A 72089-nucleotide genomic window follows, 5' to 3' on the forward strand; every position below is an offset into this window, starting at 1 on the left:
ATTTCGAGGTTCGCCTTTTCTATGATGTTGACCACCCGTTCCAGCCAACGCATATGTTCCTCGAAGGTCGAAGTTACAATTATCAGATCGTGCAAATAAGCGAAGACATTAGGCTCTAGCTCTGGTCTTATCAATCGATCCATTAGCCTCTGGAACGTGGCAGGAGCGTTGGTGAGCCCATAAGGCATTCTTCGAAACTGGAACAATCCTTTGCCTGGTACTATGAAAGCTATTATTTCTTTGCTGGTTTCTTCTAGGACGAATTGGAAGTATGCCTGGCTTAAGTCGAGTGTCGAGATATATTTAGCGGAACGCAGCTTGTCTAGTATAGCCTCCATGTGAGGCAAGGGATAGGCATCTTTCCTGGTGACTTCATTAACCGCTCTGTAATCAATACAGAAACGATGTTTGCCATTTGGTTTTGGTACTATTACGGGGCAACTAGCCCATGCACTTTCTGATCTTTCAATAATCCCCGCTGCTCGCATCTTGTCCACTTCGTGATGAGCTATCTCGTACATCCGAGGAGATATTCGCCTGGCGCGCTGCCTGATGGGCGCGTTTCCTTGTACGTCAATCCGGTGAGTTACTAATTCGGTGATTCCTGGAGTGTCCGACACAGGTTTAAAATGCTTTAGTCTAAACCTTTCAACTATAGACGCCTGCCAGTCCGATAAGCTTTCTAATGCTGCGCAGGCAGGATTCCGTAGCCTCTGAGGAGCTTGCGCTGCTTCTCCTGCAAAGGTATGCCAGTGGCCTTTCTCGCTCGCCAGATCGAATTAGCTAGGTCGATCTTCAGCTCGAAGGCCTTTATGAAGTCCATGCCCAATATGCAGTCGTAGTCCAGGCTGGGCGCGACTCGCATTCGCAGCTTCTTCTTGAAGTCCCCTATTTCCATTTCCAGGTAGACTTCGCCTATCGTCGGACTTAGGCTTCCATCACCTAGTCGGATCTCTCCTGTCGCAGTTCTGTCTATGTCCCCTGCCAGGATGGGGATAGTTCTTTCGCCAAGGTACGACCGAACAGTGCCAGTATCCAATAAGGCTTTAATTCCTCTGCCTAGAAGGAATATCCATATATACGGTCGATTATCCTTGCTATTTGCCATTTCCCTTGGTGATGGCTTGGTGTTAGCTACTCTGGCCAATACGCTCACGTCCTCGCTCGCAGGCTGAGCTGGGCCTCGATACCGCAAGTACGGGTTGCTGAATCCTTCTCCCCGCTGCCAAGTTTCCGTTGCAGTGTCGATCGCTAACCCAAACTTCTTGCTGAAATCCATGCCTAGGATGACTTCCATTGTCAATCTAGGCGCTAGATAAACCTCTAATTCTTCTGTGGCCTCATCGATGGTCCAGTCCAGTGCCGCTTTGCTGACTGCTGGAGTATATTGGCCATTTGCCATTTTTACTTCAAACTTTCCCTCCTGGCTGCTTTCAGAAGCAAACTTCAAGGCCAAAGCCCCGCCTATATATGTCCGTTCGGACCCCGTATCTATGAGGCCGAAGACATTAGAACCATCCAGACAGATGCCTAGGCATGCTCGAACATCGAGCTCTTCTTTCTTCCTGGGCCTTACATCCGGATGAACAACAGTCGCAGAGATAGCTATGAGTTTCCTCTCTTCTGAACGCTGTCTACTTTCTTCTGGTTGGAGGGTCAGTTGATCCATCTTAGAGGCAGTGTCGACCCGTTTCACTGGCCTCTCGTCTCGTTTCCCGGTGCATTGGTCGGGGCTTTGGAGGCATCTGCCTTGACTGCCGACGGTGGAGGCTTCGGGAATGGGCATTCCGCCATCCAGTGTCCCAATTGACGACAGTTATGGCAAGGGTAGACACTCTTATTTCTACGGATCTGTTCCGCTTTTCTCTGGTAATTGACTGAGCTGGCAGAGTGATTTCTCTGTGGAGGAGCATCTGGATTTTGCTCAACATTCACCGGTTCATTCTCTGGTGCTATTGCACCCACTGTCTTGTGCTCGGACTTGGCTGAGTTAGGCGCTCCCCGGCCTCTGGCCTTCCAGTTAGGCTTCTTTTGCCCTGGTTTCTGGCCTGTTGGAGATGGCGCTTGTGTTGTTTCTTCGTCTCCGATTGCTGCACATTTCTCCTGGTTCCTGCGGCTGCCAATGTAGACCGCTGCAGGCACTGGCAAGGTCCCTGGGATAGTTTGGCCTTTACGCAGCTTTTCCTGCCTTCTGAGTAATTAAATTTCCTCTCCGAGCTTCCTTAATTTTTGGTGCGAGGAGAAATGGCTTCTGAGGAATCGATGTGTGTACCAAAGACGTAAGTTTAGGTACACCACATCTAATTGCCGAGCCTCCGACATGGGTGGATCCAGATACGAAAATATAGTTCTCATATTTTCGATGAACTCCACCATAGGCTCATTTTCGCCTTGTAGTCGATTCTTAGCTTGTTCTTTGATTCTCCGGCGAGAATCTTTGGTCTTGAATCGTCGGCGAAACTCGACTTCAAATTCTTTCCAAGTCTTGCAGAATTTTCCGTCAAGGCGATACCACTTCTCTGTCTCCCCTGTCAGTACCACAGGTAAGGCCTCGAGGATGGCACTTTGTTTTAGGCCCGATCCTCGGCAGCATCGCTCAACCCTCTCTAAAAACGAGTCAGCACTCTCGCTTTTTTCGTTTGCATAAGAGATTCGCCATTTCGTTAAGGCATCCACTGCTTTGTTTCCCCCTAAGGTGGCTCGTCTTCGTTTCTTCTTACTGATTGACGAGTGCCTTTTTGATCGGTCATCGTCTGACTCGTCGGAGCTCTCTGAACCATTCGATTCCTGCTCGCTATCGGAGTCCGAACTGGAGTCATCTGGGGAGTGATCTGCGTCCTCGCTGTCGCCACTGCCTTCTGAAGAATTTCCGTCTCTTCTCTTTGAGGACTTTTCAGGCTTAGAAACTGCCTCTTACCGTAAGGAGATCCCTTTGATCCATTCCGGCCATCGTTCTGTTTCTCCCGCCTTTTCTTCTCGCTAGCTCTTAGCGATAGCTTCTGGAAAAGGTCTAAGCCCTTTCTGGCTGCTTCGCGTTGGTCAGTCTCGGACTCTTCTTCAGGCCGAGCTGACTGGTGGCTGCTAGTGAGCATGACCCTAGGCCTTGTCCCTATAGGAGCTTGCAGATAGTTGGAGGAAGTCCTGATATTCTCGTTCGCACTCGTTATTGCTGGATTCCGGATAATTGGAGAAGGCATCGTAGTTGTGGCGGGCAATGGATCTTGCCACAAGTCATAGGCTGTGTTCACTGTTGGCCTTGGTGCATATGTCGATGGAATGGGTAGGCTGATCGAGGTGGTTAGAGTCGTGGCAGTAGTCGTTGCCGTGACCATTGTGATAATAGAGTTTGTCACTGTTGTTGGTATTACAACAGTGACAGCCGTTGACACTGAATAGGCATTATCAGTGTCATTAGCCTCTATGTCACTGCCTCTTATCTCACTGCTTGGCAGTGTAGCCATTTCCCTGGCCTGATCCCAGGTGATATCCCACCTTGCTGCCTCAGGCCCATCCATTTGCCTCACCCGATAGCGCAGCAATCTATCTTGCAAGACCGAGATGGCAGAGTCGGTGTTGAGTCCTTCCGATTCCAATATTTCCTTTAATTCCGACGGGGAGAGCTGGCTAATTTGCTTCCTGATGAACTCCCAGGAGACTTTCCGTTCTTCCCGTACCTGGGCACGTTCCTCGCGACTTCTGGACTTGTTTCCTTTGCCCATCGTCCTTAAATCTTCTTTTCTTGTTAGCGACGGCGACGAGCTCCAATCCCACGACAATTAATGCCGATTCAGGCCCTTCGAGTCTTCTTAACCTTGAAGTCTACTTAAATGACCTATATTTACAATGGGAGAGGAGTGGGGCACATAAGCATTAGCCTTTTTGGCTGGATTTACTAATTTCTCAAATACATAATCGATACTACAAAATAACGCTGAGAGAGTTCACCTTGCCTCTCTAATTCCTATTTACAAGAATAAACAAAAAAAAAAAAAAATTTTTTCAATACTGCTTATTACTAATCCTATAATCCAGGGTTAATTTACAAATTAGGCGCTCGCCTGGATTAAAGGACCGCACCGAAAAGTACGCCGCTACGCTAAAGGCGTTACTTCACTTTATTTCATGAATATATGTGTGTAGTATGTTAGAGGTTATGAGGGGGACTCAAAATTTCTCTCCGACCGATGCTTATAGGTCCGGATATCCCTCAGTTACTATTTCAAAGTTATTTCCACCAATAAACTCCACGAAAACTACAAACAACCTCAGTGCGTCTCCTCGAGGCTCTGCCGCTGGCCTGTGCCATGTTCGGTGAAAAATCTCAAGTCTCGAAATTTTGATCGGTTATTTTTCGAATTTCTAAGCTTGTGGGTTGCCCGCTCCGATTCCGTAATTTAAATGCGCAATTTGCAGCATTAAATATGTTTCCGAATGTGCGCCGCAGGCAGCACTATTCAAAGGAAGGAGCCTCTACACACATATGTACACACATATATTCTTCGCTGAAATTTTTCGAGTAATACAATACGACATCTTTATGTACATACTATTACCTATAGGCATGGAAAAGGACGGCACTATTATTTCGGAATAATACATCCGCTTAAAATTTCATTTTTGATCTTAGAATTGCTCTAAGTCAAACCGTTGTTGACGTCGTTACGCTCGGCCGACTGTGCCGCGCGAAAAAAAAAACGTCAACTCTGGCGCGCGCTACCGCCGCGTCCAGGCTCGCCGGAGTGCCTCTCTCCGGTCGAAATATTCAACTAACTAGCGGTCAAAATCCTTTCCGCTAGTTAATTGCTTCTTTTAATTTTTATTTTTAGGCACTTATTCCTGAAAAACATTCAAAATAAAATTGTCCTATTTTCCATGCCTATTACTACGCTCGCAACTTATTTTACTCGCTATCGGCTAGCTTTTCCATTTCCCGTGGTTCGACACGATCGCCCCACGTTGGGCGCCATTTATAACGCACCGATTCGGGGAGAGGTATCTCTGAAAATAATTAAGCACTCTGATATTTTTAGTGAAAAAAAAAAACAAAATTGTACTTCTATTTCTCTTGTTGTGTGCTTACATTCAAAAGTTTAAACGATTATCTATTTACACTGGCTTCTGCTGCCAGGGCCTCTCCCGACCGTTTGTACGGGAAATCTACACAATAGGCCATCGATTTTCGAAAACTCATAAAAATACTTCAAAATTTCATTTTTACAATTCTATTTCTTATCGGTGATGCTATTTGTGCTCTCGCCGCATTCGGTATAATTTTTTATTTCTTTTTGTTAGGGCGCCAGGCCCGCCGTGGGCCACCCGAATGGCCTTCCACTGGCGCAGAGCACTTTCCGACGCTTTTCCGGCTTTCCCGTGACTCTAACCTCTCTGGGTCGCCCGAGTGCCGAACCCTAAGCTAACCGAAATTTTTGTTCCCGTTCGCGTCGGGACCGCACTTCTTAAAGTTACGGGTCTCTTCCCGGCAGTAACACACACCGGGCAAGAGACAGATTCGCGCTAATAATTTGATCGCCTACCTTAATCGCTACCAGGCAATTCTGGTCCTTGGCTTCGCCTTTTCTCCTAGTACTTTTCCTCTTAGGAGATTCGCCGCTCGACCTTTTCTATTCAACTTAGCGCACGCCCTTTATTCTAGCGCTTTTCCTCTCTGGATATTCGCCGCTCGACCTTTTCTATTCAGCTTTAGCGCACGCCTTTTCTTAACTCGATTTTCTGGCGTCTTGTCATATCGACACTCTAACAGGCAGTGTTGGCCTCGCCGCGAGCTCGCGACGGCGCTGCGATCGGCATATAGGCTCCCGCGGCTTGACCAGTAGCGCTCTAGGCGCGAAAATTCAAAGTTCTTAACGTGACAGGCCTCTTGTGGATCTGTCCCGTTACAACCTCCACGCGAGATATTCTATAATAGATTATCCGATAGTGATATTAGTGAGGGTGCGTAAAATCACGCTAAGGAGGTATGGACCAAATTTCAAATGCGAACACTTGGGGAGTATAGCGATCTCTATTTGAAAACTGATGTACTATTGTTGGCTGACGTTTTCGAAAATTTTCGTAATAGCTGCATGCACAATTATAATTTGGATCCTGCTCATTATTATACACTCCCAGGCTTCACTTGGGATGCAATGCTCAAACATACAGGAATAAGATTAGAACTTTTCACTGACGTAGAAATGCTGCTTTTCGTAGAACGGGACATACGTGGTGGTTTAAGCCTATGCTCGCACCGCTATGAAAAGGCTAACAATCGGTACATGCAAAACTACAATCCCGAGGAACCTTCTAAGTATTTAATGTACTACGATGTAAACAAATTGTTTGGGTGGGCAATGTCTCAACCGCTACCTACTCACGGATTTCGCTGGATTGAAAATGTTAATAATTTGGATATCTCTAATATACCGATAGATTCACCCGAGGGTTATATTTTAGAGGTTGACTTAGAGTATCCAAGCATGCTTCACGATAAACATTCCGACCTTCCATTTTGTCCCGTACGTGATGCACCACCGGGTACACGTCAGAAGAAGCTACTTGCAACTTTAGAAAATAAGGAGCGCTATGTTATACACTATCGTGCTTTACAGCAATGTATGCATAATGGTGTTGTCTTAAAACACATTCATCGCGTTTTAGGATTTCAGCAGTCCACCTGGTTACGTAAATATATCGCTCTGAACACTAGTTTGCGTGCAGCATCTAAAAATGAGTTTGAGAAAAATCTTTTCAAATTAATGAACAATGCGGTGTTCGGTAAGACTATGGAGAATGTTAGAAATAGAGTTGATGTGAGACTCGTGAGTAGGTGGGAGGGAAGATATGGTGCTGAAGCAATGATTGCTAAGCCTAATTTTCACAGTCGCACTATATTCAGTGAGAATTTGGTCACGATTGAATTAACAAAATTAGCAGCTAAATTCGATAAGCCTATATACGTAGGTATGAGCATTCTTGATATTTCGAAAACATGTTTGTATGATTTTCATTATGATTATATGCTTCCTACGTTCGGTAGCAAATGTAAAGCGTTATATACCGATACGGATAGTCTAATATACAGCATTGAGTGTGATGATATTTACACTATTATGAGGGAGAACCTTGCTAGATTCGATACAAGCGATTATTCTCCCAACAATCAGTACAATTTACCTCTAGTAAATAAAAAAGTCCCTGGGCTGATGAAAGATGAGAATAATGGGCAGATAATGACAGAGTTTATTGGACTGAGATAAAAAATGTACACATTTAAAGTACAAAATAAAATTATCAAAAAAGCTAAAGGTATTATGACTTACGTTGTTGCTAGAAACATAACCTTCGAGGACTATAAGGACTGTTTAACAAATTTTACTGTACAAGTCCGCAATCAAAATTTAATTCGCTCAAAATTGCATAATGTTTATTATTTACGCAACGGAAAGTAGCTCTCAGCCAATACGATGATAAGCGTTATATCGTGCACGGAACTGCATCGACTCTACCATGGGGTCATTATAGAATGAATTAATTATATTTAAATTGAGTAATTTTATTAATAAATATTGTTTTTACAAAATATTATCTTTATTTATCCATGAATTATGTTTATTATCGAATCCTAACCACTTCACAAAGACCTTATCACCCTTCTTACGTAATACCTTCTCCACTAGATATACATTAGGATTAGCAGTTTTTAAAAGTTCATATTCGTAGAATCCTTCGTATATATCAGTACCACTAGAGTCTCTAAGTAAATATGTAACAGGATTTGTTTTCTGCACTTTTATAATTTCAAATATTTCAGTTGTCCAATTTGGTGTGTATCTCTTTGCGAATACATTCTTGTATTTACTGATTCGTAAAAAATCACCTACTTTGAACTTGGCACGGCCAACAATCTTTATATTATTGTATACTGTAGTCAGGAGCATATTAGCATGATCTGGCGTCACATCAACTGGTCACATTCCTATAGTACGATGTTTTCTTGCGTTGTAGTCTTCAACTAGTCGCTTCAGTATGCCTCGCCACTTAAAATTTCCATTCAACGTAAATCGTTTCCACATTTCAGTCTTCAGCGTGCGATTCCAGCGCTCAACTATCGTAGCTTTCAATACGCTGTATGTTGAGTAATGATTTATTCTACGTTTTTTTATAAGCGATTTGAAATCACTATTATAAAACTCCTTGCCATCATCTGTCTGCAAATTTTTGGGACATCTCCCACTTTTCAGAATCTTCGTAAATGCGTCTGCACTTCCTTGCCAGTTTTGGTTTTTAGTGCTACTGCCCATCCAAATTTCGACAATGCATCAATAACTGTGAGAATATAGTGGTAACCTCCGTCAGTATAATTCTTCATATCAACCAGATCTGCTTGCCAGAGATCATCGAAGCCTCGTATTATAACTCTTCTACGTTGAAAATTCCGTCTTGCAGGTACATGCAGTTCTTCGACCAATTTTTTCTTTTCTTCACTATCCATAACTCTTCAGGTATGTGTTGGGTTTACAAGGGTACAACGAGCACTGATGGTAGTGAAAGTTTCTTTTTCCTAATAAAACTCTTTGTCGAATTATTTCAAGAAGAATTCTCCTTAGCATGATTCTCCCCATGAAAAATAGCACTTTTTGTTTAATTTCGCGTTATCTTCATTATATGTTTCTTTGATTCAGCATCCTCTTTAGTCTGATTCTCCATGAAAATCGATGCATATTTCTTTAAATCTGCATTATCTGCAGCATGTTTCTGCATGAAATTACTCAATTTCACTTGAAAATCATTCAGCCTTAACTCGGTTTCATCCAGTCTTAACGCAATATTTCGTAAAATATCAGTTTCCTTGTATTTCATTTTTAAGGTTCTCACATACAGCATTCATATTATCCAGCCGAACACGCATATTCACAGCAAATTTCTCATCAGTAGCATCAAATCCTAAATTTGAAATAATATTCCCCTTAGCATTAAATGCATTCATACGTTTATCAAATTTTAATGTTTCATCTTCAGGTTTGCGGAAATATTTTCTCACATTACTGGCAGTGGAAATACCTTCAAATTTATTTATCGACATTGTGGAGTAACACAATCAACTGGGAAATTATGGAAAGTGTAATCTCTTTTATAGGATAATATGCTCTTCATGAAGCTCCTCAATTATTGATTGTATCTCATTATGATGATTCGTATGTCCTGCAGCAGATGATGCTATCAAAAGTCTCAAACGTTCAACTAATTCGTTCGGATCATTCCAATGTACATAGTTCACCGGTTTATCATTAACACACATATAACCGCTGCCTTTTACAAGATTCTTTGGAGGAAATAATGGGCTAATTATTTTCTTCCATTTATGACCCTTATTCCCACGAAGCTTTCCCTCGCTACTGTAATCTGCTCTGTGTACATTAGTTTGAGAAAGAATATTCTTATATGTTTTTAAATCATCTTCAGTATAATCATGTGGCTCTTTCATGAAGATCAATTCAAATAGACCAATAGTACCCTGATAATACTCATCATCAATAATAATAAAATTATTACGATTTACATTAAAAGAACATTTTCCAAGTCTCATTTGGTTAAGTCCAGCATCTCGTTCAACTCCAAAATTATCATCAATTAAATCCTTATTTTTACGCATAAACATCTGTATATATTTACGTCCAATTGGTGCATATTCTGACAAAGAACTATTTAAATCTACGGATCTTTGCAATGGCGATGATGGAGTTTCTGCTTGCATTGGTGATGGTATTGCTAAATCATTAGCATCCTCTTCCACTTTCACTCCCTCCTCCTTCTCCTCCTCATCCTCATCCTCTTCCAGAGAAAGGTATAATGTTTCATTAAGTCGTGAATTTCCTTGCTCATCATCATCATCATCAAATGAAGGGGTTGGAATTTTAATTCTAGAGTTGTCTGTGAAATATTTACGTTGTGGAGTTGATGAGAGATAAGTCCTTTTACGTTTCGATGGAATAATCAAAGAATTATCGCTTACAGTAGTCTTTTGTAGCGGTTCCTGTTTATACTCATATTTCGGGGACACGAAGGTCATCTCATTATGTTCAGTGAGCTTCTTCAATGGCTCAACAATTGGTTTAAAAGTTTCATTTAAATTGGTTTCCATCATTTCTCTTCCTGATTTGAGTGCACGATATTTTTCACGAATTACTTTACTTTTCGCGGCAACCTTCTTAAGCAGCATCAATTCTTCCATTTTCCTGCTTTCCATGTTTTTCACGTTCAATCAACGTTCAATCCACGTTCAATCTACGTTTCCACGTTCAATCCATGTTCAATCTACGTTTCCACGTTCAAACCACGTTTAATCCATGTTCAATCCACGTTCAATCCAGGTTCAGTCCACGTTTTTATTTCCACGTTTATACTAGGTTTATTCCACGCTCATTTGATGTGTGTGTGTTTTGATGGACACTTAGCTCTAAACTGAAAAATCTTAAGCAAACGGTATACTATTTAATCTTAGCATACTCATCGAAACCTTTCCGTTATCTACCATTTTGAATTGTACTATCCTTGTCGATCACTAGAAATCCATAATCATGGTGCCAGCACTTTGAACACAATTCATTGAATTTTTCAAATGACATATCCGTGTTTACATGATCGTTATAAATATGTTTTAAATTAGTACCATCTATCTTAAAGATTATGAGAAGATTTGCATTATCACGAATCATGTGTTTAGGAATTTTAGCATAAGTCTGGCGGAGATAGAAGCAGTCAATATTTGAATGTCTACCCATGGAGAAGTAGTCTCTGATATTAACCTGCTTATCGTTAGCAATATCATCAAATATGAAAATAGAATTGGGTAACGCCTCAGTTACCTTTACAACGTCGCTATTGTTTGAAAATTTAAAATATCCAATACCTTTTAGTCCTTTTAATAACCGTTCAAGGTATTGATACTTGGGTTGTTGAAGCGACTTTGAGTATACATAAATATTTTCAAATCTCACACCGTTAGTACTTTCTACGAGACTAAGCACTACGTTCATTTTACCGCAATTCGAGGGTCCGCAAATTATAATACGAATTGTAGATGGAAGTAGGGATCCATGACGTTTACTCCTTCCTCCACAACCCCTACCGACAATAAAGCGATCGGCGTTGGAGACACGAATGTGCAGTGGTTGCTTTACGAAATCCATAACTGTAAAACTCTATGATCATGCAAGCTATTTATAGGCTTGAAACAGATTATCTCATCAGTTCTCATTATGTCGTTGTTAATGTTAGATGTGCTACGTTTGGAGGATTTAACTATTGAGCAGCTTGAATACATTCCAAAAATTTTACTATTGAAGCGTTTTCAAAACAGTATTCGACTTGTTTGGTGTAAATTGCCTGAGCACATTCGTGCAGATCCTGAAGTGCAACAATATCGTGCCTGTACGGAACATTATAATTTACCTAATCAAGATCATTTTGATGGAATACCGCCTTCAATAAAAAATTGCTGGATGTATCAACGAACCCGTTAGGAAAGCATGACATGATGAGATATGGCTGTGGATCTTTTTTCAATAAGCTGCTAAATAAACTACCCTTCGAGCTGCATGTACCTGCCTACAATTATTGCGGTCCAGGTACTCGCCTTCATGAACGGTTAGCACGTGGTGATCGAGGAATAGACCCTCTGGATGATGCTTGCCGTGAGCATGATATCGCATATTCAGTATATAAGGACCTGCCCTCACGTCATCATGCTGATAAAGTACTTGCACGCCGTGCACGACAACGTATCATAGCTAGTGACTCCTCCGTAGGTGAACGAGCGACAGCGACTGCTGTCAGGGCATCAATGAATACAAAACGGAAACTCGGCTTAGGACTGCGAGTGTCTAGAAAAAGTACGAAGAAAAGAAAAATTTGTGTACCGAAAAAACGAGGTGGTTTATTGAGGAAAAAGTCACTTACTAAAACAAAACGGGGGGGTTTATTACCATTGCTTCCGCTGCTGAGTGCGGTGGGCGCATTAGCTGGCGGTGCGGCAGGTATAGCAAAGGCTGTAAACGACACCAAAACAGCCATAAAACAATTGGAAGAAATGCATCGACACAATCGCTTAGTGGAAGCGAGACGGGTACAAGGTTTATACCTCGCACCATACAGTCGAATAGGAGATGGAGTGAAAAGGAAAAGGAAAAGAAAATAAATGGAGTTCCTAAATCTGGACCTACTAGTAATATGCAATTATTTTATCAAACGTCTGCCGTAAAATACCGCATTTTCGGGGAGTCTTTATGCGTACATCTCTACCTCAACATGCGCAACGCAATGAGTGCGCAATTGTGAATCTTGATGACGAACAAGGTCCTGGAACACATTAGGTCGCTTACGATAAACGTAATAAGCACGTTAAGTATTTCGATTCCTTCGGAAATTTAAAACCTCCAATTAAACTTGTGGAATATTTTGGACCTTCTGCTATAATCTACTACAACCACGACCAATATCAATCATGTGATTCAAGCATATGCGGTCAGTTGTGTGTCAAGTTTCTACGTGAACAATGTCTTGAACAGCTACACTCTCTGGCCGTGACTCGGTATTAGAGTCAGATTTTTTCCCCCCGATCGATCTTCGAGATGGACAATATGAACTCGGTCTCGTAGACTTTCAGAGCTTCAATACAATCGCTAATGTTGATGAGACAAACAATATATTTTACGTTGATGATCAGGAGCTAACTATACCTACAGGTTGTTATGAGCTCAATGCTATAAATGAATTTTTACGTGCTCAGATGTTCGAAGGTGATGAAGAAGAAGTAATTGTCCTACGTGCTAATAATAATACATTAAAAAGTGAAATAAAGTGTAAATATCAGATTGATTTTACACAACCTAACAATATAGGCTCTTTGTTGGGTTTTTCATCGGATCGTGTTATTCCACCGAACACACTAGCTGAATCAGACGAGCCCGTAAACATTATAAGAGTAAATATTCTACGAATTGAATGCAACATTACAGCGGGTGCGTACACAAACGGTAGACCTCGACATGCTATACATGAATTTTTTCCGAGTGTTCCGCCAGGTTATAAAATCGCAGAAACACCGAAGAACGTCATTTACTTACCAGTCATTGCGAAAGTAATTGACCGTCTCACCTTGCGTATTCTCGATCAGGAAGATCGTATAGTAAATTTCGGAGGTGAAGAAATCACAATTCGTTTACATATTAGAAAATGTTGATTTACAAGAATACTTATAAATCACCGATACTCGATGAGCCTATCAGTCCAACTGCTGCAGCAGGACAGAATACATTGAGTGAAGGTAACGCTGGAGGACAAAATACATTGTGCGAAGGTAACGTTGGAGCATCATTAACAAGAAGAAATATCACCTTTCTACAATCACTGGGTTTCAACGTTAGAAATAAAAATGGATCCATTAGATGTAACCGCTCAACCGGTGTTCGACAATCGCATCACTAAAATGGAAACGCATGCATACAATACTTATGCAAATGCCTCATTGGGAAATAGTGATGAAATTCGAATTCCTTTACAACATCAAGATTTAATTCTTCTACCCTGTGAAAGTTATCTCTACATTGAAAGAAAGATAATCGTTGGAACCCGTGCTCCGGATGCAGCAACCCAAGATGTCGTAGGACTTGACTGTAATTCCATGGCATTCTTGTTTGATGAAATTCGTTATAAATTGATTGGTATTGAGATTGATCGCTGCAAGAATGTGGGTATTACTAGCTCCATGAAGATTCTCATCTCCTTAACTGCTGAGGAAAGTGCAAGTCTACGTCATTCAGGATGGTTTCTAACAGATCACAGGTCTACGAATCATTTCAACTTTTGTGTACCATTGCAAATGCTGTTGGGTTTTTGTGAAGACTACAGAATATTTATAATAAATGCACGTCATGAACTCGTTCTTATTCGAGCACGTGATGATATAAATTCACTACATTCTTCGAGAAAAATCATCAACTCCAAAATTGATTTGCAAAAAGTGCAGTGGAGGATTCCTCATGTATCACTGAATGATTATACAAAACTTAAATTTCTGCGTTTGATTGAGCAAAACAAAAGTCTAACCATGGCTTTTCGTTCCTGGGAACTCTACGAATATCCACTTCTACCTGAAACACAGAGGCATACATGGGCCGCAAAAGCTGCAACACAGTTGGAGAAACCTCGATATGTTATACTAGCATTTAGACAAAATAAGAAGAGTACGCAGCATATGGAGGTGCTTAGATTCAATGACAGTTCTGTTCGTGATGTTAAAGTCTATCTGAATTCAGAATTTTATCCATATGACCGAATTGATAGTAATAGCGAAAAAAACCGTTATTCTGTACTATATGATATGTATGTTAAATTTATCCATTCATATTATGCAGGAGAAAAACAGTCGAATCCAATGCTTAATTACAAAAACTTTGTGGAATACGGTCCTCTCTTCGTCATCGATTGTTCGCATCAAAATGAATCTATAAAGTCAGGCACTGTTGACGTTAAAATTGAGATTGATTGTACTAGAAATATTCCAAGTAATACTACTGCGTTTTATTTAATTATACATGATAAAATCGTTGAATATAACCCGCTTACTAGTATTGTTAGAAATGTAAGTTAATAGACTAGATTTATATGTATCTTACTAATGTAGTGAGGGATAAAGAAAAAATAAATAAATAAGATATAATAAACATTTATTGATGGCATTCCTTAAAAACATTCCTTACAAACATTTCCAAAATTTATGTTATGATTATCATTGGGTAACTTTAAATTCTAAATTATTGTATCGTCCTCCAACATATAAGATTTTTAATGTATTCGCTGATGCAGCATTTTGAAGTTCTCTGATTAGTTCAGGCGACTCCAGTAATTTCATCATCCTTAAGGGTAGGAAGAATCATTCGTCTGTAGCCAGCTTCGCTATTAATTTCTCTCCATATTTGGTCTTAATTTTCACTAATTCAGTGATTTGATACTCCTTATTCTCCTCAAAAGTATTCAGCTTTACGAAAGTCTTAGGTTCGTAAGTTACACTTGCAAGTGCATTCATCTTGGTTAAATCCATTTTTCTGTGAAAAAACATAGAAATTGAGAAAAGAAAAACATTGAACTAGAATATCAAGAAAAGAGAATAATAATAAAAGAATAATTCTTACCACCCAAAAGAGTTTCTATGGTACAGCAAGGAAAATATTCGGAATATAGCTTTGCACTGGATCTTTCACCTCCTTGAAGCTTCTAATGAAAACTGACTGACTGAAATTTCCCAATTGCTAACAACAAGGGTTTTAAAAATGGTGGAAGGGATGAGATGCATTCATGGAAGGGGATGAGATGCATTCTTATTGGAAGTTAGTATTTGGGTGGTTGGGTATTCTTGCCCGCCTGCGAAATTTGCGTCAAACAAGTCGTAACACGTTACAAGCGGTTTCTCCTGAATTCTTTTAAATGCATAATCATGTTGTAGACTTTTCTAAAGTGAACTAGGGAAAATTTGCATTAAACAAGTCATGACACGTTACCAGTGGGTTCTCCAGAATTCTTTTAATTGCATAAACGTGTTGCAGACTTTTCTTAAGTGAAAAGTGAAACGTGAAAATTTACGAGCACATTCCTCTGGATAGCTAAACATATAAAAAAATGAGAGAATATGAAAAAATCGGGTCTCTAAAGGGGTCATAAATCAAGTAACATTAGTTTAGACGTTTGTTTTGAACAAGTCATGGCACGATCTCAGACGTCCGGTGCTCAAGCATATCCGTTCTAGAAGATATCTGCACACTCTACAATCAGTTCTCCAATCGCTAGAATGGTGCCAATACAGTTTCTTAAAGTCTAGGTAAAAGTTATGTTTTTTTTTGCTTTACCTACCCCTCCAAAAAAATGAAGTGCACTGACAACTCTTTCCCTTTCTAATACCTAGCCTGCTTGTTAGATGGATCGTATGATATGCTTACCTCAAAAGCTAAAAATGGCTAAAAGATAAGTCAGGGAAGGCTATAAAAATTCTTAAAACTGTTTTCTATTCAATAACTAAAGTTTTACTATCAGTTACTCATCCAGTCTCCATGTCTCATCCTCCTCTTGAAGGCTAGCTTCTCTATAGCCGTATACCGTGGTACCGCGAATGTATAATTTTAGTCAAACATCTTTTTTAAATTGAACTAGTTCACCCGTGTGTGTAATTACGTAATATTAAAATACCATTAGCGTGAAAGGCGGTGAATAACTAGCAATTAACTCAACCTAGTTTATCTATGTAGCAGAGTCGGAATTAGTTAGGCTACGTAAGGTAACTAACCATCGACTTCGAAGGGTGAAAAAACCTTCCCTCAACTAGGGCCCCGTAGAATAACTTAGGTCCCCGTAGGATAACTAACCAACGGTACCATAGGGTGAAAAATACCCCCTCCCTAACCAAACTCGGTCCCACTATAAGACCTTCCAACTGTGACATAGGGTGAAAAATACCCCCTACCTAACCAAACTAGGTCCCACTATAAGACCTTCCAACTGTGCATAGGGTGAAAAATACCCCCACCCTCCCTAACCAAACTCGATCCCACTATAAGACCCTTTCCTTTCTCATCCCCACCACTACCATACTAAGAGAGTCTTATCCCCACCCATCCCCCTTCCACACCACAAAACAGCTTCCCCCACTCCCTGTCATCGGAACCGCATTGCTACTCTACTTGCAGAATTTAAGTGATTTCAATCCTTTGTGTTGCTGGTATTTTTGTTTTGGGATTTATTGTCTATAAACTTTTTTTTGTTGGTATTTTATTGGGATTACTATTTTTTCAGGTTTTTGTTTAGGGTATATTTTCCGCAATTATTAGTTTTGTTGGGATTTTTGTTGGATTGGGATTACTATTTTTTCAGGTTTTTGTTTAGGGTATATTTTCCGCAATTATTGGTTTTGTTGGGATTTTTGTTGGAAATACAATTTTTTTGGAAAGCACTAAATTACTTGCTGTTTTTTTTTTACACGAAAGTGTTTTTTGGGGGGATCTCAGAACTTTTTGTAAGATTTCACAAAAACATATCATTTTATTTAAGAATAACAAAGAAGAAAAAGTACAACATTTTAGAAAATACATTAAAAAATTAAAATTAAAAACAATGAAAGATTACTTATCAACTCATTATGAATAGTTTTTGTTAAGAAATATAGAATAATTTTCTAAACAAAAAATATGCATTACGTGATTTTAATTTAAACGGCGCGATTCCCAGTGAGAAATCAATTTGTTAAAGATAGAAACTTACTATGGAAATTAAATCATGGTATATTGCAGCCAAAGGCGCTATAAGTGCAGCTAGTATTAACTGAAATGGCGCTTTAAATGCAGCCGTGGCGCTAATGTTATTGAAAATGTTGTTATGAGCAAGATGTTCTTACTCATAACAACGACTTTTAACATTTATAAATGCAGCCTTTAGAGATAAGAATGATATAAAATTTAATATATTTCTTCAAAGAATATGATATACGCACCTTTTGAATTTCTGGGCCATATTTTCTTTTGAATGCTATTATCATCCACATATATCCATGATTTATCCTTACGTAGCATAGACGTATAATGACCAGTCGTGGCACTCTTGCCATTGTGAAAGATAGCACAATTTGCTTTATAAACTTTATCACCGATTTGTAATTTGTCAGTAGGTTTACCTTTAATATTCCAGTCTTTTAGACTATTCCAATCTTTGATGTTTTCTACATTTTCTCTTTTGGTATTAAATAATGATAATTTGACAATTAGAACTTTGTTAGTAACTGTAATATCAATTTTTTGCTCAAGTTCTAAAAAACTCATGCAATGACTGCACAAAGAATGGTTTAATTTTTTCCATTTAGAAAAGCCGATTTGAATTATTTCTTTCATGCTCCAAACATTACTTTTCTGTAATTTTTGAGAAATTAACAAATTTTTCATACCGTCACGTAGCATACGCAAAAGGATATTATTACTAGATTGAGTAATATCTGTATGGCCACATGAAACACATTTGACAGTTTCTGTTATGTAATATTCCGTAAAGCGATTCAAGCATTTTAATTTGCCACACAGAGCAGTTATGAAATCACTGGCATCATGCTGCCGTTGTTCAAGAAATTGATTTCCAGCATATCGTCTAATATCAATATTCTCTAAAGATTTATCAATGTATGTATAAGCATGCATAAATGACTTTAGAACATTGTCTTCTTCCAAATGAAAAAGTACATTTCTAATTGAAGAACAGTTTAAAATACATTGTATAACTGCATTAGCATAAGAAGAAATGTTATCATTTTTCTTTATCCCTCTTACATTCCAATCATTACCAAGTACTTCATCCATTTGTTCAATTTGACATTTCAATATTCCTTTCGATAAAGCCCACACTCTATCAGGAAATTTTCGATTTCGTATTTTTGAAATATTTATGGGTGCAAGATCTGGCCTATACTCTTTTCGTAATCGATTATATTCTAGTATAGCTGCTTCACTTGCTTTTACAGAAGCTGGATCATAGTTAATAATATGCAAACCTTCTAATGAAGTTACTCGTGAAAGAGCAACATAGGTTTGACCACAAGTAAATATAGAATTACCAACATCAACTATTGCATTTTTCAAACTTAAACCTTGACTTTTATGAAATGTCATACCGTAACTAAGGCTTATAGGAAACTGCTTCCGTATTACGTATACTCTGTCCATTATTTCGAACTTTGCACTTAAACGTTCTATTGTATGCTCAACTCCATCAGATAAACGCACATTAATTGATTCCACATCTTTTTGATTATTGTCAATAGATCTTTTTACTCATACAACAGTAGCCATCGTACCATCAACAAGACCCAAGCTAACATCAATATTTCTTCTAATCATTATTTTAGCACCAATTTTAACTGTTATAACCCTTGCTAATCCAGCAGTTCCTGTGCTATCCTCATCCGTTTCATCGTTTTTAATTAATACTTGTTCAGTTTTTTTCCTTAAATATGAAGGACAATCTACGGAGTCCTTTCCAATAAGTTTTATTTCCTCAGAGGAAATATTTTTAAGCATTGTTGTATTTAGAAAATCACATTTTTCACAAGTAGCGAATAGACATACTGTATCAGTCGGTAATTATGATAAATAATCGCACAGCTCATATATTCTAACATTATAATCTGAATCATTTAATTTTATCATTCTTGATGCTAAAATTGCTGTGTCTTTGTCAAGCACTATCCCTACACGAATTCTTGATAAAACATCTTTGTAGGTCTCCCTTTTGTCTCATATTGATTCTCAACTCGTCATAAGTGAATAAAGCTGCCCATAGATCAGCTGTACCTATAGCTCCTATGTGGTTTAATATCTTATCGTTTGACAATTTAATAAATGCAGGATCCTCATGAACAGGTGGAAGTTGCAATATATCACCAAATAATAAAATATGTTTGTTACCAAACCATCCATCTTCGCAATCCTCTGTATTAAAAATTGCCGTTAATCTAAGAGGTATATACATGAATATAATATTGGATATCATTGAGACTTCATCAATAATTATCAAAGTAACATTTTTCAATTCATTCCGAACAATTTTAAGAACTTGATCGGATAGATCCGAATATTTTGCAGTATGTCCATGCTCAACTGGTAATTGAAATAATCGATGAATCGTGAGACCATCAATATTGAAAGCAGCTATTCCAGTTGGAGCTGTAACGGCTGTAACTTTTCCTAATACTTGTTTCGTCCAACATCTTATAGTTTTTATAAGAAAACTTTTTCCAGTACCACCCTCACCATTGACGTACAGTCGAAGTTGTAACGTTGTGGATTCCATACGGATCCACCCGTTAATAAGTCTATTTGAATGTCGCGCCGCGGCGATAGGCGAACAGCGCCGCTGTAGTAGCCTAGTGGCGCCGCCTGTGGGCCCTCAGAGATAGCTCCGAGGAGGAGATTCATTCCCTGTTAACCCAGCGACGAGTACTCTCGCATAGGACTCTCGAAAGAGTTTTCCCCGGAGAAAAGGGGCAAGAAAACGGTGGTCAAGCCAAGGGAGCGAGAGAGCCCTAAGGACACGCTGTAGGCCGTAGCAGTCTGTGAGTGAAACAGAGCGGTAGAATACCAGGTACCTGTACAGGTTGTTATTTTTCGCGTGCGAAAACTCTGCCCGGCCATGTGCAACCGGCCGGGGGAGTCATAGAACATAAGAGGTGCGCGATCGTATCAACGCTTCTTTGTCGCGATCGAGAGAAATAAAAGAGAGGCCCGGGAAAGTTAGCCTACGCGGGAGTAATAGACTGGTGTAACATCCCGAACGTGCGTAGGCAGGAATAAGACGATTAAGCCTCTCTGAAAGAAAAAGAGAATATCACTGTCATGTTTGCCAGCTCAGGCGATTCTGAGCCTGGAGTCTCGTGCCGGGACGAGCCCTAATAAATTTTAAGGTAAAGTTGTTTGTCGCGAATAAGCATAGCCAGGGGGTGGCCCCGTAGGGCCTGGCGCCCAACACGCTCCAGGAGCGTAACTAAGAAAGAAATTCCTCCTGGTCAGAGAAAGAGAAACAAAAATATTATTCATGTAATTACCGCTTAATACTAGCCTGATGTTTCCCCCCGTTAGGCGGGTAGAAGGGGAAAGGCGAGACTTACTGTAGAGGTAGTAAAGTGGCATAGTAGTAATAAAGGAAATTGTATAAAAAAAAAAGGGAAGAAAAAAAAATGTTAAAATATCTTTCCCCTGGAAAATAGAGCGAGTTACAAAGTATATTATTTTTTGAAGTGAGGGCTTCAGTTACCTTATCAAATACTCGTTTTTGATCAGCATTCAGTTCTGATATCATTTGTGTAATATTAATGCTTTCATTTTGCTTATTTTCAACATCTTGGAAATCTTTCATAGCACACATTGCTTCCACTGGTACGCATTCTATTTCATTTGATTCACATGCTTCTTCTTTTTTATCATCTTTCTCTATTTGTTGAGCAACTAATTGTTTTATATGATCCAAACCTTTTTGAATATCTTCAATACGCTCATGATACTCAAGTGCTTTGGTAAGCTTGGATTGTAAGGATAAAAATGCTTCTGCATATGTATCACGACTATTCTTTAATTCACTAATATCTCTCCAATGTTTAAACAGTAATAGCAATGCATTGTAATACTTTTCAAGCTGGATATGAACATTGTAATTAAAATGATTAATCAGTGCAGGTCGAGATCGTCTTTTTACAAATAATGATTTTCCAATTGGATAATATTCAGCTGTATCTCTTGTCGGTTCATATTTTATGATATCGTACCATTGAGCGAAATCATAAAGACACATAGATTCTAATTGTTTTGGCCTTATGGGATAATAATTATCGATTAAGGAAGGACACACAAAATATTTCGGTTGAATCATCATCTAAAGATTCAATTTCTTTACGTGTTTTAAGTTTCCTACTTCTAATTATATTTACATCGAGCCACTTGATAGTGGTATTTGGGTCCGTAAAATATAGTGGGATGCCTAAAAGGCTATCCGCAGCTTCAAGAGCTCCACATTCTCTGTGATTTAACATACGCATCCCAATATTCCACAGATTACTACGTAAGCTTTTCGTGGAATTAACAACATCAAATAAATCTGTAAAATTACTTTTCTCAGATTTTGACACATACTTGGTTGCATACCAAGTTAAAAGTGTAGATTTTTCTCCAACAAACTGAATGTCCATGTTTCCTTCCCAAGCTGTAAGAATAGCGGGATTATAATCATTGATATTAATTTCTTTTCCAGATCGTGGGAGGTAATACAATCTTTTTTTTGTATTCAATTTTTTCCTGCTAGAAATGGATATAGCAACATCCCTCATTTTTAAACTATTTGTTACAGGTCGTGAAAAACCAAATCTGCAAACTTTATTATGACTTGATTTATTTTTCTTATATCGTAAGCAATAATTGTTGTGCATATGTCTTTGATGAGTATTTACACGTCTATACAATTCTGGAGAAACTGTTTTTAAAGGTAATCTACATGTTATATATTTTAAAATAAAAGCTGAAACTTCTGGATTCGTAGATTTACCAATAATTGGAGCATCTTTTATCCAAATTAAGCAATGAATATGTTGTGTACCTCTTCCTTGATATTCACGTCGTATAAAGTAGTGAGTTACTTCTCCAATTGGATTATCTGGTGACGTGATAAATTTAATCATAGCATCAAATTTATTTTTTATAAATCTCGACACTGATACAGGATCAGAAGCAATTAGCTCATTTGCCGACATTTTTTCTGCCCTAGGATTATTTACATGACGGAGATATTCTATCATATCCGTCCAGAGCCATTCACTAGGGCTAAGAGTGAGAAACCAAGTTGCAGGTCCGTAATGAAATATTATACATCTTAACATATTTCTAGGAATACTCCAATATTGCGCAGTGTTTCGTAATCTAGCAAATATATTATTTAAATTTGTTTCAAGCTGCTCTTTATTCAATTTTTCTAAATAAGTAGCAGCTGTATATTTTTCACGGGGATTAGTAACATTCATTTTATGAAAAATACCAGCATTTAATTGTCTCATATTGTTATCATGCAACAAGTAAAATAAATATTGTATATTTAGTCTAAATTGTGGATGTTTGGACATCAATCTCGATTTTATAAATTCAAAATTAGTTAATCGAACAGATCGATTTTCATGTTGACCATTTATATCATATGGATAAAGATCAGGGAAGCATTTCACATCCAAATCATGACTTCGACTATCTAGTGGACAATCTTGTACTTTTAACATTTGGTACAAAGTAGTAGATGTTTCATTATTTCTCTTTTCGTACATAGGATAAATTGTGTATTGTTCATAATACGAATCAGACTGCAACATTTGTGTTAACAGAGCCGGATTCTGGTTTTTATTTTCATTATTTTTATCTGGAAATTCATCTAGATTATCTGGATTATCTAAATTTTTATAATACTTTAAATCATGAGACGAAAATTTGTCTGGATCGTCTGAATCATCAGGATCATCACAGTTATCGCTTTTAATTTGAAATTCGGTATCCTGTAAATCAGGAGTTGATAGCAATTTTCGAGGAGATTCTGAAATAATTATTTCCTTATATATTGGATTATTGTCTTTTAACCATAATAAGGCATTCCATACCTGTTTTATATCAACCAAATTTTCCCATACTACTTTTGATTTTGTTGGAATTCCCCGTACCATAATATATAATTCGTGGTTTAAATTAATAGGATTTTTGGACGGACAAATTTTCTTTAAAGTTTCTTCAGTAGGCAGAGGTAAGTGAAACGTTCTACCTTTAACTTTTGGCACCATATGCTTAAATGGTAGCTTTTTATTCGCTACTGTTCCCATTTTGACAACTGTCTGAAATGCCTTTGCTCTTTGAATAAGTAATCGCTCATAATCATTTAAAAATTCAATTTCCTCAGGTACTTGGCGTACATCCAATTTGTTTAAGATACAAGTAGGGGGCATTATATTTTGTTTAAATTTTGTACTACAATATGTACAAATAAAACAGTTTTCATTTTTTTTATATTTTATGTGATCCAATAAATTACTCCAAAATTTAGCGGAGTGATTTTTTTTCAATAATTTAATCATTTTTCCCTGTTTCTCGAAACAAAGTTTTTCACAAGAAATACAGGGTAATTTAGGTAAATCCATAGATTGTTTTGTGAAAGCTTTAAAGGCTAATTGGTATATTGATTGTATGTCATCTTCATTCAAACATATTTCAGAAATACCTTGTTTATAAATATCAAGTGCATTTTGTTGAGCTTCTTTCGCTATTTCATTAAGCTTAACGACATCATTTTTTTCGAAAGCATCATCTATTCGACGTATATTTTTATCCATATTCATTAAATCATAAATTAATCGTTTTATATATCTTATTTCAATGAAATGTGATGATAATATTTCAATGATAAGAAATTTAGATTTACAATTATTATAATCTATATAACAAATGTGTGGATGACCCAATTTTCTACCTTGTTCTTGATATTCATCTGTATTTAAGCATTTGCGCATCTTATTGAAAAACTGACGTACATTTCTTAATGTAAAGTTTAACAAATCTTGATAAAATCCTTTTAGAATATTAAACATCTTAAGATCTCTTATCTTACATAAGGAACTGCACTCCCAAATTTTTTTATTTTTATTTTTATTTTTCTCATTTATTCCTATAAGTGGTAAAATATTCATAGCTTTACCGTCAATATTGATAACAATAGGATTTTTATCACTATAAGGCAGATAAGCAGTTTCATAGGAATATGGTTCTGAAGAAGGAATATGCCTTGACTTACCACATAAGGCAATAGGAATATTTTCGACATTCTCATTCTCTTTTAATTCATTATATCGCGTTATTGATATTTCTGCTTTCTGCTTAGCATGTTTTAAAACTTTCTGCATATGAGTAATACGAGTTTTCCTAATATACTGTGACGCTACTGGCTATCCCTAGGGATAGTATAGAAGGGGAGGGAGGAGTGATCCCTCACCGATCGCGTTCGCGTCCCAATAGGCGACTTCCTATTAGACCCGGGCGCCTTCGATGTACTTTTGATAATACCCGAATATTTATTTATCCAGAGGGGGTTCTAACCCTCGTACGCGAATGTAGGGAATGGGATGCTAATATAATAACTCGCTAATTTTTGATTAAACTCTCTTTATTATAAAATTACTTCTCAATACACTCTCCGCTTCGCGTTACACGGTATTGGGGAGTCACGCTAGGTCCTACGTGTGGACGCGGCCTAAGTGGTGCGAACGCGGCTGAAGTCCCGATGACGTACGAGATAACCTCGCGCTCGAGCCACTAGTGGCGTTCGCGGCGGTCCCACCGAGTCGCGCGGTACTCGCGCGCCACCGGCGGATTCCTAAGTTAACTACCGCGCGACGCTACGCGGATAAGTCCCTCGTCCCGCGCGTGCGCGTCACGCGACGGTTATTCGCACTCACTCCGTTCCCGCGTACTCGAACACAACAACGACCCGGCTTGTTTACTCTCGAACCTAAGGTCGCGAGTCCTCACGATAAGGATACTAAGTCCGCGGCCTTGAACTAACTGAAGGGAACGTCCCTGTCAACGGTCTAACGCACGACGAATTGAAGTAATCGCGAACACTTTTACTCTGTCGCGCTTTTACACTTTAGGACATGCGTTATCGGTCCGACGGGATGACCACTCCGCTAAGTTGCCCGCTTACCCTTGACAGGTGAGCCGGGCCAGCGGTTCCCTATAAAACCGTTCGGTGCTACGAGCCCTAAAGCTCTAGCACACCCCGGGACGTCACAGGACTTTAACAATACACGAATAATCACCCTAATTTTGGCTCACAAGGGCTGGCTCTCTTCTATCTCCCTCTCTCTCTATCTCGCTCTCCTCTCGGCTCTCTCTCTCTATCTCGCTCTCCTCTCAGCTCTCTCTCTCTCGCTCTCTCTCTCCTTCTCTCGCTATCGCCCTTGGTGGCAGGCCCGAAGGGCTGGGATGTCCTGTCGTCCGATATGGGTTCGCGGCTCCCTGGCAGTCGCTGCACCTTTTTCGTCCCTCTCGTTTGCGTGGCGGCTGTCAGTGGAGTCGCACTATATCGGCGGCGGGGCACTTTTATACACTCTGTGTCACCGTTGACATCTAAAGTACGTGTGTCGGAGCAGTACGCGGGAGCAGGTCAGGCCCTGCGCCTGTCCCGCCGCTGCCCCACTACACCCATCGCGCGGCACTAGGGAGCCGACAAGTTATCGATCCTAGATCAATACTTATCGGTTGATGACTCCCTAGTTCGTGCGCGACCCGCCTATCTAGCGCTTGAGATTAGCAAAGCGCTAGATGGCAGCTATAGTAACGTTGCGAGAACGCAACGTTACAACTCCCCCCTCGTTAGGACCAACTTGGGGGTTGGTCAACTTCCTCCCGGTTGAAGTCGACCCTGGGGTGTTCCTATCTCCATCTAATTCCTCCTGGTGCGCGCAATCCTACAATACTACAATAATAAAAAAAATAACGCTCGCTTCACACACACATCCATTTATTACAAAAAAAAACAATTCGGCCTACATATAATATATAAAAAAATAAAAAAAAATTCTCTGGCTCGATAAAAAAAAAGAAATATATAAAAAAAATAAAATAAAAAAAAAGAAGACTCTATACAAAACAAAACTTAAACACTAGACGCGGACATGGACATTAATTTAACTGGAGGAGCTCCTCCTCCATCGCCTCCTCCCTCCTTTTCCTCTCCTGCTCCCATTCCGCCTTCTCCTTCCTCCACGCCCTCATCTCTTCCTCTCTCTTCTTCTCCTTCTGCTCCTTCTCCTTCGTCTCCTTCTCTCTCTTCTCCCTCTCCTCCTTTCTCCTTTTCTCCCTCTCCTCCTTTTTTCGTTGCTCGACGGCAACGCTGATGCGTTGTCGTCGAGCCTCGTCCTCTTCCTCCTCCTTCTTTTTTCTCTCCTCCGCCCGCCTCCTTTGCTGGGCCCTTCCCTGGCCCTTCCGGCCACCCCGTCTGCCCCTATGCGCCTTTTTCTTAGGCTTGGGTACAGCCAGTCCGACTCCCGTCGCTGGTGGCCGAGAGGCCCCCTGCGCGGGAGGACGAGTGTCCGAACGGGTGCGGGAGTAGCCCGCTCCCCGCCGGAGCATCTCGTTCTCCCGACGCAGACGGCTCATCTCCGCCTCCCAGCCGGCGGGCTGCGGACCGGTGTACCCAGAGGCCTGGGCTGCGGGGTAGGCCGGAGGGTAGGAGGTGCCCCGCTCGGGATAGCGGGGCGGAGGGAGAGGGTACCCCGGCTGGTGGTGGTGGGAGGGTGGCGGGTAGGCGGTGGGTGGGCCCACTGCTGGTAGGGGGCCCGGCAGGGGAATCCCCTGAAGCCAGCAGTGGGTCACCACCTGCTGCAGGTACGGATCCATCTTCTGGAACAGGAGGAGGCATCCGTCATCTCTCCGCAAAAAAAAAATAAAAAATCACGCGACACACACATTCATCCATTCACACACACAAGTCCGCACTCAGGTTCGCGAGGGTTAGGTTGGGTCTCGACGTGGACGCAGGCGTGCCGTCCACGTAGACGGGGCGGAATCCGACGAATCGCTCACGATCGACATTTTCCGTTTTCCCGGAGTCCCTTTCCGTTTACCGGTCGGTTTTGGGGAAGGTGCAGGGTCGTCGTCCCCTTCCCCCGCAACGGTTTCCTCACCCGGTTCATCGACGTCCGGAACGCAAAACGACGCGACAAACGGTTTTAGATCCGAAACGTGGACCTTCGGATTACTACGGCCTTGATTTTCTAGCCCGTAGACGACCGGCGATATTACGCGAACTACTTTAAACGGACCCTCGTACGATGGTGCTAGCTTCGCAGCAAAATTATCAGCAGATGACGATAATGGTCTGCCGCGCCGCCATACCACGTCTCCTACCTGATACCTGATATCGCGCCGGCCACGATTGTAATAGCGGGCTTGACGAGCACTCGCTTTTTCTATCTCTACCTGCACGATATCATGAATCAAAGGAAGACGTTTTAGTCGCGCCACCCAATTTTCGGGGTCGCTCCTAAGTATCGTACGAGAACCCTCAATCTCTCGCCGTAGATTCGGAGTAATTACTGGGTCTCGACCGAGTTTAAGTAACGCGGGAGATACTCCAGTCGACGAATGCATCGCGGAATTAATCGCGAAACGGAATTCTGCAAGATGAACGTCCCAGTCTCGGTGGTCGCTCTCTACGAATATCCTAATCATCGTTTTAATTACCCGATTCACGCGTTCTACCGGGTTAGCTTGCGCGTGATACGGCGGAATAGTAAATTGCCTAATCTGATGCTCATTTAGAAATTTGGTCACTTCCTTATTTACGAACTCGGTACCGTTATCGCAAAGAAATATTTCCGGTGATCCCCAACGGTAAATAACCAGCTCGCTAAAAGCTTTCAAGATGCTTTTGGCGTCAGCTGTGCGGATCGCTCGCATTTCCACGTACCGACTGAAGTTGTCGAGGAAGACTACTACGTAACGCTGTTGGGCCTTACTCGGTGGAAAGGGGCCCATTATGTCTCCCGCAACCACAGTCCATGGTCGCTCCACTACCCGAGTTCCCATAAGTCTTACAGGGGCAAGCTGTACAGCTTTATGTTGCTGACAGACTTTGCACCCGCGGACGAATGCTACGGCGTCTTTGAAAACTCCCGGCCAATAGTAATCTTTACAGATTCTAGCGTGAGTTTTCTGAACGCCAGCATGTCCTGCGGAAGTGTTATTGTGAGCTTCCTGTAGGGCTAAAAGTCGAGCCTCTCGCGGGAGGACTAACTTCCACGCATCATAATCGCGACCTATCGATTCGAGTATCACGTCCGGCCGATGGCAATACAGCCGGTTTCCCTCAACTTTCCAGTCTGGGTAAGCCCGCGGTCGCTGAATTACTTTTCCGCGTCGTGCTGTATACCACGGGTCGCTCTCGAAGTCGATACGCGACTGTGTGACCAAATTTTCGCTCGAATTTTCGCTATTTTCTTCGTTAACCGCGGAGACGCATTCATTTTCGGTGCCTACTGGGAGGGCGCGTGATAATGCATCGGGTACGTGATGCAATGCGCCTTTACGATGAACCACATCGAACGAATGATGTTGTAATTCGAGGGCCCATCGACCTAATCTCCCGACTGGATCTTTCAAGTTGTGTAGCCAACGCAAACTACTGTGATCCGTGACAACCGTAAAATGATAGCCTTCTAAATACGGTCTTAGTTTCCGAATTGCCCACACGACAGCGAGACACTCCTTCTCGGTCGTCGTGTAATTCCGCTCCTCTTTGGATAGTACTCGATTAGCGAATACAATCGGATGCTCTTCAGTTCCGTGTCGCTGAGTTAATACTGCTCCTATTGCATAGTCGCTAGCATCTGTCTGTACTTGGAAAGGTCTCGAAAAATCGGGCCTTGCCAAGACCGGGGCCGAGCACAGCGCTTCCTTCAATCGCTCAAAGGAAGTCTGTTGCTCTTCATCCCAATGCCAGCGCACGCCTTTATGCAATAACAAGACGAGTGGAATTTTGTCCTTCGACAGGTTGGGTAAGAAGCGTGCATACCAACCAACCATCCCTAGGAATCGGCGTAGTGTTTTTAAGTCTTTTGGCGGCGGATAATTCATTAATGGCGCGGTTCGCTCGGGATCTGGGGCTAAACCATTACGATTTATCAGATACCCAAGGAACCGCACCTCCGACCTGCAAAATTTACTTTTCTCGCGATTGATTTCTAGACCCGCGAATCGAATAATATTCAACACACGCTCTAACCATCCTAGGTGTTCCGCGAACGTGTTCGTTACGATTATTATATCGTCCAGATAGACAAACACGTATGGATCGAATTCAGGCGGGATTAATTGGTCCATCATTCGCTGGAACGTCGCAGGGGCATTCGTAAGACCGTACGGCATACGCCTAAATTGGAAGAGTCCTTTTCCGGGTACTATAAACGCTGTAATTTCCCGACTCTCGTCTCCTAGCGGTATTTGGAAGTACGCTTGACTTAAATCTAACGTCGAAATGTATCTCGCGTGGCGGAGTTTATCGAGAATGCTATCGATATGCGGGATCGGGTACGCGTCTTTGCGCGTTACCTCATTCACGCGTCGAAAATCTATGCAAAATCGATATTTCCCGCCCGGTTTTGGTACTATAACCGGACAGCTGGCCCACGCGCTCGTGGAGGGTTCGATAATCCTTTCACCCAATAATTTATCGACCTCTTCGTGCGCTACTTTATAGATCACCGGCGACACTCTCCTTGCCGCTTGGCGGATTGGAGCCTGACCCTGGACATCTATATGATGTTTGACCAGGGTAGTCGCCGGGACTGGTCCAACTATCTCGGGGAAGTTATCGCTTAGAAACTTCTCTAATACCGCGTTTTGCTCGCTAGTCATTTCAGCGATAGCAAAACACGAAGATACGTGTGTCTCATTTGAGCTTGCCGCGTTTATTTTCGCGAATCTCAAATTTACTCGGTCGCGCGTTTGCCATAAATCGCGCGAAGTATCAATTATAACTTCGAATAATCGGAGAAAATCCATACCGAGGACACAGTCGTAGTCTAAAACCGGTACCACGCGGAAATACATGACTTTTTTCGTTTTCCCTAACTCTAATTCTAGCGCAATAACCCCTATTACTCGCGTCTCCGTACCATCGGCAGTACGCATAACTCTATCTTGCGACCTGTCAATCTTCGCTTGGATTCTTTCCAGCGTTCGATGTCCGAGGTACGATCGCGATGCTCCCGTATCTATTAGTGCAGGAAAAATTTGTCCAAATAATTCTAACTGCAAATAATAGCGGCCATCGGTATTCGGTTGATTAGGGAACGCATCACTCCGAACACAGCGACGAGTTCGGATTATGATGTTCCCTTTCCCCCCTACCTGGCCAAGAGTCGCGGTGCGCTTCTTGGGCAATAATTCGTCCAAAGCACACAAATGATCGGATAAACTACTCGGTTCCGTTTCATTTATCGAATCTTCAGGGTTACTTCCTAATGAAGGTCGTCTTCCTACTTCTGAGGTAAAACTATAAACGCTCTCTTCACTAGAATCTTCGGCGCTAAAGTCCGGTCGCGTCGCATTAGGTTCATCTTCTGACTCCGAGGTCGAAGAGTCCCGCAAATCTTTTTGTTCGCTTTCCGACGCGTAATCTTCGTAATCCGTGCTACTCACCGATGATTCCCTCCACGATTCGGGGTCAGTAAATCGTACTGTCCTATCCGATTTACGAAGATTATCAGCCGGGCCCGCGCGAGCTTCCTCCGCGAGCCCTACTGCCCGTTTCCCGGATTTCTCGCATTCCCGTATACATTATTCAATAGGCTCTGACCTATTGTCGACGCGGACGTTGTCGGTGGCCACTGCGCTTGATTATAAGACAGCGCGGGTGTGGTCACCGTTTGCGGTGGCATCGGCGCTTGCATCCCGGCAGCTTGCTGAGCCCACCAAGGTGCAGGCGCAATCGCGGCTTGAGTCGGCTCACGCGAAGGACACTCTCTCGCGTAGTGTCCTCTTCCTCCACAACGATGGCATATCGCTGCGTCGCGGAATTGACCCCCACGATCCTGATATCGCGACTGACCCGCTACATGTCCTCCCGGCGCTCGTGAGGAGGAGGTTGGTCTTCGCTGACCTTGTTTTGGAGCTGCAGCGATAGCACCTAGCTCGTCCGACGAACTGCTACGGTGTCCGCTATGGCTTGAGCTCTCTTTCCTACTCCCTTTTTCAGAATGTCTTCGGGACGATCTCCTATAGACGATTTCTTAGGAGATTCCCGCGAACTATCTGACCCCGAGCTAGAGTCGCTGGTTGATCCAGACGAGCGTCGTTTGGATTTACCGCGTTTTCCTCTCCTTGAACGCGACTTCTTCTTTTTCGGCTTCTCCTCGTCCGATTTCTTCGCGTTCTTGCCGGATGCGTCGCCTTTTTTCTGTTTTTCGGGCTGTTTTTCGGAAACTGCAGAGAGAGCTTCACGATTTTTACGCGCCGATTTATCCTCTTCGCGCGTTTTCGTAGCTCCAGGCGGTGGTTTAAACGCCTTGTCTATCTCCGCGTTCTTCTCTATTTCCCGACCTATTTCGCGCAAACCCGTGAATGAATCAAAATCCCTACGAAACATTCTACGGCGGTAATTGGGACGTAGGTTTCGATAAACCAGGTCCAATTGAACCGAGACGGAAGGGGTCGGTCTAATTTCTTTTAGAATCGACCGAATACGCACCAAATACGCCTTGATCGATTCGCCCTCCCTTTGTGTCTGTTGTCGCGCCTTCTCCCATTTCGCGTCGTTATCTTCCTCATCCCCAAATTGGCTGAGGAAGGCCTCGCGAAAGTCACGCCAGGTTGAGCAGGAGCTGCCTTCGACCTTAAACCAGGCTTTGGCTTCCCCGCTCAACACGACTGGGAGAGTTTCTCTAATCTCGCTAAACGTCAGGTCGGAAACATTGCGGCAATGTTCTAAGTTCTCTATAAAGTCTTCGGCGTCGTCAGCATCGTGATTTTTAAACCGAATACCCCACTTTCGGAAAGCATCTATTACCCGTGTTCCTCTCCGGCTGGAGTATCGTGAGCTAGACTCGCTCGATCTTTCCGAACTCGATGATCTATTTCGCGATCGGTATTCAGAGGGTTGTCGACGGCGACTAGTCGCACCCCGGCTTGTTCCCGGCGAATCTCTACTAATTTCGCGGGGTTGAGGCATCTCCGGTGCCCTTTCGACCGGTGCAGACCCTTGCGCTCCTGCCGACTGATACGCAATTACTAACTGCACGATGCTAGCTAGTAATTCGGGCGGAACCGCTCCTAATGCGGAACTTCCCACTCCTACCGGCGCATTTCGTTCCCTCGAATACTCCGGGTTCGCTGGGGTTCGGTTGGGTGGTTCCGAAGACCGCTCATCAAGATCACGCCTTCGGAAGCCCGACCGGTCTGAATCTGATTCAAACGTAACCCCTCGTTTCGGTTTCGGCGTTAGTTTGCGATTTTTATCAATACACGTCAAATTCGAGTCGCTACTCTCTTCTGACATGTTTATCTGTCGCGACGTTTCCCCTCCCCGCGGGGTCTCAAATAATTCACGAAGCGCATCTTCCGATTGCCGACTTAATTTCGGGTTCGTTTTCGGTGTCGCTAATTCGTCATCGTTGGTTTTTATCGCCGAAGGTGTTGGAAGCGGCTGAGGTGGGACGGCGGGGTGGAATGGTTCCAATTCATCCACTCGCGGATTCCACTGAGCTGCTTCCGGTCCGAAACTCTCACGTAACCTATGACGCACAAATCGATCGCGTAGTTGATCTTCCGAGCTATCGCGTGTGTTTAGCTCCGCGTCTTTCAAAGCAATGATTAATTTACTACGCGGCATATTTTTCGCGTACCGTCGTAATTCGTTCCGTTCCGTTAATATTTCCCGATCGCGTACTGACATTCCACTCGATTTGTCGGAATCCGACATAATTTTCAATTTGCGATACTAATCGCTCAAACAACAAAAAAAAAAAAAAAAATTCCTAATCCCGCAAAAAATTCTATCCTCGGTAGGGGTGCGAGAAAAAAAAATTTTTCCGCCACTCGACCTACCAGAACAGCAAAAAAAATTTTCTCAATCCCCAAAAAAAAAATTCCTAAAAAAAACTATTCTCAAATCCAACAAAAAAAAATTAGCACTCTACCCCGCGTACGAGACCTCACTCCGTGGGCCCCACGTTGGGCGCCAAATTGTGACGCTACTGGCTATCCCTAGGGATAGTATAGAAGGGGAGGGAGGAGTGATCCCTCACCGATCGCGTTCGCGTCCCAATAGGCGACTTCCTATTAGACCCGGGCGCCTTCGATGTACTTTTGATAATACCCGAATATTTATTTATCCAGAGGGGGTTCTAACCCTCGTACGCGAATGTAGGGAATGGGATGCTAATATAATAACTCGCTAATTTTTGATTAAACTCTCTTTATTATAAAATTACTTCTCAATACACTCTCCGCTTCGCGTTACACGGTATTGGGGAGTCACGCTAGGTCCTACGTGTGGACGCGGCCTAAGTGGTGCGAACGCGGCTGAAGTCCCGATGACGTACGAGATAACCTCGCGCTCGAGCCACTAGTGGCGTTCGCGGCGGTCCCACCGAGTCGCGCGGTACTCGCGCGCCACCGGCGGATTCCTAAGTTAACTACCGCGCGACGCTACGCGGATAAGTCCCTCGTCCCGCGCGTGCGCGTCACGCGACGGTTATTCGCACTCACTCCGTTCCCGCGTACTCGAACACAACAACGACCCGGCTTGTTTACTCTCGAACCTAAGGTCGCGAGTCCTCACGATAAGGATACTAAGTCCGCGGCCTTGAACTAACTGAAGGGAACGTCCCTGTCAACGGTCTAACGCACGACGAATTGAAGTAATCGCGAACACTTTTACTCTGTCGCGCTTTTACACTTTAGGACATGCGTTATCGGTCCGACGGGATGACCACTCCGCTAAGTTGCCCGCTTACCCTTGACAGGTGAGCCGGGCCAGCGGTTCCCTATAAAACCGTTCGGTGCTACGAGCCCTAAAGCTCTAGCACACCCCGGGACGTCACAGGACTTTAACAATACACGAATAATCACCCTAATTTCGGCTCACAAGGGCTGGCTCTCTTCTATCTCCCTCTCTCTCTATCTCGCTCTCCTCTCGGCTCTCTCTCTCTATCTCGCTCTCCTCTCAGCTCTCTCTCTCCTTCTCTCGCTATCGCCCTTGGTGGCAGGCCCGAAGGGCTGGGATGTCCTGTCGTCCGATATGGGTTCGCGGCTCCCTGGCAGTCGCTGCACCTTTTTCGTCCCTCTCGTTTGCGTGGCGGCTGTCAGTGGGGTCGCACTATATCGGCGGCGGGGCACTTTTATACACTCTGTGTCACCGTTGACATCTAAAGTACGTGTGTCGGGGCAGTACGCGGGAGCAGGTCAGGCCCTGCGCCTGTCCCGCCGCTGCCCCACTACACCCATCGCGCGACACTAGGGAGCCGACAAGTTATCGATCCTAGATCAATACTTATCGGTTGATGACTCACTAGTTCGTGCGCGACCCGCCTATCTAGCGCTTGAGATTAGCAAAGCGCTAGATGGCAGCTATAGTAACGTTGCGAGAACGCAACGTTACAATACATACACCATTTGACTATACGCTGAGCCTCTAGTCTACATTCGGTTATTGACGGTATGCCGACATCTTTGGCAATATTTACAATATATTTTTCGACATTTTGTTTCATTTTAATGGTATTATTGGCAACAATAATATTTTTGTATTTAGAAACAATATTTGTAGCTGTATTTATTTTTAATTTTGAATTAAATTGATCTTCCAGTGATTTTCGCTTTTTTATAAAATCGAGTATGGCTTGTTTGTTTCTTTTATAATAATCTTTCTTTTTCGAAAGTATCTTATTCTTATATTTATGATAATATGTTTTGTGCTTAATCTTTTTTTCTGTAGAGTCTAACATGGCTGTTTTCTTTTTCTCATGATAACGTCTCTTTTTTAACAGTATTATTTCATCCTTATGTATTTCATAATAATTTTTATTTCTGTTCATTCTTTTTATTTTAGGCGTCGAATCGTCAGAACTTTTATCGCTTATTTCTCCTTTGGACGTTTAAATTGAATATTTGATTGATTTGTATTTTGCATATTGTCTTGGCTGTAATAAGCAGAGACAATAATTGCTGATGCATCAACCGATAATATATTATCTGATTTAAATTGATTTTTATCAGATTTTTCTTGCTGTGTGGAATCTAATATGGAATGTTTATTTGTCTTATAACGATATTTTTTTCTCGACAGTATTTTGTCCTTATGTTTTTCGTAATAGTCTTTATGTTTATTTATATTTCTTTCTTTAGAAATTGATTCATTGAAAGTTTTATCACTTTCTTTATCCTTTGAGTTATTTACCTGAATTGTTGAATCGTTAATAATTATAGCTCTCTTCGTTGGTAATACAGTATCATTATTGCTTTGGGTTCTTATTAATGCCTTTTTTGGATCTGCTAATTTTGGTACTTTTTGCAGTTGCTCAAAAGAAATAATATTAATTTTGTCATCGGGGCGTATAATAATTGGAAAATGTTCCAGTTGATTTGTTTCAAATATATGAATCAAATATTGACGCATTAATTTATGATCATACAATATCTGATCAGGTTCTTTTCCATATAAAAGCGATATAGCAAAGGCAATTACAAATACTCCACAATCATTAGAATTAGGCTGGTATTGCACTAACGGAAATTGAACTTTGTTTTTATCAAAATTATAAAATGGAAATAATTTTTACAAAAATATTTTATGATGTTCATGTAGCTGTTTATAATTTAATGAATCATAAATAAAAATATCTTTACCATTATAAAATGAACATACCCTATGTCCACCTATATTTGTATTTAATTTTTGTGAACTATGAAGTATTTGAATATGTTTATTACCCAAAGATACCGGTTCTATTGTGCCGGGTAGCTGTATTCTCCACGTATTACGTGGCTTGTAATTAGAGCAAGCTTCTAAAAGCAATGCAATATAATCCATATGTGCATCTGTCAACCATTCTCTTCTCCGAATAATATCAATCTCGTGAGAGGATAATTGGTGCAATGACATTTTTCTATAATAAATAGAAAAAAATATGAAGGCGTTCAAACAACTACCGGAAGGAAGTGACATAGTAGTTGGAACTGCCGTGGGTAGCGCTCAAATGAAATTCTGTTTTTTCAGAGCAGCTAATAATCTGGTCAATGCTGCTTTCAATGAGTATATAATACTTAAAATAGCAAAAAAAATATTTTTTTTGATAGGATGGGGGAATAGGAAATAGACCCAAATGCTTTCCTTAGGTAATCTGAAAAAAAGTATATATTTAACTCAGGGAAATTAAATACATTTAAAATTTTTGTAAATTATTTTCATTAAATATTTTTGTATACAATTGATTTATATTATTTGTACTAAAATAATATTCCAACTAATAAAATTTTATTTTAATAACCACAAACTATTCGGAGTTTTAACGATAAAATTAGTATAATGAAGAATATTAATGTTGTTCGAAATCAGAAGAAGCAGAAAAGCTCAAGGACCGCCAGCGTCCGTGCTCACTCTTTCTTCTATCTATCTTGCGTTCAGGAGCTGAACTGAACACCGATATCGCGCTTGGGCGAACCCTCGAATAGTTCCTCCCGACCGTTTCTCCCTTAATTTTCACAATTTCCTAGAAATAAGCATAGCTACGCATAGCCCCGAATGTTTACTTTCTATAATGTCTAAACAGCCTTTTTCGATAAAATCTGTTTTTATGGCTCAAAACAGCATTTTACTGATTACATGTCTGGGCTTCTATACCCGTCTCTCTCGCTCCGCGGCGAGCCAGCGTGCCTCGTAGGCACTGGCACGCCGCGGTAGCGACACTGGTTTCGCTCGGCCACCAGGTGGCCAGCACCACGATCGCTCTCGCTAGCGAAAATTGCATCGCACAACTATATAGATGGGTCCTTGATAAGGACCCATCGCAGCCTAATCACGCTCGACAGCAGCTCAGCAGCAGCAGCGACAGCAGCAACGACAAGCTCCGCCTCTTACTTTTGAAGCCTTCCGGCTACAGCGCCTCTACGGCCACCTTCGCCTCAACGGCAACCAGCGCCTCCACGGCCAACCAGCGCCTCCACGGCCAACCAGCGCCTCCACCAGGCCATCTACGCCTTTTTAGGCATTCTTTGCTTCGGTAAGTATCACCAAACCACCCACCGCCATCCTAGGAGAGGACTTCCCTCCTGCGGCCTTCCACTCCCCTCTCCTACCCCCTCAACACTGCCTTCCAGGGGCTCGCCTGGAACAGTGTTCCTTAGTTCTCTTCCAAGGCTCTCGAGGAGTCGGGTAGTGGGAGGAAACCTCTCCGAGGCAAATTCCCTAGGACTTCTGACGGCAGGAAATTCCCTAGAAAAACTTATAATTGCGCGGCACCTTTAAAAGTGCGAAAATCTATCTTTGTAAATTGCGTGAAACACATTACGTGCAATTTTATTGTAAAACTTTGTATATATTTATTTATTTATTTTAATAAACCACCTCTTGTCAACCGACAATTTTTCGCTCTTTTTATTTAAGGCAAACCTTCCCATTGTTCCTCAACAGATTTCTAGGTTAAGTTTCGGCGCACCATTTCGTACAAATTTTGGTCCTTCGAGCCGGATATCCGGCAAAACGTTTGAGTGCATTTGGTGTTGTCGGCTTTGCTTGGAGCTGTTGGGGAATTTTGGTTTTGTTTTGAGTAAGAATTCGAGATGTCGAAGACAGAGGACGTTTTCGAGCTTATGGCTCTCGTATCTACGCTCCAAGGCGAGTTCAGCCGCTTTTTAACAAACATTAAAAAACGCGGCGTGAAGAATTTTACGGTTCCTTTCCTTGAAGAACGTCTAGCCACCATCGGGAAACGGTTAACGGAGTTACATATAACTCATGCCAAGATTTGCGCAGCATTTAAGTCTGCTGATTTCAGTAAATCTGAATATGTTATACGTGGCACTTACGACTTAGCATTGGATGCGTTTGATGTGGCAGAAAGTTACATTTTGGAACAATTAGAGAACTTACGTTGTTCGGAAGCAGCCGGGCCTAAAGCATCAGCAGCCGATGTTTCCAACATTCGTCTTCCAATAATTGACTTGCCAAAATTCTCAGGGGACTATTCAGAGTGGTCAACTTTTTTTGAAACGTTCCGCTCTATTGTACACGACAATCCAGCTTTACCGGGAGTTCAAAAATTCCATTATTTAAAAGCTAGTTTAAAAGGGGAGGCTGCTTCAATCATTCAATCATTGGCGGTCACTAGTGAAAACTATGCCGTGGCTTGGGGTATTTTAGTTTCGCGTTATACCAACAAACGATTGATCACAGCTACTTTTTTAAATAGAATTACTCAAGTTTCAGTAGCTCATGGGGATAATTTGAACTCACTTAAAACCATTCGGGATTCAGTCGCTGTAGCATTAGACGCACTTAAGGCCATGGGTTATTCGGTCGATAGATGGGACCCTCTGATAGTACACATTTTAACCAATAAATTGGACAATTCATTAAGGTTAGAATGGGAGAAATTACTAGGGAGCAGTACGGACTACCCTACTTACGCTCAATTTTTGGAATTTTTGTCCTGCCATATCAATACGCTAGAATCAATCGGCGTAAAACCAAAGACTTCTAGAAGGGAATCAGAAAAAACGTTCAAATCACATACAGCCGGCGTCGATAAAACAAATTGTGTTCATTGTGGAAGCAATCACTTGATATACCAATGTAAGGACTTCCTTGCCTTAAGCCCGAATGCTAGGTCTAAATTCGCGCTTTCGCAGAATCTTTGCATAAATTGTTTGCGTCCAGGACATAGTTGTACCTCGTGTAATTCTTCGTCGCGCTGTCGTAAGTGCAACAAATTGCACCACACATTATTGCATTTCGAGAGGTTAGGCACCGGGGGGAGCAAACCTAAGGAGACTACTCCTTCGTCGCGAACCGCCGTGGATCCTGAACCTTCTTGTTCAAATGCAGTTTCACATCTGAGCATAACTGATACTAGATCGGTTCTTTTAGCTACTTTCTCTGCTCGAATTGAGACCAACGATGGTTCTCATGTACTGGTACGCGGTTTAGTTGATCCGGGATCTGAAACGTCATTCATCACGGAAAACTTAGCTCAACAGATTCACGTTAAACGTAAACGTATCGCCGCTACCATTTATGGAGTCACAGGAGACTCTGCTCATACAGTTCGGGCAGAAACCGAATTAAAACTGCATTCTATCGCTCGTCGTGGTCTTTCTCTGGATGTAACTGCGTTAATTTTGCCGAAAATTACGAGTTACACTCCGCCGACGTATTCTCCGTCCATGTTTCCACAACTTCGCGAGCTAGAATTAGCAGATAACTTCGCAGCTACTAAAGCTCCAATAGACATACTATTAGGAGCCGATTATTTTCCTGCGTTGATCGAAGGTCCGGTAATTCGTTCTCCAGATCGATCTTTAGTTGCACAAAAGACGATTTTCGGATGGCTCGTTTCTGGGGTTCTGCCTAGTCCGGTCCGACATAGCGCGTTAACCGTTCATCATTGTTCCGGCCTCGAAAAAACGCTTCGTGACTTCTGGGAACTGGAAGAAGTTCCAGAAGTAAAATCCGTGTCCACAGAGGACTCTCTCTGTGAACAGCACTTTGTAAATACTTTTTCTCGTACTCCTTCCGGTCGTTTTGTCGTAGCATTACCTTTCCGGTCTGAGGAATCGAAACTTAGTTTAGGGTCTTCTTCCCGCGCCGCGGAAAAGACATTATCACGCATACTCCGTAAATTGGAGAGGTCTCCCTCTCAGGAAGATAGCTATTCTCAATTTCTACGCGAGTATCAATCTTTGGGACACATGTCTCCCATTAACTTAGATTCCGGTTTTCGAGTCTTTTTACCTCATCACGCGGTTTTTAAGATAGAAAATCAGAAGGAGAAGATTCGCGTCGTGTTTAACGCATCTTCTAAAACCTCGTCCGGTGTCTCGCTCAACGATACGTTGTTTATAGGCCCCAAGCTTCAACAGGATATCACACGTATATTAATGAATTGGCGCGCTTTTAGACACGTGGGTGTGACAGACATCGTTAAAATGTTCCGTCAGATACTTGTGCGCTCAGAGGACCGCAAGTATCAGAACATTTTGTGGAAGACTGAATCTGGTGGGATTCAGGCCTTTGAACTCAACACGGTGACGTACGGCACTGGGCCTGCGCCATTCTTATCCTCGCGTGTCTTACGCGAACTAGCATTTTGTGATGGAAGGGACTTTCCCTTGGCACAAAATGTTTTGCTCAATTCTACGTACGTAGATGATATCCTTTTCGGTGCTCACGACACAGAGCAGCTAGAAGCAACCCAGGATCAACTGATTCGCCTATTGGCAAAAGGAGGATTTTCCTTGAGCAAATGGGCATTTAGTGAGTCACGGTCTTCCGTGAATGAGCCATCCGAACCGCGCGTTTTCTCTGAAGACCCTTCGGATTCGGGTAAGATTTTAGGGATAGCTTGGGATCATGTACACGATCATTTCCGGTTTTTCGTGTCTCCATCGTCGATACTCGTTCTTACCAAGCGCGTTTTGCTGTCTGAAAACGCCCAAATCTACGATCCGTTGGGTTGGATCTCACCGGTAACGGTCGTTTTAAAGCAACTAATGCAATCAACCTGGTTGCTAAAATTAGCGTGGGATGATGAGATTCCAGATCCTATTCGTTCGAAATGGCTTGCGTGTTATGATCAACTTCAGGATCTACGCACCCTGCGCATCTCACGGTGGACTGGTCAAACTCTGACTACGATCAAACGTGAACTCTTAGGATTTTGCGATGCGTCTGAACTCGCTTATGGAGCCGTAGTGTACGAAAGAATTACTGCATCCAACGGGCAGATTTCAGTACATTTAGTTATGTCTAAAACCAAGGTCGCGCCGATCAAGACTACATCCATCCCGCGATTGGAATTGGTCGCTGCCGCACTATTAACCAAACTTATTCTTCATGTGAAACGCAGTCTAACCGGAGATCTCGATTCTATTACGTGTTACTCGGATTCACAAGTTACCTTGGCTAGGCTAGCTAAACAACCGGTTAATTGGAAGACGTTCGTAGCTAATCGCGTATCGCTTATCCAAACGCAACTTCCGAATGCCAAATGGCACTATGTAAATACTAAACTCAATCCCGCGGACCTCTGTTCACGCGGAATCAGCGCCAAACAGCTCACTGAGGACTCACTCTGGTGGCAAGGGCCAGCATTCCTTCGTGAACAGCCTACTCATGACATTCAGGTTTACGAAACCTCTGAAGAGAGTCGCAAAACCAATCTGAACGTTCACGTGGGTGTCGATCAGTGTTGGTTTTTGGATAAATACTCCTCTTGGCATAAACTCGTTCGCGTTATGGCTTACGTCATTCGATTTGTCAATCATGCACGTAAACAGAGTACGCACTCGGATTTAGCCTTCTCGGTCTCCGAAGTTCGTTTTTCTGTCGAAACTTTAGTGAAAGTGGTGCAACGAGCACAGTTCGCTAAGGAATTAGCCGCTTTACAGCAAGGGGAAAGGGTCCCCACGCGGTCAAAGTTGCTTCCTCTCTATCCAACACTGGATTCCCGTGGAATCTTGAGGGTGGGAGGTCGATTACGGAACGCGAATCTTTCGGAACACGCGAAACATCCGATCGTACTGCCTGAGTGCCATCTCGCGTCCATTTTAATTCGCCAAACACATTTAGATACTCTTCATGGGGGACTTCAGTTAACATTGGCTACACTGCGCCAAAAGATTTGGATCATTAATGCTCGCAACCTTGTCAAATCGGTGGTTCATAAATGCACCTCATGTGTTCGTGAACGCGCTAAATTAGGGGTTCAACTCATGGGTTCTCTTCCGGCAGCTCGGGTCTCCCGGAGTTTCGCCTTCGAGAACACCGGAGTGGACTATGCCGGGCCTTTTTCCATTAAACTTCATCATGGTCGCAATGCAAAATCGGTTAAGGGGTACGTAGCAGTTTTTGTGTGTTTGGCTACTCGCGCCATTCACCTTGAACTCGTGTCTAGACTCGATACCGAGGCCTTCCTCGCCGCGTTAGCTCGATTTATCTCTCGTCGCGGAAAACCTGCCGCAATTTACTCGGATAATGGCTTAAACTTTCAAGGGGCAGATGCTGAACTTACGCGCGCTTTCAAATCATCATTAGAGATCGCTCGCTCTCAAGACACTGAACCGATCAGTGAAATCGAATGGAAATTCATTCCTGTCGCAACTCCGCACTGGGGCGGTTTATGGGAAAGCGCCGTTAAAAGCATGAAGCACCATCTCAAACGATCTATCGGTGTTTTCGTGCCTAATTTTGAAGAAATGACCACACTCCTCTCGCGAATTGAGGCCTGCCTCAACTCTCGTCCGATTTCTCGTATGCACGACGATCTCGAGTCGCTTGACGTGTTGACCCCAGGTCATTTTCTGATAGGACGGCCGCTTTTAGCCCCCCCCGGAATTCGCCACGCTTGATCTTCGCGAGTCGACTCTCAATCGGTGGCAATCCGTTACGAAAATATCAGAAGTATTCTGGAAGAAATGGTCTTCAGAATACCTTCACACTTTACAAAATCGGCCTAAATGGCAAAACGCTAACATGGACTTTCAAGTCGGAGATATCGTTCTCGTTAAAGTTCCAAACAATCCGCCTCGTACATGGACATGGGGTCGGATACTAAAACTTATTTCTGGGGTGGATGGGCTTGCTCGTGTTGCCACTATTAAAACAGCGAAAAAAGAGAAACAACGCAGCGTTTCTCAACTTTGCAAGCTTCCTTCTTAAACCACTCTCTCTCTGTCTTCACTTCTCCTCCTAAATAGCCTTCTCTTATGGCCTCTTGGGACTTCCCAGGTCGCCATTTTGGTTTTTTTCTTCTGAACTTTCTGGGACTCCCCAGGTTGTTCCTTTCCTGTTCCGGGTTTCCTGGGACTCTTCAGGTTGCCGCCATACCGTATCTGTTTGTGAGTTTCTCCTCAAAAGGTTCCCAGCAACTTATGGTTTCTTCTACTCACTACAGTTTCAATTAATTCATGGCGGACAACCCGTGGGCCCATTTATTGGGCGTAGGGTATAAGGAGGAGGAGGAAGATGACGTTTTGGAGCTCCACGCTCCTTTGGAGGAAATTGACCTCCAGAAGGTTTTTGACCTGGAAGAGAGAAAGGAGGAAACCCCACCACCACCAGAACCGCTCATGCGACCACGGCGACAACGCCCTACCGTCGCGTCCACCGTGAGCATTGCGCCGACCAACTGGGCTGGAGGAGTTCTCCACGATCCCAGTACCAGGGAAGTCGAGCGCAATGCTCACAAAATCATAATCAGGGCCTTTGGTCAAGAAATCGCGGTGCCATTCATATCGGCATTGAAATGCCGCAAATGGAAGGCCTGGGCCCCTCAGGGTAAAATTATCCTGAAGTGGTCTCCCACTCTTGCCCTGAGGGGTGCCAGCCTTCTCCTGAAGCCGAAGCACTGAGCTTCACTCTTGTTATTGTCCCTATCTGTTTTATATTTTTTTTTTTATATACTTTATTCTGTTAATAAAAATTGTTTGTTGTCTATACAACTTCTTTTATCCTTATTTTGACACCATCGTGTCAACGGGGGGAGTTTGTTCGAAATCAGAAGAAGCAGAAAAGCTCAAGGACCGCCAGCGTCCGTGCTCACTCTTTCTTCTATCTATCTTGCGTTCAGGAGCTGAACTGAACACCGATATCGCGCTTGGGCGAACCCTCGAATAGTTCCTCCCGACCGTTTCTCCCTTAATTTTCACAATTTCCTAGAAATAAGCATAGCTACGCATAGCCCCGAATGTTTACTTTCTATAATGTCTAAACAGCCTTTTTCGATAAAATCTGTTTTTACGGCTCAAAACAGCATTTTACTGATTACATGTCTGGGCTTCTATACCCGTCTCTCTCGCTCCGCGGCGAGCCAGCGTGCCTCGTAGGCACAGGCACGCCGCGGTAGCGACACTGGTTTCGCTCGGCCACCAGGTGGCCAGCACCACGATCGCTCTCGCTAGCGAAAATTGCATCGCACAACTATATAGATGGGTCCTTGATAAGGACCCATCGCAGCCTAATCACGCTCGACAGCAGCTCAGCAGCAGCAGCGACAGCAGCAACGACAAGCTCCGCCTCTTACTTTTGAAGCCTTCCGGCTACAGCGCCTCTACGGCCACCTTCGCCTCAACGGCAACCAGCGCCTCCACGGCCAACCAGCGCCTCCACCAGGCCATCTACGCCTTTTTAGGCATTCTTTGCTTCGGTAAGTATCACCAAACCACCCACCGCCATCCTAGGAGAGGACTTCCCTCCTGCGGCCTTCCACTCCCCTCTCCTACCCCCTCAACACTGCCTTCCAGGGGCTCGCCTGGAACAGTGTTCCTTAGTTCTCTTCCAAGGCTCTCGAGGAGTCGGGTAGTGGGAGGAAACCTCTCCGAGGCAAATTCCCTAGGACTTCTGACGGCAGGAAATTCCCTAGAAAAACTTATAATTGCGCGGCACCTTTAAAAGTGCGAAAATCTATCTTTGTAAATTGCGTGAAACACATTACGTGCAATTTTATTGTAAAACTTTGTATATATTTATTTATTTATTTTAATAAACCACCTCTTGTCAACCGACAATTTTTCGCTCTTTTTATTTAAGGCAAACCTTCCCATTGTTCCTCAACAGATTTCTAGGTTAAGTTTCGGCGCACCATTTCGTACAATATTAAACAAAAAATTTGTTCTTTGTTATACTTAATTTCTGTTTTATTTGTATAAACATGGTATTCTAACTAATGAATTACCTGATTTATAAGTTGAAAGAAAGAAAAAACCTAGCAAAAGTAGGACTCGAAATTTATACAAAACGTAATTAATGATCGGCATATATGGCGTCCGTCGATGCATTTAGAAACGGCCTTTTAGAGCACCTCACTATCAGTAACTCAAGACGGGAAAGAATGAGTTAGCATACATTTTTTATTTATAACTTTTTATTTTATTAGTCTAAAATGTATGCTAACTCACGCTTTCCATCTGAAGTACAGTTGAGCCCAATAATCTGGCGTCGTGGCGAGGGGAAGTTTGAATCAGAGGGGCGAGGGGATTTCTAGGGAGTTTGTCCGTTGCTGTCAAATGGCGCGATTAACCCTCAATTTTGTATCATCAACAAAAATAATATTTTCGAAAAACGATTGCGGAAAAGAAGAAGGATTTTAGTAAATAACAGAGAAGAAAAAACATATCAGATGAGTATTAATTAATAACAAAACATGAAAATTATTGTAAATTTTTAAGGAAATATACTTTTTGATTATTTTATTTTTGTTACAGGTGAAATCCTGTTTCTGATGAGTTTCAATGAAGGAAAAAAGTACTTATAGATCAATAATTGAAAAAGCATTAAATTATAAAGCATTTCTGTGTGGCCCAGTCATTTCTATAATAGTGACATAATGTTGTAATAACGAATGTGTCAGCGATTACTGTGTATACAAAGAAATTTTATTACAAAATAATAATAATGTATGATAATGTTTTTATTCCTATTATTATAAATTAAAGCTAGTTCAATTAAAATTTATTATTTTACTTTTTTCCTTAACCAGACACAAATTCTATACGTACATTGTAATTACATATTCTTGTAGAATCTATCTTTAAGCTATCCTAACAAAATTGTAACTATTTTGAATCTACATGTCATAACTATTTGCTTGAATGATTTTTATTATTCAATGTGAGACAAATTGCGGAGAGGTTCTGCAAATTTCTTATGAGTCTATCACAGCCTTCGACATATTACCTTGTATGATATTTATATGCCTCCTTTCCACTATTTTCTTCTAGTCTATAATATAACAATAATTTTATTATCATTTTTAAATACACGCAGATAAGATGATTATGCTGATATGTAATTAATTTTATAAATATTGGAATGATCGTCAAACCATTGTCTTATTAAATTTGAAAAATGGGCATTTGAATGATGCTATTTAAATTGGGCCTCTCTTCTGTGAGATATGCTCTTATAATACTTAGATAGATAAAGTTCCTTAAAAGTTATGTGTATAATACTGAGTTCATCTTATTTTTTAGCTTCAAGTAGTTTTCCAACAACGTGTTTGAATATACATTTTGAATATAGAATACTCTTCTTTCCTTACTCTTATTATAATGTTGTCAGGATTGATAGAAAGATATGTCAATCATCTGAATATGATAGGCTATACACATGGCGACTGGATAAATTAAGTTTTTGGGATAGATAAGTTTCATGAACAAATAAGAATAATAAAATAAGTATTGCATATTGGGAATGGATATCCAAATATGTAGCTGGAAAATATAATTTGAAGATGAAAACAAGATGAACTCAGCAGTACATATAAACGTATTGGTCGACAATTTCCTCTCAAATGGAAGGGAAAGATATCATGTGGATGAGGTGCGAAACATATTTAGATACAATAAGTCCATGTCCATTCTCAAATTTAATACAGTAATAGTTTACCAATCATCCTAATTATTATAGAAACAATTAGACAGCAGAATAAGCATATGGTAACCGGACGTTAGACCTACAAATTTTTTTGAATGGAGTATGATTTCTATTCATTATATGAATATGTATGATATAGTGACATTTTCGCGCATGCGTACAAACATGAGGAAAGGGTCTATGGGAAATGGGCAATTTCATACAGCTTTAACCTGATTTGATTATAAGTCAGTGTTTACATTTTAATGACAGTATGCCAGTATGACAAGGTTATAATATATGAAAGTGAAAGTCAGATAAGTATTTTATTTTTCTCATCAAAGTAACTTACTTAATTTGAAAGAAATTGATTCTTTGTTTTAAACATATATTTTGCAGGATACGTTTTTGCATTGATAAAGTGGAATATGAAAAAATTGGAAATTTAATTAAAGTTTGTGTAAGGTGATACGGAATCCAAACATTCATAGAAGGGATGAAATAAAATAATCACATGTAAGGTACAGTTCCTTTTATTTAAATTTTAATGCATCCAATCATAACGCACCAACTATTTTTGCTCTTTAAACAATGTCAGAATATGCGTTTGTATTACCTCAATAAGTGAAAGCGTAGCAACACTAATAATTTACGGCTTTAATACTTAGCTTCCTCTCTATTCATATAGAAAAGAAAACTGAGAACTTAAGGATATAGTTACCTAATAAGTGGTCAAATGTTATAATATTGAAAAATAATGAGCTCTGCAGGAATGGCGTACTAATTGCATTGGTATATTAAATTTGTTATGTGAAATAAAAATTGATTGAAATATGCAGGCATTGTTTGTAGGAACCATACATACAGGCTGTGATATATAAATATCAGACGAGGTCTTTATTGTTTTCATTATTAATATAGAAGTAGCTTTTTTTGTAAATGAAGTTTGATTACTTATGTTTTACCTTTTGCTTGCAGATTTATTAGCTATTAGTCTTTACGCACATGAGTTGAGGAAAGGCTGCTTTATTTATAGGGTTTTATGAAAAAGTTGTGAGGAAAACATTCGGTGTGAATTGAGAATGGATGTATCTTCATCATAGGAGTTTACCAGCTTTAAGTGATTATTGTAAGTACTATCATATATCTTAATACTAATAAATGCAGGTCATGGAGTCCTGTGTTCAAACCACAAAAGCTTCTTATTTGATAAAAGACAATCATTGTTCGAGATTGGGAGGAGCAGAAAATGTTGCGAAGTAGATTCCGCATTTCTCTGTTATATCTCCCATCTCTATTGCGCTCACAATAGACGGATAGACCGACAGCGTCTAGCCGCTCTATCTGTCCCTCTGTCCGCAGCGCGCTTGCGCGTCTTCTGGCCCTGGCGCGTCGCGGCCGCGAAGCGACACTACTTGCGCGCTTGGCCACTAGGTGGCCAGCGCCCGCAGCAGCTCTCTCGCTGGCAAGATTAGTGTCGCATAATTATATAGATGGGTCATTGATAAGGACCCATCGCACCTCAGCCTTGCTCGACCGCTGCCTTGACAGCAGCAACAGCAGCATCCTTTGACGCCTCCACGGCTTGGTTTTTGACGCCTCAACGGCATATTGAAGAGCGCCTCCACCGGCGAACTCATCGGGCAAATACTTTGGTAAGTATCACTCACCACCCACTGCCTACCAAGAGGGGACTACCCCTCTGCGGCAATATCCTCCCTCCTAAGGGAAATTTCTCCGGGGACTGACCGGGAGAAGTTAACCCTCTCCTTCCCCTCCACACTGCCTCCGAGGACTACCTCGGACCCAGTGTTCCGACCCTCAAGTCCAGGGCTCTCGAAAGAGTCGGGTAGCGGGAGGGGTAGCATTCACCCGAGGGCTTGGGGTGGCTCGGAGCCACTATAGCTCTAGGAGAAGTAGGCCGAGGGGTAAGGGGACTTCCCCTTCCCTAAAACCACTTCTCCTATTTCGCTTACTCCCGTGGCTGGGGATTTTACTGGGGAATACTCCAGGGAAAATTGCCCAGTCCGGGAGCTTCTAAGTCCGCGTTCCTTTCTGGGGAATTCTGTTTTCTGGGGTTCTAGGGAATCTTCGTAGACCGAAATTCCCTAGAGGTTGACGAGAGCAAATTCCCAAGAAAGTCGATCATTAGTCTAGCGGTTCTTTTGTAAATATTGTGAAATTTTTTGTACATTTTATTTATTTAAATAAAAACTACTTTTACCTCCTATCTTTGGCTTTGAATATTTTATTCTAGAATAAGACCTTCCCTTCTGACCACAGGTGCGGAGCCAACTTGGGACATTGTTTCGCACAAATTTTTGGTCCTTTGAGCCGGATTTCCGGCAAAAAACGTTCGAAGTGCATCAATGTTCCTGAGTGGGCATTCCGTACTGTGTTTTGGATTGTGGTTTGTTCTGGAATAGAGTTTCAAAATAGCTAGCGCAGGGGAATTATTAAAAGCAATCAATTACGTGCCCATGATTCGGGATGAATACGTTCGGTTGGTCGTTAACATCAAGAAGCGCGGAGTGCACAATTTCACCCTTCCCTTCTTGGAGGATAGGCTAGCAGCCTTAGAGAAGTGGCTTAACGTGTTGCATAAAACTCACGTTAAGATCACTACTCACACTAAACCGGCCGAATTAGCTAAAATGGAGTACGTAACCGATAATTGGTATCAAGCGGCCCTTGATGCCCATAGTGACGCGGAAGAATTCATCCTAGGACATCTAGATGAACTTCGACCCAATCAGGGCATGTCGGCATCAGGTCCCCTTGCGCCTTCAGGCGAAATAAACCACATTAGGCTTCCAGTTATTGATTTACCGAAGTTTTCCGGGGATTATTTAGAATGGAACAACTTTTATGAGACGTTCCGTTCCATTGTTCACGACAAAGTGTATGTCTCGGGTCGAGACAAGTTCTATTATCTAAAATCCTGTTTGCAAGGAGAAGCAGCTACGGTCATTAAATCTTTAGCGATCACTTCCGAGAACTATGAGATAGCATGGGACACTCTGGTAGCTCGGTACACTGACAAACGGATGATCATGGATACGTTCTTAGATCAAATCTCGCAAGTACCCACGCTTCGGGGTGACAATTTTAAGGTTCTGAAAGAAGTTAGGGACTCAGTTACGGTTGCTCTCAACGCCCTTAAAACTATGGGATACGGCGTCGATCAATGGGATCCCATAATTGTTCATTCGCTGAAGAACAAACTGGATGACACCCTTCGTTTAGCCTGGGAAATGTATCTGGGAAGCAGCAAGGATTATCCCTCGTTCATTCAATTCTCTGAGTTTCTAACGTGTCATATTAACTCCTTGCATTCATTAGGTAACAAACCTAAAACTCCCAAAAAGGAATCGGGGAGGTCCTTGAAGTCACACGCTACTAGCGTGAATAGTACCGGTTGCGCTCACTGTGGTAGTAACCATCTCTTGTATCAGTGCAAAGACTACCTTGCATTGACCCCTCAGGCCCGTTCAAAGTTCGCATTTTCACAGAATCTTTGCATCAACTGTCTGAGGCCCGGGCATAGTTGCTCCAATTGCTCTTCTTCGTCACGATGCAGGAAATGTAGTAAAATGCATCATACTTTATTACATTTTGACAAATCTGGCACCGGGGGGAGCAAGGCACGGGGGTCTACCCCCGCGGTCAACTCCTCTTCCGAGCCAGAACCCTCTAGCTCGAATACTACAACACATCTTAGTGTTTCCGACACCCGATCAGTGCTATTGGCCACCTTTTCTGCCAGAATCGACGCTCATGACGGTTCTCGTATTATAGTCCGCGGTTTAGTTGACACGGGCTCCGAAACTTCCTTTATTTCGGAAAATCTAGCTCAGCAACTACGGGTATCACGAAAACGTGTCAACGCAACCATTCATGGCGTCTCTCTGAATTCGGCTCAAAACGTTCGAGCAGAGGTACAGATTACGCTTCATTCTCTATCACGACACGGTGTCTCGTTGGACGTAACTGCATTGATCTTACCAAGGATTACTCAGTATATGCCTCCGACTTATTCTCCGTCGTCCTTTCCAGCACTTAGCAAAATTGATCTGGCTGATAACTTCGCTTCAACCAGGGCTCCAATTGATGTGCTCATTGGTGCAGACTATCTTGCAGCATTGATGAAAGGCCCGTACATGCATTCTCCTGATCATACGTTGCTTGCTCAGCGGACTATTTTCGGGTGGATCGTTTCGGGGGTCGTACCCAAGAGTGGTCGCTCTCATAGTGTCACGGTGCATCATTGCTTTGAGGTAGAAAAAACTCTTCGCGACTTCTGGGAACTGGAAGAAGTTAGTAGTGGTAGCTAGGGGGTTCCTGTGACACGGTGGTGAGGGGAGTGCGGGTGTGCGGGGGGAAGTGTCTTGGGTTTTCCTGTGACACGGTGGTGAGGGGAGTGCGGGTGTGCGGGGGGAAGTGTCTTGGGTTCCTGTGACATGGTGGTGAGGGGGGTGCGGGTGTGCGGGGGGAAGTGTCTTCTTAAGAGCTAGGGTTTATTGGGTGATGAGGAGGGTGCGGGTGTGCGGAGGAAATGCTTTTGCTATGGGGAGTGAGAGAGAGAGAGAGAGAGAGAGAGAGAGATCCCTCTCACCCTCTCTTTCTCTCTTAGAGTCTCTCACCCCTCTCCCATCAGCCTAGGGCCCGGATGGTTAATTATCCTACGGGTCCACTAGTTCTCTAAGGCTTACCCCCACTCCCATGTCACTAGGGTCCGGATGGTTAGTTATCCTACGGGTCCACTAGTTCCCTAAGGGTTACCCCTCTCCCATCACCCTAGGGCCCGGATGGTTAGTTATCCTGACAGTTACCCAGAGAACTTTTTTTTGTATTTTAGTTGGTGGAGGAAAAAGTTTCTTTTTTCTCCACTAGGTGGCGATCACGAAAATTACTGGGGCAGCTACACCGCTAGGGGTCCTAAGCATCTTACGGACTGCCATTTTTGATTTCTTAGTCCTGCCCTCGGAGGGTCTTTTCTCCCTCCACATACTTATCCTAGACCCTCCAACTATTTTCCTACTATGGACCCGCCATTTAACTTGATTTCACATTTAACCATTTTTCTTCCCTCTCAACCTACCTCTACACCATTGAAGGGTCTTTTTCCCTCCACATACCCATTCTATTCCCTCCTACTATTTTCCTCCTTGGGTCCTTCTTTTAATTTCACATTGTACCTTTCTTGAACCTTGGATACAGATTCCTTTTTTCTTATACAAGCTGTCGATAAATATAAAGTGAAAAAATATGCAGTATCAAATGGTTATTAATTTAGCGTATAGACAGAATTCTCAAGTAATTCCTATAATTACAAGAATAATAGGTGAAATCATGTCAAATTTATTTCCTTTTTTCTGTATTTTTTGTTTTTTTTTTTGTTTTTTACAGATTAAATTAAGGGAAATAGGAGTAGAGGAAAAGAAAGAGTCTTTTAAATAAAATTTATCATATAATTAAAAACGAACATGAAACTTATATAAAAACTAATACAAATGAAACTTATATAAAAGCTAATACAAATTAAACTTATATAAAAAACTAATACAAATTAAACTAATATTTAGCCCATTCAGCTAATAACAGACTCTGAAACATACAAAAATGTTATTAATATCAAGTAACTTGCGAACTTAATTTTTATTATTTACCTTCTATTTGTTTTCGCACCCACTTTGCGAAAACATCCACCTCCTGGTAGACACAGTGGATTGGTTTTCCTGATCTGCCACTGAATTTTAATTTATGCAGTTCGCATGGGAGGTTGAAAGTTGTAAAATGTTGCCTTAAATTGTCATACTTGAGGCACTTGTAATATTCTAAATTAATGCATTCAATGCCCATTAAATTTAGAATATCACGTTCTATAGTGCCCCCTTTGTATGCAACTACTGGGTACATATAGTCTCGTTGCACAATTCTTATGAAGTCATATATTTCACTTTGTATATACTTTTCAAAACCCATATTTCCATATTCTATGCCATGTACATTTCTATACACATAGTTAGCACTTTTTTGATCTTTAATACTTAAATCATGAAATGTGTTATTCACTTTAAACGAGGCGTAATATGTGTAATCAGTTTTTACATCTTTTATGGCTACTTCTTTATATACTATTTTCTTGTTCACCATAAATCCATCAATATCTATTATATGGGTGATACTGTTTAAACTGAACATTTTCTAACTTGAGCGAAAAAATAAAGTAGTATTCAATATTCTAAAGCTAGAACTGAACTGAAGACTACCCTACACGCTCCTCAAGATCTTTTAAATGCTGTAAGGGATGTGAAAAATTTGGTCTGTGGTGGGAGGTGACTAACCAGACACTTTTAGAAACATCATTGGTCCAAAGAGAGAATAGTTAAGGATAGTGGGAGAATTGAAATACTTGGTTTGAAGAGAAGGGGAAAACTTTAGAGAAACAAAAAAAGAATATATTTAAAATAACGGCAAAGTGTAATAAATTTAGTATTAAAAACGCTAACATGATGATCCCAACGTTCGTCGATTTTCAAGGATTCCATTTAATGGATAAGACATTTATAGTTAAAGAATTTGCAGTTTTACAAGAACTAAAAGTGCATCATATTTTATTTTCACCCCCCTTTCCACATACTTGGTTAAGTGAAGAGGAGAGAAAGAAAACAGAGTAAGTATATTTTATAAAAAACAACGAATTATTATTTTCAATGAATAAGGAATTTCTTTTTCAGTTCAATCTTTTTCAATCATCATGGCTTAAATTGGATGGATGGTTTTTCACCATATTATAAATATAAAGATATTATAAAAAAATATGTATATGAGGATACGGTTTTTGTAAAAGGGGTGGAAAAGTTAAATTGGTTAAAGAGTATTTGTGATTTAGAAATTAGTAATGTAGATGAATATGTGTGGGGAAATTATAATTTAGAAGATGGTTTATATAATTCACAACTTCCTATTTGCATGAATCATGAAGGTATATGCGCACTGAGAAATGTATATTATATGAAATATATGTATGAATCAAAAATCTAGAATATATGTATATTTTAAACTTGAATGCATTCTTTTTACTTCAACGCGAAACCTGATCCGTAAAGTATTTGTTACTGAAGTGTCTCGGAGACTGATTATTTGAAGGGTTCTCCATCTAAGATTTTTCATTAGTTTCACGCTGATCATTTAAACGGAAAGAACTACGATGTCGCTTCTAAATAGAGTTTTAAATAGCCAGGATGAATATCGTGAGTGGGTACGTGATTGTCGCGATTACATTAAAAAATTGAGAGTTGCTAGCCGCAATGCACGTATAGGGGCAAGGCAGAAAATATTTACGGAAATTGCTCAGATACAGTGTCGATTAATCAGAGCAGCAAGAGAAAAAAGTTATTCTTCAAATCACGCTCTTAAGAATCCCGATTTAAGAACTCAGCATGATTATCGCGAGTGGGTTTGCAAGTGTCGTGATTATATTCGAGATTTGAGAGAATCCAACCGGAATGCAACTCCAGATGCTATACAGAAAAATCTTGCAGAAATAAAATGTATTCGAAAGTTACTTCTCCATGCGGCGAAAAATAAAAATTCAATTGGAGCGGGCATTAATGCGGAAAAGCTTATTTGGAAAGATCTTGATTCATCATTTAAAAGTCGAATGTGTAGTGTAATGATAGTAAACACTAATTATATCGAACCACATGAATTTCTATTGGCAGCATCAGAAATGCTGCAATCCTACATGAACAAAGTATTCAGTAAAGTAAGCGCTGTTAAGATAAATATGGTATTCAACGGACAATTTATTTGCAAGGAAATTAGTGATATCAAACATATTTCCACAAAAAATGTGATTTTATTCAAGACTGATACTTTTAGTGATTGGTATAAAACAAACGTCATAGATAAAATTTTAACAAAATTAGGTGAATTTCAAGAGCGTGATAGTGGGTGGGCTTTGAAAAAAATATTAAATTTAATTGTGAATATTAATCACTATAATCCACTACATGCAGGCTGTGGAATCGACCTTCCAAAATATATTAAGAACAAACATGCAGTGATAAACATACAGAGTGATGATAATACATGTTTTGCATGGGCTGTAACGGCTGCACTCTATCCGACTATTTCAACTAAAAACCCACAACGACAATCTTCATACCCCCATTTTAAATCTGTTTTCAACGTCAGAAGTATAACATTTCCAACCACATTAAGGCAGATACCTAAATTTGAAGAAGATAATGATGTGTCGATTAATGTTTTCACCATGGTGGATGAGCAGGAAGGGCAGGAGAATAAAATTATTGCACCTCTTCAACTCACAAAATGTGAGAAATCGAGACATGCGAATCTTCTTCTTCTCGAACATCAAGGTGCAGCACATTTTTTATGTATCACGAATCTTTCTCGCTTGCTAAAGAAACAACTGACTCGAAAAAAACAATCTCATCTTATTTGTAATCGGTATGTTATACTGTTTATATTTTAATATAATTTTATTTAATGTTTATATACTAATATGATTTTTCTCTTAGATGTTTACACTATTTCTTCAATGAGGATAAACTTCAATCTCATAAACGTGATTGCAGTCAGCTCAATATAAACGTCCGTATACTGCTACCTGAAGAGGACCGTTGGGTGTCCTTTAAAAATGACAAGAACAATGAGAGGACCCCATTCGTCGTATATGCAGACATTGAATGTTTATTAGAGAAAGTGAATGAAACGAGCGGTAATAGTAGTATTTATCAAAAACATTTACCCTTTAGTGTAGGATATTATTTTAAAAGCGTTCGTGATTCATCGCTCTCAACCTATAAATCATATCGTGGACTCGAGTGTATAGAATGGTTTGTGCGAGAACTCGATAAAATTGCTAGCATAGCGAGCGAAAAACTAAAGACTATAGTGCCTATGAGAACGCTAAGTATTAGCGAAAATTTTCGTCATAACAATGATCCCGACTGTCATATATGTAAAAAGCCATTTCTTCCAAATCAAATACGTGTTCGCGATCATGATCATTTAACAGGTAAATATAGAGGACCCTCTCACAACAATTGTAATTTAAACTATAAAGATTCGCACGTTATTCCAGTAATTTTTCATAATTTATCTAATTACGATGCACATTTCATCTTCAATGCGATCGCTAACATGTATGAGGGTTCAGTATACCTGCTACCTGTACATAAGGAAAAGTATATTTCATTTACAAAATACATACGGAAATATAATATTCAGCTCAGATTTATTGATTCATTTAAATTTCTTGCATCAAGTTTAGACAAATTGAGCTCATACTTGGAGAGATCTCAATTGCAAAACTTAGAGTCAGAATTTTCGAATTTAAATACGGAACAATTTAATCTACTAACAAGAAAAGGTATTTTTCCTTATGATTACGTAGATAATCTGAATCGTCTGGAAGAAAATGCTTTACCGCCTCGCAAGTTATTCTATAACAAATTAACTGACAGTGATATTAGTGAAGAGGCATATAATCATGCTAAGGAGGTATAGATCAATTTTCAAATACAAACACTTGGGGAGTACAGCGATCTCTATTTAAAAACTGACGTATTATTACTGACAGACGTTTTTGAAAATTTTCGCGATAGCTGCATGGAAAATTATAATTTGGATCCTGCACATTATTTTACACTCCCAGGCTTCACTTGGGATGCAATGCTTAAATATACTAGAATAAAATTGGAACTTTTCACTGATGTTGAAATGTTGCTTTTCGTAGAACGCGGAATACGTGGTGGTTTGAGTCAGTGCTCTCACCGCTATGAAAAAGCAAACAATCGGTATATGAATGATTATGACTCAACAAAACCAAGCAAATATTTAATGTACTATGATGTAAATAATCTATACGGATGGGCAATGTGTCAAGCTCTACCTACTCATGGATTTCGCTGGATTGAAGATACTAACAACTTTGATATCTCTAGCATACCTATAGATTCATCTGAGGGTTTTATTTTAGAGGTAGACTTGGAGTATCCAAGCGTACTTCATGATAATCACTCTGACTTGCCATTTTGTCCGGTACGTGAGGCTCCGCCCGGAGCACGACAGAAGAAGCTACTTGCAACTGTCGAAAATAAGGAGCGTTATGTTATACATTATCGGGCTTTACAACAATGTATTCGTCATGGAATGGTACTGAAACGTATCCATCGCGGATTAAGATTCCAGCAATCTGCCTGGCTAAACAAATATATAGACTTAAACACACGTTTGCGAGCTGCATCTAAAAATGAGTTTGAGAAAAATCTTTTCAAACTAATGAACAATGCAGTGTTCGGTAAGACGATGGAAAATGTAAGAAATAGAGTTGATGTGAGGCTAGTTAGTAAGTGGGAAGGAAGATATGGAGCAGAAGCATTGATATCCCAACCAAATTTTCACAGTAGCGCCATATTCAACGAAAATTTGGTTGCGATAGAATTAAAAAAATTAACGGCGAAATTTGATAAACCTATATATGTAGGTATGAGTATTCTAGATATTTCAAAAACATGTTTATACGAATTCCATTATGAATATATGCTTCCAACGTTTGGTAGTAAATGTAGAGCATTGTATACCGATACAGATAGTTTGATATACAGTATCGAATGCGATGACATTTACACGATCATGAGAGAAAATCTTTCAAGATTCGATACTAGTGATTATTCGCCTAATAACCAGTATAATTTACCTCTAGTAAATAAAAAAGTGCCTGGTTTGATGAAAGATGAGAATAACGGGAGAATTATGACTGAGTTTATTGGGCTGAGATCGAAAATGTATACATTTAAAATACAAGATAAAATTTTTAAAAAAGCTAAGGGCGTTAAGAGTTGCGTTATCGCTAGAAAAATAACGTTTGAAGATTATAGAGACTGCTTACAAAATTTTACTGTTCATATCCATAATCAAAATTTAATTCGTTCAAAATTGCATAATGTTTATTCAATTGTACAGCAAAAAATTTCTCTCAGTCCACATGATGATAAGCGCTATATTGTACAAGGTACTGTATCAACTCTACCATGGGGTCATTATAGGATAAATGAAATAGAATTAAGTGAAGTAGATTTAAATGAAGATTAAATAATTGCTTCTTTATTAATAAATTGTATGTTACAAAATATTGTTTTTATTTATCCATGAATTATGTGTATTATTGAATCCTAACCACTTTACAAAGACTTTGTCCCCCTTCTTACGTAATACCTTCTCAACTAGATATACATTAGGATTAGCAGTTTTTAAAAGTTCATGTTCGTAGAATCCACCATATATATCTGTACCACTAGAATCCCTTAGTAAATATGTAACAGGATTTGTTTTCTGCACTTTTATAATTTCAAATATTTCAGTTGTCCAATTTGGTGTGTAGCCTTTTGCAAATACATTCTTATATTTACTGATTCGTACAAAATCACTGACTTTGAACTTGGCACGACCAACGATCTTTATATTACTGAATACTGTTGCTAAGAGCTTATTAGCATGTTCAGGTTTCACATCGGCTGGACGCATTCCTATAGTACGATGTTTTCTTGAATTGTATTTGTCAACCAGTTGTTGTAGCATAGCTCTCCACTTGTAATTTCCATTCAACGTAAATCCTTTCCACATTTCTGTCTTCAACGTTCGATTCCAACGCTCGACTATGGTTGCTTTCAATACACTGTATGTTGAGTAATGATTTATTCCATGCTTTTTCATAAGCGATTGGAAATCACTATTATAAAATTCCTTGCCATCGTCGGTCTGTAGATTTTTCGGACATCTCCCACTCTTCAGGATTTTCAGCAATGCAGCTGTCACTTCCTTGCCTGACTTGGTTTTCAGGGCTATTGCCCAGCCATATTTCGACAATGCATCAATAACTGTGAGAATGTAGTGGTAGCCTGCGTCTGCATAGTTTCTCATGTCTACCAGGTCTGCTTGCCAGAGGTCATCGAAGCCTCGTATTATTACCCGTCTACGTAAAAAGTTCCGTCTGGCAGGCACATGCAACTCTTCTACCAATTGCTTCTTCTCCTCACTACTCATAATTATTCCACTACGTGTTATGTTTACAGCAGGTCATCAAGCACTGGCGGTAGTATAAGTTTCTTCAAGGCATAATTTATATCGTCTTCTCTATTCTTCTCATTTGCAAAATCTTTTTTTGCCAGCTGATTAGAGAAATATTCTACAACAATTTTCAATCCAACAATCATATCATTTCGTAATTCCTTGTCTTTTCGATCCAATTTATAATCATTATGATCGACTTTATCAACCAATTTATCGATTCTTATACCAATTTCATCAATTTCATCGATTTTTTTCATTAGAGTTGTAAATTTTTCCTCAAGAATGTTACATTTTAGGTAATAGTCAGTTAGCTTCTCACTGTATTCAAACAATTCTCTCATTAAGCTATCACGTACAGTCATCGAATTACGTAACAGAGCAGCCATATTCACCGCACTTGTCTCATCCGTAACATCACATTCTAAGTTTGAAATTATTTTCTTCTTGGCATTAAATGCATTCTTTTGTTTATCAAACTTTAACGTATCATTATCAATTTTGTGGAAATAATTTCTCACTTTACCGGTATTGAAACCAGCTCCAAATTTATTTATTGTCATAGTGAAGTAGTACGTGGAACTGAGAAAATCTTGAAACTGCAATCTCTTTTATATAGAATAACGCTTTCTTCTCTTATTTAGATCCTGCCAATTTGTAACTATTATGATCGATTTTATCATTCAATTTTTCGATTCTTTCATCAATTTCGTCGATACGTTTTTTCAACAGATTTGTCATTTTTTCCTCAAGAATTTCACATTTTAATGCATATTCATTCAGCTTCACACTATATTCATTCATTTCTTTTGTAAAGCTATCACGCAGTGGTGTCAAATTACTCATCAGAACACTGATATTCACCGCACTTGTCTCATCAGTAACATCAGATCCCAAGTTTGAAATTATTTTCTTCTTGGCATTAAATGCATTCTTATATTTATCAAACTTTAACGTATCATCATCAATTTTGTGAAAATAATTTCTCACTTTACCAGTATTGAAACCAGCTCCAAATTTATTTATCGTCATAGTGAAGTAGTACGTTGAACTGAGAAAATCTTGAAACTGCAATCTCTTTTATAAGATGATACCTTCTTCATGGAGCTCCTCAATTATTGACTGTATCTCATTATGGTGATTCGTATGACCAGCAGCAGATGATGCAATTAATAGTTTTAATCGCTCGACCAGTTCGTTTGGATCGTTCCAATGTACATAGCTCACGGGATTATTATTAACACGCATATATCCCTTGCCTTGTACAAGTTTTGTCTTCGGTGGAAATAATTCACTAATTATTTTCTTCCATTTATGTCCCTTATTCCCACGAAGCTTTCCTGTACTAATGTTATCTGCTCTCTGCACATTAGTTTGAGAAAGAATACTTTTATATGTGTCTAAATCATCTTTAGTATAATCTTCAGGTTCTTTCATGAAGATCAATTCAAATAGACCTTTCGTGCCAGGATAATACTCCTTATCGATAATAATAAAATTACTGTAATCATCAACATTAAAAGCACATTTCGCAAGCCACATTTTATTCGTCACTTTATCTAACCTAACTCCAAAATTACTGTCAATTTTATCCTTAGCATTATTCGTCAACAATTCTATATATTTGGATGCAATTGAACCAGACTTTATCGTACTTCGATTAGCATCTTTTACATCCTCGATGGATGTATGCACAGGTAATTCTATTTGTCTCGCTAAATCTTGCGTGCCATATTCATTATTCTTCTTCACCTTCTCCTCCTCCTCCTCCCCCTCCCCCTCCTCCTCCTCTTCATCATCTTCCAGAGAAAGGTACTGTGTTTCGTGCGACTGTGGATATTCCTGCTCATCATCCGATGAATGATCTTGAACGTTAATTCTGGAGCTGCGTATGAAATCTTTCCGCTGTGGAGTCGATGTGAGATAAGACTTTCTTCGTTTCATCGGAATTATGAAAGATTCCTCTTGTGAGAGAGATCTCTTTATAGGTTCCATTTTCATCTCATGTTTCGGTGCAACGAAAATTGCTTGATTATTTTCGGTGAGCTTCTTTAATGGTTCAACTATTGGTTTAAAAGTTTCATTTAAACTGTCTTCCATCATTACTCTGTCTGATTTGATTGCGCGATATTTTTGACGAATTACTTCACTTGCCTCAGCAATCTTCTTTAGAAGCTTTTTCTCCTTCATTTTGTAAAGCTATTCTCTATTCAATATATAGACTTGTTCAACGTTCAAGGTTAAACTAACATTTTTGACCATTAACATCACTCTTTAATCACAGCATATTTATTGAAACCCTTTCGATATCGTCCATTTTGCATTGCACTGTCTTTATCAATTACTAAAAATCCATAATCACGCTTCCAACAATTTGAACACAATTCATAAAATTTTTCAAACGCCATATCTGTATTTACATGTTCGTTATATATATGTTTTAGGTTAGTTCCATCTTGTTTAAAAATAATTAAAAAATTTGCATTATCACGTATTAGATGTTTTGGTATCCTTGCATAAGTCTGACAAAGATAAAAGCAATCAATCTTAGAATGTCTACCCATGGAGAAGTAGTCTCTTATATTGTCTTGCTTATCGGTTGCAACATCATCAAATATGAAAATTGAATTTGGTAGTGCTTCAGCTACTTTTATAACCTCACTATTATTAGAAAATTGGAAATAACTAATTTCTTCATTGTCCGATAATAGTCGCTCCAAGTATCGATATTTTGGTTGCTGCAACGATTTTGAATAAACGTATAGGTTTTCAAATCTCACACCCTGAGGGCTTTCTATAAGGCTCAGCAATACATTTGTTTTTCCACAATTTGAAGGGCCACAAACTATACAGCGTATGGTTGATGGGAGTAGAGGTCCGTGACGTCTCATGCATTTATCGGTTGTTCGGTAATCTATATTAGAAACACGAATACCGAGCGGCTGCTTTACGAAGTCCATGACTGAAAACTCTGTGGTCATACAACCTATTTATAGGAATGAAATGAATTGTTTGATCAGTTCTCATCATGCCGTTATTAGTGTTAGATGTGTCAAGTTTGGAGGTATTAACCGCTGAGCAGTTTGAATACATACCGAAAATTTTACTTTTAAAGTACTTTCCGCGTAGTATTCAAGAGGTTTGGAATAAATTGCCTGAACATATTCGTGCAGATCCTGAAGTACAACAATATCGCTGGTGTTTTAAACATCATAATCTACCTAATACAGATCACATTGATGGACCGCTCCCTTCAATAAAAGATTGCTGGGCTTGTCAGCAAACTCTGTGTGAGAAACAGAAAGAAAGTTCCACATGGTAAGCTACGGTTGTGGAACTTTTTTCAATAAAATACTGAATAAATTACCGTTCGAAGTACACATACCTGGCTACAATTATTGCGGACCAGGTACTCGACTTCGAGAACGGTTAGCACGTGGTGATCCTGGTATAAATCCTCTAGACGAAGCCTGTCGTGAACACGATATCGCATATTCAATATATAAGGATCTGCCACCACGTCACCAGGCTGATAAAGTTCTTGCACAGCGTGCACGAAAACGTATCACTGCTAGTGACTCATCTTTACGTGAACGAGCAGCTGCAGCAGCAGTCTGGGCATCCATGAATGTAAAACGAAAACTTGGCTTAGGCCTACAAGTGCATGGAAGAAGCATGAAGAAAAGAAAAATTCGTGTACCGAAGAAACGAGGAGGTTTATTGAGGAAAAAGCAATTTACTCAAAAAAAAAAAACGGGGGGGTTTATTACCTCTGCTCCCACTGTTGAGTGCAGTGGGCGCATTAGCTGGGGGCGCAGCAGGTATAACAAAAGCTGTAAACGATGCGAAAGCATCCAAAAGACAATTGGAAGAGATACAGCGTCACAATCGTGTAATAGAAGGCAGGCGTGGACATGGTTTATACCTAACCCCTTACGGACGAAGGGGAGAGGGTTTGAAAAGGAGGAAAAAAACCTCGCAAAAAAAAAAAAAATAAGCAACCTCCCGAAATCTGGAGCTACTAGTAATATTAATTATTACATGCATGTCAGGATATACCACATTTTCGAGGAGTTTTTATGCGCACATCTCTACCGCAAACCGTACTATGCAATGAGTGTGCAATCGTGAATCTTGATGAAGATAAAGGTTCTGGTACACATTGGGTTGCCTACGTTAAACGTAATAATTACGTAAAGTATTTCGACTCCTTTGGAAATTTGAAACCTCCAATTGAACTTTTAGATTATTTTGGTCCTTCTGCTATAATCTACTACAACCACGATCAATATCAATCGTATGATACAAGCATATGCGGTCAGTTGTGTGTCAAGTTTCTACGTGAACAATGTCTTTAACGGTTACGCTGTCTGACCGCGAATCCATATTAGAGGCAGATTTTTTCCCACCGATCAATCTTCGAGAGGAGCAATATGAACTTGGTCTCGTAGACTTTCAGAGTTTCAATTCAATCGCTAATGTTGATGAGTCGAACAATAAGTTTTACTACGATACTGAAGATCTGACTATACCTACAGGTTGTTATGAATTGAGTGCTATAAATGATCTTTTGCGTACATTGATGCACGAGGCGGATAATGAAGATGTCATTATTCTACGTGCTAATAATAATACGTTGAAAAGTGAAATAAAGTGTAAATATCTGATCGATTTTACAAAACCTAATAATATAGGCTCTTTATTGGGTTTTTCGTCAGATCGAATTATTCAGCCGAACACTCTAGCCGAATCAGACCAGCCCGTAAACATTATAAGGGTGAATATTTCACGAATTGAATGTAATATTACTGCTGGTGCATATACAAACTGCAAACCTCAACATGTTATACATGAATTTTTTCCAAGCGTGCCACCAGGCTATAAAATCTCGGAAACACCGAAAAACGTCATTTACTTGCCAGTCATTGTGAAAGTAATTGACCGTCTTACTTTGCGCATTCTCGATCAGGAAAACCGTCTAGTAAATTTCGGTGGGGAAGAAATTACAATTCGATTACACATTAGAAAATGCTAATTTACAAGAATACTTATAAATCACCGATACCAGATGAGCCTATCATCAGTCCAACAGTTGCTGCAGGAGCAGATACATTGGGTGGGGATTACGTTAGAAGACCGCTAACAAGAAAAAATATAACCTTTCTTCAATCACTGGGTTTCAAGGTCAGAAATAAAAATGGACCTGTTGGACGTAACCGCACAACCTGTGTACGACAATCGCATTACTAAAATGGAAATACATGCTTACAATCCGTATGCAAATGCATCATTGGGAAATAGTGACGAAATTCGAATTCCAATACAACAGCAAGATTTAATTCTTCTACGATGTGAGAGTTACCTATACATAGAGGGAAAATTAATCGAGGGCACTCGTGCTCAGGGTGCAACAGTTCAAGATACAGTGGGACTTGACTGCAATTCCATGGCATTCTTGTTCGATGAAATTCGCTATGAATTGAATGGTATTGAGATTGACCGCAGTAAGAATGTGGGTATTACTAGTTCCATGAAGAATCTCATTTCTCTGACTGGGAAGGAGAGTACGAGTCTACACCATTCAGGATGGTTTCTATCAGATTATAAGCCTACGAAATATTTTAATTTTTGCGTACCACTGAAAATGCTGTTGGGTTTTTGTGAAGACTATAGAAGAGTCATAATAAATGCACGTCATGAGCTCGTTCTCATTCGAGCGCGTAATGATACGAATTCGATATATTCTTCAACGAAAATCACCGACTCCAAAATTGATGTTCAAAAAGTGCAATGGAGAATTCCTCATATATCATTGAATGAATACACAAAACTTCAATTTCTACGTATTATCGACCAAAACAAAACCCTCACCATGGCTTTTCGATCCTGGGAACTCTACGAATACCCGCTTCTACCAGAAACACAGAGGCATACGTGGGCTGTAAAAGCTGCAACACAATTGGAGAAGCCTCGATACGTTATTCTAGCATTTAGAACAAATAAGAAGAATACGCAGCATATGAAGGTGCTTGACTTCGATGATAGTTTTGTTCGTGATATTAAAGTCTATCTTAATTCTGAATTTTATCCGTATGATCGACTTGATACTGATACTGAAAAATCACGATTTTCTGTACTATATGATATGTATGTTAAATTTATCCAATCCTATTATGCTGGAGAAAAACCGTCGAAACCAATGCTTGATTACAACAATTTCTTAGAATATGGCCCTCTCTTTGTCATTGATTGTTCGCATCAAAACGAATCTATTAAATCTGGCACAGTTGACGTTAAAATAGAGATCGATTGTTCTAAAAATATTGCAAGTAATACTACTGCGTATTGTTTAATTATACATGATAAAATTGTTGAATATAACCCGCTTACAAGTATTGTTAGAAATGTAAGTTAATCGTTAATAGTTAGTATTGTAAGTTAATCGCTAATAGTTAGAAATGTATGTTAATCGCTAATAGACTATAGTTAAGCTTATCATTATAATGAAGGAAAAAAATAATAAATAAGATATAATAATCATTTATTTGTGTTTAAATTATTCCTTACAAATGTTTTCTAAATTAATCTTTTGAAATTTGACTAACAATTGCAAATGTCATATTATTGTAATTTCCACCATGATACGTGAATGTTAATATTTGATTTGAAGCTGCATCTTGAAAATTCTTGAATTGTTCTGGTTTTTCCAGTAATGCCATCATCCTCGCAGGCAAGAAGAACCATTCCTTCGTAAGCAGCTTTGCTATTATTCTCTCCCCATATTTGGTTTTAATTTTCGATAATTCAGTTATTCGGTATGACCCCCCAATCTCCAAAGTATTCAGTTTTATAAAAGTTTTTGGTTCTACAGTTGCGAGTTCATTAATCTTAGTTAAATCCATTTCTATAATAATAAAATAATATTAAGAATAGAGAATAACGTAAAAAAGAAAAAATAATTCTTACCTTCTAAAGATTATCTACGACAATTACGTGACAATAAAAAAATATTCTATCTGCAACGTGAAACTGGTACTTTGCACTGCTTGAAGCTTCAATACTGCTATTACACCACAATAAAATATTATGACTGCAGCGTTACAGACTTGAACTTTCGACTGCTTCACGCTTCTAATCGAGACTGAATGAAATTTCCTAATTGCTAGCGTGGGTGACTTTGAATAATATCCTAGGAGGGAATAAGATATACACACTTGGAAATTGAGAGTAGGGGAAGTGTTGCAGGCAAACGAAACTTGGGTGGCTTTGAATAATATCGTAGGAAGGGATAAGATATACACGCTTATTGGAAATTGAGAGTGGAGGGACTGTTGCAGGCGAACGACATTTTTGATGGGTTACTCACTCATGATTGTAGATTTCAAAGAGAATTCATTATTTTAAACCTGTTGATACATGTATTCTTTAGATCAAGTAGTTGTTAATTAAAATAAATAAATCCATTTAATTATATACACGTTCCTTATATAAAGTGACATCAGTCTAGAATATAAACTTTTCATTGTTTAAAAGCAAGTTGTGAGATACACGTTCTTCAGATCAAATAACCGTCATCTAAAACAAATATATTTAATTCAAACGTGTCATAACACGTACTAGATGGTGCAGATAGTCACGTTCCTCAGATAAAGTAATGACAGTTTAAAATATAAACTTTTCATTATTTACAAACGAGTCGTGAAATATACGTCCATTATTACTTGGGTTGGGAATACTAGCATCTTAAGGACATATCCTGAGTGCAGCTTAAAATTTACGAGCGCATCAATTGCTTTTCGACAATCTTACGTCACACTGTGACTCTGTTTAGCACGTGGGATCATTTGTCTGCTCTGCTTGTGAGAAAAGTCTTGAGCAAAAAATAGCTAGAGGCTGAATGATTTGTCTGGTCTGCTTGAGGGAGGAAAAGTCACGAAAAAATAGCTAGAGGCTGGTTTAGAGGGTAAAATATGGTCAGAAAGTATCGAGCGCATCAATGGCTTCTTGACAATCTTACTTCACAACTGTGACTCTGTTTAGCACGTGGGCTCATTTATCTGACCTGTTTGTGAGAAAAGTCTCGAAAAAAAAATAGCTAGAGACTGGTTGAGAGGGTAAAATATGGGCAGAAGGTATCGGGTCAGTTTCAGAGAGCCCTGGGAAAGCTCATAGGAGGAACATTGGGTGGTCCCTAGAATTTCACTCCCCATTGTTTCGCAAAAGGAAAAATAATGTCTGTTAACTATGTGACATGTAGAGCATGCTTACAGGAAGATGTAATGAATAATCTATTCATTTATAATATGCTTACAGTAATTTTTATTCAATATTCAAAAGATTTAACATATAATACTTTTATTCAATATATATATATATATATATATATATAACTAAAAAGAGTTTTAACATATAATATTTTAAAATATCAAGCTATTCTTCTGCCCTTGCTACCTCCATCGTTGTCTCCTCCTCATCCTCCTCCTCCTCCTGCTCCTCCTCCTCTTCCTGCGGAATTATCCCTGCTTCTATCTCAATCATTCTGATACCTCTCATCAACAGTTGTATACAGCGTGTTACTGTAAAAAATCATCAGATTTTAGAAAAATGTATGATGCAATCTCATTCATAATAACTTACTATTTTCATACTCCATTCCATGCGTCTCGATTGTTTCTTCATTTACCGCTTGTGATAAATTTGGCATAATTTCATCTATTATTCTTGTAATTATATGAATTACTGGAGAATTCTGTCTATACGCTAAATTAATAATCACTTGATACTGCATATTTTTTCACTTTATATTTATCGACAGCTTGTATAAGAAAAAAGGAATCTGTACCCAAGGTTCAAAAAAGGTATAATGTGAAATTAAAAGAATGACCCAAGGAGGAAAATAGTAGGAGGGAATAGAATGGGTATGTGGAGGGAAAAAGACCCTTCAATGGTGTAGAGGTAGGTTGAGAGGGAAGAAAAATGGTTAAATGTGAAATCAAGTTAAATGGCGGGTCCATAGTAGGAAAATAGTGGGAGGGTCTAGGATAAGTATGTGGAGGGAGAAAAGACCCTCCGAGGGCAGGACTAAGAAATCAAAAATGGCAGTCCGTAAGATGCTTAGGACCCCTAGCGGTGTAGCTGCCCCAGTAATTTTCGTGATCGCCACCTAGTGGAGAAAAAAGAAACTTTTTCCTCCACCAACTAAAATACAAAAAAAAGTTCTCTGGGTAACTGTCAGGATAACTAACCATCCGGACCCTAGGGTGATGGGAGAGGGGTAACCCTTAGGGAACTAGTGGACCCGTAGGATAACTAACCATCCGGACCCTAGTGACATGGGAGAGGGGGTAAGCCTTAGAGAACTAGTGGACCCGTAGGATAATTAACCATCCGGGCCCTAGGCTGATGGGAGAGGGGTGAGAGACTCTAAGAGAGAAAGAGAGGGTGAGAGGGATCTCTCTCTCTCTCTCTCACTCCCCATAGCCAAAGCATTTCCTCCGCACACCCGCACCCTCCTCATCACCCAATAAACCCTAGCTCTTAAGAAGACACTTCCCCCCGCACACCCGCACCCCCCTCACCACCATGTCACAGGAACCCAAGACACTTCCCCCCGCACACCCGCACTCCCCTCACCACCGTGTCACAGGAACCCCCTAGCTACCACTACTGAAGTTCCGGAAGTCAAACCCATGTCCACAGAGGACTCCCTCTGTGAACAACATTTTGTGAATACGGTATCACGCACCTCTTCAGGTCGTTTTGTCGTTGCTTTACCTTTTCGATCCGACATCGAGAAGCACAGCTTAGGTTCTTCCTCTCGGGTAGCAGAGAAAACCTTAACACGAATACTTCGGCGATTGGAAACCTCTCCAGAACAAGCTGAAAGTTATTCTCAATTCTTACAGGAGTATCAAGTGTTAGGACATATGTCTCCTGTTCCTTTGAACTCTGATTTTCGCGTCTTTCTGCCTCATCATGCAGTTTTTAAGACTGAGAACCAGAAAACAAAGATTCGCGTTGTATTCAACGCATCTTCTAAAACCTCTACTGGCGTATCGCTTAACGACACGTTATTCATTGGACCCAAGCTCCAGCAGGACATTACGCGGATCCTAATGAATTGGCGTGCCTTTCGATATGTTGGCGTGACGGACATTGCTAAAAAGTTCCGACAGATTCTTGTGCGTTTTGAGGACCGCAAGTATCAGAACATTTTATGGAAGACTGATTCCGGTGAGCTTCAGGCTTTCGAACTCAACACGGTGACCTACGGTACGGGACCGGCACCTTTCTTATCCTCGCGAGTTTTGCGCGAATTAGCTTCCACGGACGGGGCTGACTTCCCTCTCGCGCAGGATGTTTTGTTAAATTCTACATACGTAGATGATTTACTTTTCGGGGCTCATGACTTAAAACAACTCAGTTCGGTCAGGGAACAACTCATCTCTCTACTAGCGAAAGGGGGCTTCTCCTTGAGCAAATGGGCATTCAATCAGCCGGGGACTTCCCCGCTTGAACCTACCGAGCTGCACTCTTTCTTTGAGTATCCTGCTGGGTCAAGTAAAGTCTTGGGTATATATTGGGAGCACGGGGATGATAGCTTTCGCTTCCGTGTTTCTCCTTCGTCTATTGGTGTACTAACCAAACGCATCCTCTTATCAGAAAATGCTAAGATCTTTGATCCCTTGGGATGGATCTCTCCTATAGTCATCACTTTAAAGCAGTTAATGCAATCCACCTGGTTACTCAAACTCTCTTGGGATGAAGAGATTCCTGAGCCTGTTCGGTCCAAGTGGCTCAAGTGCTATGAGCAGCTCTGCGACTTACAGGTTTTGAGTATTCCACGATGGACTGGTCGATCACTTACTACTAGAAAACGCGAATTAATCGGATTCTGCGACGCCTCAGAGCTGGCCTACGGTGCAGTCGCTTACGAACGTCTCACGGACGAAAACGGTCATCTTTCGGTATATTTAGTAATGTCCAAAACAAAGGTCGCGCCGATTAAGACCACTTCAATACCTCGGTTGGAGTTGGTTGCAGCCGCACTTCTAGTCAAGTTGTTGGTTCACGTCAAGACAAGCTTGGTCGGGAGTTGTGATGCGATTCGGTGTTACACGGATTCACAGGTCGCGTTAGCTTGGATAGCAAAGCAACCCGTCCATTGGAAGACATTTGTGGCCAATCGCGTTTCGTACGTTCAAACGCATTTACCGGAAGCCAGCTGGCATTATGTACCCACTAAGTTGAATCCTGCAGACTTGTGCTCAAGAGGAACCAGTGTTCAACAGTTATCAGAGGACTCACTTTGGTGGCATGGGCCTGCTTTTCTCCGGGAGCACACCGCAAAACCTGTTCAGGTCTTTGAAACCGAGGAAGAAAGTCGGAAGGTAGCATTAACCGCTCAACTAGACACAACTGAGTGTTGGTTTTTTGATCAGTTTTCGTCTTGGTCTAAACTGTTCCGAGTTATGGCCTATGTTCTTCGATTTGTCCAGCGGACCAGGAAAACCGGCCAATGGGAGGACTCCCTCCTGTATGCATCGGAAATTCGCAGTTCGATTGAAGCCTTGGTAAAGGTTGTTCAACGAACACACTTCGCGAGCGAAATCTCAGCCTTGAATCATGGGTTACGTTTACCGTCGCGGTCAAAGCTTCTTTCCTTACATCCGGTCATTGATTCACAAGGAATCTTAAGAATAGGGGGGCGGCTTCGGAACGCCGAAATTTCTGAACAAATGAAACACCCCATTATTTTACCGGATTGTCACTTAACTGCCATACTCATTAGGCAAACCCACTTAGAGACACTTCACGGGGGACTCCAATTAACCTTGTCCACGTTGCGACAAAGGTTTTGGGTCGTGAATGCACGAAATCTAGTAAAATCATGTGTTCATAAATGCATCACGTGTCTTCGCGAACGCGCTAAACTCGGTAACCAACTCATGGGTTCACTTCCTGCCGCTCGGGTTTCTCGCAGTTTCACTTTTGAACACACCGGAGTAGACTATGCCGGGCCCTTTTCGGTGAAATTACATCACGGTCGTAATGCAAAAGCCATAAAATGATACGTGGCCGTGTTCGTATGTCTATCTACCCGTGCTGTTCACTTGGAACTCGTCTCTCGACTGGATACCGAGGCCTTCCTCGCCGCGCTGTCTCGTTTTATCTCTCGTCGTGGAAAACCCGCCGTCATGTACTCAGACAACGGCCTCAACTTTCAAGGAGCGGACGCAGAACTCAAACGCGCCTACCAATGCGCTGTAGAAGCCGCCTGCGCTCGGAAAACCGATTCTTTCGGCGAAATCGAGTGGAAATTCATTCCGGTCGCCACTCCTCACTGGGGCGGTCTTTGGGAGAGTGCGGTAAAAAGTATGAAGCACCACCTAAAGCGCTCCCTCGGAGTCTTCGTGCCAAACTTCGAAGAAATGACCACACTGCTGACCAAGATTGAGGCCTGCCTCAACTCACGGCCTATTTCACGGTTACATGATGATCCTGAGTCGTTGGACGTACTCACTCCGAGGCATTTCTTGTCAGGTCGGGCGTTAAATTCTCCACCGGAATTTTCCACATTGGATTTACGCGAATCATCATTAAATCGTTGGCAAACCGTGACTAGAATCACCGAGACATTCTGGAAGAAGTAGTCTTCCGAATACCTACACACGTTACAGAATAGGCCAAAATGGCAGAACACTAACTCGGAATTTGGTGAAGGAGATCTGCTACTGATCAAAGTACCCAACAACCCCCCGCGCATGTGGACCTTGGGGCGGATTCTCAAACTAGTCCCTGGTGTAGATGGGGTAGCTCGCGTAGCTATACTTAAAACCGCGAAAAAAGAGATCCAACGGAGTCTCTCGCAACTTTGTAAACTCCCTTCTTAGCCCTTGCTTTGGGGTCGCATCAGGGTCTATCTTTACCCTGCCTTACGGCATTCTGGGACTCTTCAGTTTGTCATCTCTCCTTCTCAAGCTTCCTGGGACTCTTCAGGTTGCTTAACTTTCTTTTCCTGGTTTCCTGGGACTCTTCAGGTTACCACCTCCTCTCTCGGGCGTCCTGGGACTCTTCAGGTCGTCCTGTTTCCTGTTCCAAACCTTCAGGAACACTTTATGATCTCCGCCATGTCTTTTCTTCCAAAACTCCAAAAATACTTACTGAGTCTTCGTACTCATCATTTACCTTTTGGTGCAGTGAGAATTAATCATGGCGGATTATCCGTGGGCCCACCTCCTGGGCGTAGGCTATGAGGA

General features: G+C 40.8%; 1 protein-coding gene across 1 annotated transcript; it reads left to right on the top strand.

Moving 5' to 3' along the window:
* The first annotated feature begins 37940 nt into the window (after window positions 1-37940).
* LOC136775006 (uncharacterized) lies at window positions 37941-43035 on the top strand. Its single transcript, XM_066729483.1, has 2 exons — window positions 37941-42627; window positions 42803-43035. Exons 1-2 carry the CDS (start codon window positions 37941-37943, stop codon window positions 43033-43035), a joined length of 4920 nt encoding a protein of 1639 aa, XP_066585580.1.
* Window positions 43036-72089: the final 29054 nt, after the last annotated feature.

This window comes from Prorops nasuta, unplaced genomic scaffold (assembly GCF_024137725.1).
Source record: "Prorops nasuta isolate Cenicafe-Biocafe unplaced genomic scaffold, Cenicafe_Pnas_1.2 PNAS00007, whole genome shotgun sequence".
NCBI classification, from domain to species: Eukaryota; Metazoa; Arthropoda; class Insecta; order Hymenoptera; family Bethylidae; genus Prorops; species Prorops nasuta.

What these genes read in the sequence shown, in the direction of transcription:
- LOC136775006 (XM_066729483.1), top strand. Translation starts at nt 37,941, where the DNA reads ATGTCGAAGACAGAGGACGTTTTCGAGCTTATGGCTCTCGTATCTACG. An exon ending in CAACTCTCGTCCGATTTCTC is followed by an intron (nt 42,628 to 42,802) that starts GTATGCACGACG and finishes AATGGTCTTCAG; the next exon opens with AATACCTTCACACTTTACAA.